At 38.0% G+C, this 66450-nt stretch overlaps 2 protein-coding genes and 1 long non-coding RNA gene across 5 annotated transcripts; 2 read left to right on the top strand and 1 right to left on the bottom strand.

Moving 5' to 3' along the window:
• Positions 1-6902: 6902 nt before the first annotated feature.
• Positions 6903-11703, top strand: tspan3b (tetraspanin 3b). Its single transcript, XM_036587122.1, has 7 exons — positions 6903-7305; positions 8096-8287; positions 8630-8704; positions 8935-9036; positions 9127-9279; positions 9402-9485; positions 9653-11703. The coding sequence occupies exons 1-7, from the start codon at positions 7243-7245 to the stop codon at positions 9743-9745; spliced, it is 762 nt and encodes a 253-aa protein (XP_036443015.1). The 5' UTR covers positions 6903-7242; the 3' UTR covers positions 9746-11703.
• An 8770-nt stretch (positions 11704-20473) lies between these two features.
• On the bottom strand, positions 20474-30413 carry pstpip1b (proline-serine-threonine phosphatase interacting protein 1b). 3 transcript variants are annotated; one of them, XM_036586808.1, is made up of 15 exons: positions 29300-30413; positions 27903-28003; positions 27565-27639; positions 27367-27401; positions 27179-27285; positions 26143-26205; positions 24924-25028; positions 24358-24403; positions 23997-24076; positions 23806-23904; positions 23557-23653; positions 23355-23424; positions 22937-23001; positions 20796-20902; positions 20474-20687 (listed from the first exon to the last, which is right to left on the bottom strand). In XM_036586808.1, the coding sequence occupies exons 1-15, from the start codon at positions 29330-29332 to the stop codon at positions 20556-20558; spliced, it is 1215 nt and encodes a 404-aa protein (XP_036442701.1). In that variant the 5' UTR covers positions 29333-30413; the 3' UTR covers positions 20474-20555. The 3 variants fall into 3 exon arrangements, with proteins under 3 accessions (XP_036442701.1, XP_036442703.1, XP_036442702.1); XM_036586810.1 differs by having other exon boundaries at positions 30130-30413; XM_036586809.1 differs by lacking the exon at positions 26143-26205.
• A 9878-nt stretch (positions 30414-40291) lies between these two features.
• Positions 40292-42258, top strand: LOC118819185. The gene is made up of 3 exons (XR_005008139.1): positions 40292-40370; positions 40653-40817; positions 41529-42258. It is a non-coding gene; the product is annotated as an uncharacterized LOC118819185 (long non-coding RNA).
• The last annotated feature ends 24192 nt before the right edge of the window (positions 42259-66450 follow it).

The following is a 66450-nucleotide window of genomic DNA, read 5'->3' as shown; positions in this document are numbered from 1 at the left end:
AAAACACTCGGTCTGACTGACCTGACGCAACATGGGTGCTCACACTGCACGTGAAACGCAGCCTCTAGAGACAGCTCTGTCTGCAATAATGCTGTTTCATTCAAAACAACACACTGCGCCTACGATGACCTGATCAAGACACTGGCTGAATCTCAAATTGCTCCCTACATAGTGCACCACATATTAAAATAGTGGCTCCTGCACCCATAAAGTGCATCACATGTCTAATAAATAGCCTTCTGGGATTCAGCCATGTGTGCACAGTTCCATACTGGACAAACAGTGCACTATTTTGGTGTCAGAACTTACGAAGTAGTGGGCCGTTTGAGATTCAGCCATTGACAAACTGCTACAGCAGCTTTGCTAACTTATGCCACACTGTGCGCTGGAGCTGAAGAACAGGCGGTCTATAGACAGCTCAGTGAAACGGAGCAAAGTCGTCACATATGGACGCTTGTGCCGCAAATGTGGACATTTTTTTGCCTCCGTGTAGGAGCGGTAGCTGTGATTGTCTATGGTTTTGGGTGCGACTTTGAGAAATCGGTTCGCGAGGCTGCTCACACTGTGAGACAAGCGACCAAAATTTCTGACATGTCAAAAATCCATCCGATCATCCGACTGCTCAGTCGGAGCTCGTTTAGGCAGTTAATCGGGCATCGTTTCCCCGACGGCCGATGAAGCTGAAATTCGGCCCGATCATGAAATTCAGTCGGCTCCGACCAAATTGGGCTTAAAATCGGGCTAAAATCGCAGTGTACAGTGCCTGGCTTAAGGCAGAGGGGATTGTTGGCTATTGTGGTAGGGCTGCACCAGTTCCGGCCCTACCTGTACAGTGTTCCCTGCATGCTGCACACTGATCATGCCTTGTTGACCTGGCTAATGCAGTTAAAAGAGTCCGAGGGCCAGGCAGTGTGGTACAACTTCTCTATTCAGCACTGTGCCGGGCACCTTTATAGTAATAGTGATGCCCCATCCCACTGCCCATACACTGCTGAGAAATGCTAGTACTCTGTGTGTCTTCACTGTACATTAAATAAGTGAACTAAATTTAAGCAAAAAAATTAAGCAAATGTTAATAAAAGCAAAAGTCAAAATGTGTTGTATTTAGTAATAGTATGCCACATTATGAGTTAATGTAGCCCACAAATATTTAGTAAATACAAATTAATTTAACAAGGAAAATTTAGTAATATCTACCAAGCATCTGAGCAAAATTACTTTATATTTACTCAATATCTGGGGAAACTTTATTTACATTTACTAAATATCTAGGGAAAACTGGTTTATATTTACTACACTTTACTACAGCTGTGGTTGCCAGAACTTCACTGTAAAAATATACTGGCAAAGTATGAGACATTACAGTATGCTTTTTTGGCAACAGTAAATTTCACTGTTGAGAACTGTTGTTTGTTTACGGTTAGTTACTGTGAAAAAAAGCATATATTGTAAGTCTGTATACAGTACATTATTTTAAAAACAACAGATATACAACATAACATAACATATATAACATAATTACAGTCTATCAGTGATAAACACAGTACAACCGTATGACACATTACAGTATTTTATTGCAAAGTTCAACTTTACAGTAAATTATACTGCAATTTCACTGCAAAAATTACAGTACAGCACATAAGGAATTACAATTAGTTGGCATATATTTAACAGTCATCAATTGCTTATGATAAATTGCAAAGGGAATAACAAATAACACTCATTACAATCCAAGGTACAGACTATTTTGATGAACTTCGAGAAACTTTTCTTGCATGATTCAATAAAACGTCCAGGATACTCACAAAGCAGTGCTGAGATGCTGAAAGAAAAAACAGCATGTGTCCATATATATACAAAGGATAATCCATGGTGGAATGAATAAAGATCATGAAAAGAATTAGCCACTTGCCCTGGTTGATCAAGAATAATGAGTCCAGACTTGACCGAAGAGGACGCACATCATGGAATACAGTCTCGCACAGACATGATGTTAGATGATTACTGGAACTTAAAGTGTGCACTGTCACCAGTTCTGCATAAGGACTCACATGTTGACCATCAGGTGTTCACTAGGGACTGGCACAACCCTCTCAGTAGCCAGAAAACAGAAACAAAGCAAAAGTTAGATTGATGCAGTGCTTGAGCATGGAGGCCTTCTGTTGCTCAACTGATCTCCAATGAAGTATACATGGAGGAAACCAGAATTCTGGAATACAGTGTTGCCGGTCACTTTTATAATTGATAGAGTTTGGGAGTGAAAGGTTAAAAAAGGTCACATTTCAATGCTAAGACATCATCAGCATTTGTTTCACCTCCGTTGATTAGCAGCCTAAATACTACACCCTAACAACCACCTGTCACTATCTGGCAACCAACTAGTTTGTCTCAGCAACAACCTAGAAACACCCTAGCAACTACCAACAAACACCTTAGAAACCACCTAATACATCTTAGCAACCATGTACTTCACCTTAGCAAGCATAACAACCCAGCAGCCACCTTATGCACCTACACTGTAAAAAAAATTCGTTTGTACAAGAAAAAAATCTAATACCAGTTTCCCTGGCTTTATCTTGTTCGGTCAACTTCTGTAAATTACTAGTTTTACTGACTGATATCTGTCAACACTAAAATATTTAGTTGAGCTAACATAAGAATATTTGTTGTACTAAGTACAACTAGTCTCAAGCAAAGAGGAGAAGTACAACACAGGTGAACACAGCTGATCAATCAATAATCTGCCACTGTTCTAAGAACGTAATATATACATTATTATATATTAAGCCACTACATACTGTATCATGTGTTGAAAATTGTGTTCACAGGTAAGCATACATGAATTGATGACACCAGAAATCCTTTAGAAACAATTACGATGTATTAACTGCCTAAGCAAAACATATACAGAATTCAGACATATTGAGTGGAATAGCAGGTAACATCTACAACGGTGTTAACAAAAAATACAAATTAAATTACATCACTGTGCTTGATTTTATGTATACACTTACTGGCCACTTTGTTAGGTAATGGTGCCTTGTATTTATTTACTTTTCTATTTAATCAGGTCCATTAAATATATATGTGCACTTTGTAATTCTGCAATTGCAAATGGTAGCTGATCTTTTTCTCTGCATACTTTGTTAGCCCCCTTTCACATCATTTATCAATGATCAGGACCTGCCAAGACCACCACAAAGCAGGTATTATTGGTTAATTCTCAGCACTGCAGTGACACTGACATAGTAAGTGTGGTACTAGTGTATCAGGTACAGCAATGTTTTTTTAATCACCTCAGTGTCACTGCTGGACTGAGAATAGTCCACTGATGAAGGACTAGAGGATGACCAACACAAACTGTGCAGCAGCAGACGAGCTGTCGTCTCTGACTTTACATCTACAAGGTGGACTGACAAGGTAGGAGTGTCTAATAGAGTGGACAGTGAGTGGACACAGTGTTTAAAAACTCCAGCAGCACTGCTGTGTCTGATCCACTCAGACCAGAACAACACACACTAACACACCACCACCACCACGTCAGTGTTACTGCAGTGCTGGGACTGCGTCATGAATAATACCTGCTCTGTGGTGGCCCTGTGGTAAAAAGGGAAAGGGGGAGGGCACTGTATACAAAGAAACAGATGGGCTCCAGTCTGTAAGTCAGGAGTACTGTAAAAATAGCCAGTGAGCATATATGTAGAGTATGTTTGGGAGAGAGAATGAACATCGGAATCCTACCTGTTAAATATACTCAGCTCTTAACAGATGTGAAGGTCTCTGGTCAATTTCTTTGTCTCTTGCAGTTTGTGAAGATGGATTCCTCATGACTGCATCTAAAATGAAGAAATAAGTGTTGGCTAGAAGAAAAAATATAACATAAGGAGAAGAAAGAACAGATTTCACAAACTTGAGCGTAATATAGGATTGTTAGCATGTAAAATCGCTTGGCAGCTAGTTGCCAAATCGCAGTTCAGTTGACCTTATTAAACTAATGCTTTAACTGTACCAGTCACTCGACTTCTCCCCCTTAGATTTCTGTTTTTATCATCTAAACTCGTGGGAGAAAAGCATCGAACATGCTCTGTGCTGTGTGAGCCCGTTAGCCTGCTTCCCATCAAGCTAACAGCCCCACACATCACAGACCGTAGTTAGTTAGCTAGCTAGCTAGCTAGTTTCTGCGTTTCTCCTCTTCAAACACTAGTCAGTCACTCGACGTCTCCCGTTCAGATTTGCGCCCATCATGGTCAGCACAGGTTAGCCGGAGTGAACCAGTCATCCAGCAGAGCTATTACCTTAGCCTTAGCTCGCGCATACGTAGCTAAGCTAGCTAGGTTATTTAGCTAGCTAGCAACTCTAACAAGTGTACACACTGGTTTATTATACCATAAATTCGACACCGTCTCACTTTAAAATTGTAACTTAGCTAAAAAGTTGCCTTTCTCATATTTTGTGAGAGCAGTCATCTAAAAGAGGTGACTCGCTAGCGAGCGAGCTAGCTAGGTTATCTAACTTAAATGTTAGCAAGTGATGCTTATTTTCGTTTTGACATATTAAGAGTTCAACATTCACAAATTACAGAATTAGGTTTTAATAAATATCCGATTGAAAAACTGCTGCTACGTCAAGTTTCCAGAAGCGGCTGTAGGCGCGCAGATATCGTCTCCGCGGTGAAGCGTTGGTGGCGGCTCGAAGATCCGTCATTACGGGTGTAATCTGCTCTCCTCAATATGGGAGGAATCTTCCTGTATGTTTTTTTCCTACACATTAGAGAGCCTCACCTCTGCCCGTACCTCAACAGCAAAATCTGTAATTTAAGTCCATGCCATGCTAATCAAAACTAATGCATTCGCTAGCTGCTAGCTTAAATTTGACCTACAGCACAGGAAATTTGACATGTTTGGTAAGCTGCAGTAACTTAAAAGTACGCAGTTGGCTCCGCGTGGGGTGGACACCAGAATGGACAGAGATACCCACCGCCAAAGAACTCCAAGCAGGTTGGCACAGCCTCCAGTTATCTGAGGGACTGTTTTACCTTTTGTGGGAGGAGCCGGTGCGAGGTGAGCGTATCTGGCAGTTGCTGGTGTTGTGTGCCTGTATAAAACAGTGCTGGATGCGGTGCACAGGGCAGCTGCTTGAGGCACTTTGAGGTGAGCAAGACCCTCAAGCGGCTGCAGCAGAAATTCTACTGGCTGGGCTGCTGGCTATACCTGGAGCTCTACGTGCACTGCTGTGACCTGGGTACAGCCAAGAAAGGGCCGCTGCATCCGTTGCACGCTCCACTGCAGTGACTCCACTCCTGTGCCCCAAAGGAACGTGTACCTCTGGACATACTGGGCCCATTACTCACCTGGCTTGTGGCCATAGATTATTTCACTGAATGGCCTGAGGTGTATGCAATCCCAGGTCAGAGTGTGGCCACGAGCATTTTAAGCCAGTGCTCACTACTCAGCTGCCCATTGTTACTGACCTTCAACAGTCTTGCTGGCCTGATGTTTCACTGTGCAGGAGATGACTGGGTTCACTCTGGCTCTCTTCTTCCAACCCCATTAGGGCTCCTGAAGAGCTGTTCTAGTACCAGGTCAGGGTGGGGTGGCGGACTGTTGTGTTTCATAGAGACAGACTTATCCCATACCAGCCCCCATGAACAGAATAACACACAGGGGCCTCGCCTTGAGGAGTAGTTGAAAGCACTGAGGGCAGAGGGATGCACCCCTCGGAACCTGTGCTGACCGGGACAGTGGACATTCTGAGACCCCTGCTAGAGGTAGACACCTCAGTGCACACTTGAAGGACTCTGTGGGCTTTGTGGCAGCTACCACGAGGCGTGCAGCCTCTCGGGTGTAGAAGCTTGTCTAAGCAGATGGCTATTAGAGTAGGATCATGGAAGGCATGCGCTCCCAGTAAAAAGAGTTTGCGTTGTTTTTAATGTTGTTTGTTGTTGTTCATCTTTTAAAGCGTGTGAATGTTTTAATTTATTATTTTGTGCCGGGTTTATTGGTTAATTAGAATGGGTTTTTGTTGGTAACCGTGAAGAGAAAGAGCAGCTGTAGGAGCCTGTCTTTTTTTAGTTGCTTTTCGAGTGGCTTTTCTGCCTTGTTCAAAATAAAAGAGCATTTTGAAACGGAAATCATGGCCTCCATCAGAGCCGGTTTATGAGGAGCCTGGCCGCTTCTAATTTCCTCCCGTTATATCAAAAACAGGACTGCTAAACAGCAGAGGGCGCCCGCGAGCGAGTTCTCAATGAATGAGTGTAAATGGAGCTCAACAGCTAAAAACAAAAAGTTAGAATAGTTTCTAATCACTTGCCCAGAATGTTTCTTTAATTTTAGAAAGTAGAAGGATGTATTTCACTAAAAAAACAAAGAAACCCTATCTATATGTTTCCTTTTTTCTACAGCAAACGGGTTTTGGGCAACAGAAGGCGGGCATTACTGCTAGAGAGTGATGATTGATTGGCGAGCGGAGCAGCTCATTGGCTGTTCGCGCTCACAAACGTCATGGACGTACATAAGATGCCGTTTTAAACTCATATAGCTCGAGTTTCAAAGCTCTTAAAATATAACAGCAGTGTTAAAATGTTTTATGCTATTCAGTGTTCATGAAGTGATTATAAAACTATGATTTTGCTCAAATGCTCCATATCAACCCATTCATTTTGGACTCACTCGGGAGCGCCCTCTAGCGTTTGAGAAACCCGGAAGACATTGCAGAGTGGCAACCTAATTCCAGAGAGCTTTGAAACTCGAAATACATCCTTCTACTTTATAAAATTAAAGAAACGCTCTGGGCAAGTGATTAGAAAATATTTTAACTTTTCGTTTTTAGCCGTTCAGCGCCATTTAATCCCGTTCATTGACGACTCCCTCGCGGGCGCCCTCTGCTCTTTAGCAGTCCTGTTTTTGATATAACGGGAGTATAATAGGAAGTGGCCAGGCTCCTCATAAACCGGCTCTGGTAATTCTCCTCTCTACAAGTTCTCTACGCTCCATTCTCAAAACAGCAAAGACTTTCCGAAAATTTGTCTCCATTTGTTGGCTGTAAACAGAGACTGCAGTATATAAAAATTGAGGTCATTGAGGCACGTGACTTGCACTGTCCAATTGGAACCTCTGTTGACGATTTGAGCTTGGCAGCAAGGAACAAGGTTAGGGCAATCGTATATTAGGTATGTCATGATACTAATGCAGTCATTCAATACGAGATTTTATTCCTGAAGTAAAATAATCTTCGGCCTTGACCATGGGCCAGTGTGGAGTGATTTCTTCGAAAACGGTTTTGATCTTTCTCAACCTCATTTTTTGGGTAAGTTAGTATCCTTCAAGAAACGCAGTGGCTAGCGTGCTAGCAAGGATGTTTTGTGAGGTGCTGCTAGCTGTTTACCCACATATCTTCATTTTTGCACTTCAGTCATTGATATACAATAAAATTCACCCTTTGTTCACGTTCTGATGTTCACAGGCTTCTAAAAGTAAAGATTGAAAAATAAGCGATTTACGCTAAAATTCAGCATGCAGTAAGCAGCTAACAGTCTGTCTAGCACATTGTACTGTTAATGCTTAACAAGGCTTACTTAATGTATATGAATTCATAATGTATTTTATCAATATGAAGACAGAGTTCTATGAATGCGTACCGACTGAGTGCATAACGTCGAAGAATACCTGTTCAAACTGAAGCTTGTTTAGCTATGATATAAGCTTTGAGTGCACCGTCACCTGCTGCATAGTTTGTTTATGTTCTTCACGTGTAATTAATTCAGTAATCTATATTGGCATGACAACATTTTCGTTACATTAACTACATATTTACATTAATTAATCACCTAGGTGGTTGGCTCGTATTTGTAGTGTTTATAATCCGGATGAAGCATAGCTTAAAACGGATAAAAATGACAAGAAAAATGTGTACTGTGCTGTTTTTAATCATGGCACATGTATATTTGGTTTGCATTGTAATATGTTACGTTACATTTCTGACCAGCAATAAATGTAACTTTTTTTTAATTTTGTTATATTAGTCTAAATTTACTGGAAGACAGTTTTTTGTACTCTGATAATGCTTCCCCTCTCACACTTTATTTTTCAATTTGAAGGCTACTGCAGGTATATTGTGCTACATTGGTGCGTATGTTTTCATAACATATGATGACTACGATCATTTCTTTGAAGACATCTATACCCTCATTCCTTCGGTGGTGATCATCGCTGTAGGAACACTCCTCTTCATCATTGGTTTCATTGGCTGCTGTGCAACCATAAGAGAGAGCCATTGTGGCCTGGCTGCTGTAAGTTGAAAAAAGTTCCTTCAGTGCCACATCACTGACATTACCCATCAGATTCCTGAACTGCATTCAGGAAATGTTTTTACACATGTTCAAACATATATAAACATTAAATACACAGCTCTGAGGTTTGTAATGGGTTGTGTTGAGACCTCCTAGAGATTATGTGACATGAAATGGTGTAATTCTTTCCATATGCCTTATCAACATTACAAACTATCTGCAAAGACACAGAAGTGGTTGAAAAAAGATTGACTTGTCCTTTATCTCAATATATTTGTGCTAGACAAAAATGGTTTTCAATGAATTGTCACTTGTATGTGTTTTCCTTTTTTTTCCCCGAAGTTCTCAGCAGTGCTCCTGCTGGTTTTTGCTACTGAGGTGGTAGTGGTGGTGCTGGGTTACATCTATAGAGCCAAGGTTAGTCATGACTGTTGATTCATTCTGATGTGAGTGTTTGTTCAAAGTAAGGTGTCACATCTTTTTGGTGTGTCATTTTACATTGGACTGTATTATTAGTAATGTGTAGTCATAGGAAGAACAAATATTGATGCAGATTCAGTTTAGAATTTGGTTGCTTCCTTACTACTAATGTAGCAGACGCAGTATGATGTCACTTTGTTTTTATATGTTGCATTATCTTTAACAAGGTGGAAGCTGAGGTGAACCACTCCATTCAAAAAGTGTATTATGAGTATAACGGAACCAGTTCGGATGCCCCCAGCCGAGCCGTAGACTACGTACAAAGACAGGTAAGAGCCCCCCTGACCCCCCACCCATGTCCGTCTCCCTGTCTCTCTGTCCATCCGCAGGGTCTAACGCTGTTTTCTCAATCTCTCCAGCTGCACTGCTGTGGGATCCATAACTACTCTGACTGGATGAACTCTCCCTGGTTTACAGAGTCCAGAAACCACAGTGTTCCTGTGAGCTGTTGCAAATCCACCATCAGTAACTGCACTGGAACGTTAGCACGACCCGGAGACCTTTACCCAGAGGTAGCCCTTATATAACCAGGCCTGGAGATTTTACCTATTAGCATTCAGCACACAAACTTTGTAGGTTTGCAATTAAAAGTCTCCATATAAGCAATGCTTTTGTATTTTTTTCTTTGTTGCAGGGATGTGAGGCTCTGATGGTGAAAAAATTGAAGGACATAATGCTCTATGTTATTTTGGCTGCTTTGACTTTTGCTGCAATACAGGTGAAGACACTACACATGCTTTTTTTCACATGCATTTTTTATGTATATGTAGTAGAACATATGTTTAAGACTAAGTTTCTGCCCTGAATCTGTATACTGTCTGGGCTGTGGCCTAAAACTAAAGTCAGATGGTATGTATTCTGCTTCCCTACCATCTCTCTGAGCAGATGCTGGGGTTGCTGTGCGCATGTGTGGTCCTGTGCCATAGGGGTCATCACCCTGCCTATGAGCTGCTGGTCAGCACGGGTTTAGACGCCTGAACAGCTCTATGGGAAATAACTTGTAGTTAGGACCATTTTATAGGAACATTCCATAATTTAAAAAAATGCCATTGTGTCCAGCATCAAATGATTGTTGGGATATGTGAAAGGTCAGACTGAGCATAGTTGGCTAAAGCATTACTTAGCACTCAGCTGACAACTGTGGCTTTCTGGTCAGCATTCTTACTATTTATTTAAAAAACACATTTTAATTTATTTTAATGTGATCATTTTACACTTAATGTATATGCCAAAGTTGCATTTGGCATTGTGTTATTCAAGTGTTCTTTAAAGTAAATTTGTTTTATTTTGTAAGTAGTGAGTGAAATAAGTCTAGAGTTTTTCTGCTCTAATTTTTAATGTAGTACCCTCATAGTTATGATAGCATGATCACTTTAATGGAGTTTAACAGGCTGAATTACAGTTATGAGGAATGCTGCACTGTTGTTGTTGTTGTTGTTGTTGTTGTTGTTGTTGTTGTTGTTGGTTTTTTTTTGTGTTAATTTGTTACTAGTACTGTTCTTCCTTATTGGCCAGGTTCTGTTATCATAGGTATCTTTTTGTTTTTGTAATTAACTTACCTCAAACGTGCCAAATTCAGGCTAGATAAGAAAAGAGCAGCTTATTTTGGAGGTGATTTTACTTAATTAATAGATCATTTCTGTATTACACCACTTTATCGTAGCAATATAACAAAAAAGTTGTTTCTTTTTGACAAAGGTATTTGCATCCATACACTTTCTCTTTCGCTTACGTTACTTTCAGGGGAATGTGTATATGTGCAAATAACGTCAGAACGACTTTATTTAGTATTATATTGCAGTACCTTTTTGGAGAACATCTGTTACAGATCATGTTTAAGATTTTATACACTACAAAATGTACAATACTTGCTGACCCTTATTCATCAAATTTGCTTAATGAGCATACACAAATTTTACTGACAGTTTCATTGTTCCTCTTTCTTTATTTCATCTTAGGTGTATCTGTACAATGAAACTCATGTCTAGTGCGTGTAAATTTCAGTGTAATATTTTAACAACCTAAAAAGTGCTTTGTGATTAAATAATCGAAATCAGTACTATCATAGAATTAAAAATAGAGAATATCAAGTATTAAAATAATTGCAGACAGTTGAATCCTTGTTCAAAAAATTCAGAATATTCTCACTATTGTATAACTTGAAAGTATGAATTGCAGATTCATCAGTCCTAGAAGACCACTTGTAGGCTTGCATGTGACAACCAATGGCTCTTAGGTGTACTGAATACTTTCCTGTTATTGTTGCACACCTGCATGAAGGGCTTATTTAATATAAATTATATGTATATGAAGGTAAACTCCATCTTGACTTTGGCAGACATGATTTAAAGTAAATTATAAGCCATTCTCAGTAAATTAAACTCTGATGAATAAGGGCCATGGGTCAGTGTAATTTGAATCATAAGTATTACTGGAGTAGATTTGTACTCTTGAATTGATTTCCAAGGATTTATAATTAAACATGAACAAAAGTTTTTGCTACAACTGTAAATGTTGGAGGGTTATGGTTGATGATTTCAACAGCATCTAGTTACTCTAAATGATTAAAAAAATTGTAAGGTTTTATAATTAGCCATTACATTAAATCTAAATTTGACAAAGTGAGGTAGGGACTGGATACCTTTTTAGAAGACAACTTTTAAATTGTCTTTCTATTGTTAAACTTTCTGACGGTTTTAAACAAGAATTATTATTATTTATTCCTTTTACCTGTGGAAGCACTGTATGTACATGTGAACCCTTACAGAAGTACATAGATAATTTTTAATATAGATTTTTCAGTAACTCACTTTGAATTTAGTTTTCCATTTATCTTTACACGTGTACTGACATACATACAGTGTTTTGAGTTATGGAAGGGTATGTTGCATTTTAATGACATAACTGAGTTATGTTAATAAATTAAACAACCAGTGTGTCTTCTCCTTTGGAATTACTCCAGTATTTCCTTTTAAACTACTATTATACTACTATTGTGGTGTTATTCATGGTGATGATCTGCAGAAGACAAGCATTATATACTTTTTTCCTGTTTTGTTCATAGAATTTTCTTTCTTCGTGGTTGCCTTGTGTAACTGTGTAATGTCCATTTCACTGTTTGCAGGCAAGACTGACTCCTCTTGTTCCACTTGTTCATCCTCACACCTCTCACTTTGCTATTCCTGTTGCATGTCTTTGATGTGCTCTGTTGTCTATAGTGGCTCATGATATTTTCTATATTCTTTCTCTCTGCACTCTGTTCAGCTCTTCTCTTAACTCTTCTTTTATATGTCTTTCTGATCCTGTTGCATATAGCTGTCTGCTCCTGTAATGTTTGGTCTTTTTCCTCTCTCTGTTCTGTTTTCTCTATTGCAAGATCTTTGTATTTATTTCATTCATCATTCTCATTTCATTTTATTTTCTTCCCTCCTTTTTCTATTTTCATCGTTTTTCTTAATAATCACATTTAAATATGTGAGTCTGCTATGGATTATTTCTATCACTGCAGTTGACAAAAGGGTATGAAGTAATAAATACGGCAGAAGGGTTGAATTATTTGAAGGCAATATGATTACATTCTTAAAGGGAATTATTCTATATGGAACCATGAACATTAAAAACCATGAACATTAAAAAAGAACAAAAAAGAACAAAAAAAATCCTTAAAACTTCAAGGGTCAAGATAAAGTCAAAAACTGCCAAGCATTTGAGTGTCCTCCTCCAAGAGATTTTTATGTTATCTGACTAAAAACTATGCATTTTCACATCATTTTAGACCAGTATAATTACAATATTTATAAAATCCTTATCGATTCAGTTTTTTATCAATACTCTTATCATTTTCTTTCTTTAAAGAAAAGCTTACAATTTTTCTTACTACAGAATTGGATTTATTTAAATTAGTATTTTGGCAGCACAGAGAGTAGAGGATGCAGTGTGATCATACATGACACCAAAACTTGGTAGAGAATTCAGATGATAGTTTTCTCTGTTCATTTGGCTTAGGCTCTGTAGAAAAAGGCTTAGGACCTGGTTAATTGTAGGGATTCAAACTTACAGCAATTTTAGAGGCTGTCGTTTGTACTGCTGTTTAATTGTTTTGTGTTATACTTAGAGGTGTTTATATGTACAATAATAAGGTTAGACTAAATATTAGGAAGAAGTCTCTTAAAACATATGCTTTAAAGGGGATCTCCACTGATTTTTGCACGATTTTTGCATTTCTGCATAATTCTGAGATGTAAACAAAGTCATTCAAAGTGGTCTGATGCAAAATGGTTCATTGCTGAGAAAAGTATGGACTCAGATTTCTTTACGGTGGTGGTAATAGGAACCGGGGTCGCCATTACTACAACACACATATAGCCATTTTATTTACTAACAAAAATCACCAGTGAACCTACATGTGTCTTCTGGGTTATTATATGCAAGGCTGATGGTAAATAGTGATCAATCTGAAAAAATTAAAGACTTCTTTGGGGACCGTTTTGCCTTAGAACAAACTTATTCTATCCTTCCACCATGGATAGGTTAAAATGAACCGATTCACATATGTATGTAATAACTTTCTGTGAGGGAGCTTTTAGAGGTAAACATCTGGTTACTATCACCACCACTGTAAACTATTCTGACTTGGTAAGTTTCTCTAACGGAGCATTTTGCACCAAACTACTCTAAATGGTTTTGTTGGCATGCTAACTATTTAATTATGCAGAAAATATTGGGGGAGTTCACCTTTTAAGACAAAAAACTGATATCAGTAGAGGATGCTCCACAATGGTTAAATCAAGAGATATGTTGTGAAAATAGTTCTTACGTACTTCTTACATCACTTGACAGCAAATGTGGCAGTTGTTGTCTTAACATAAGATGTAGTGTTGGACATCCGTTAGTAATAAGTGCCCCATGAATGTGTAAGTATTATAAACTATTATAATGGCTTGCTTTCCATCATTACAGTATTGACAGTAAAGAATGCAGAAACAAAAATCATTGCAAACCCAACGAGGGGGATTTTCACATGCTCACAAAATCAAACATGAATGTCAACAAAAAAAAAAAAGAAAAAAGTACAAAACTGTTGAAGAGATAGAAGGGGCAGTGCTGAGGCCAAGCTACTCTCTATTCAGTGATTTACTTCAAAACACGACAGTTCACTGATAAAGTCTGTTTTTAAGGACCTGGGCTTTCTTGGAGAGTGTGTTGCCTTCTTCCAGCTCCAGGACAACCTTCTGAAGCACTTCGAAGGTTACCTGAGTTCAGGAAGGTAGTTTAGGTTCAGAGCATACATTAGGCCAACACTTTGCAACATCACCTGGCCCTCGAGGACAATCCCAATGTTGTCTGGCATCTCTTTGAAAACATATATTTCCACTCTTGTCTCTTCAATGGATCCCTGGATGAGGGATTCATCTGCTGCCTGCACATTTACAAAATGAAACAACATTAGATTACACAAACACATAACATGTGTACAGGGAATATTATACTGAATATCTGCATTCAGTAATTTCATCAGATAATGGAAAATGTGAAGCTGCAGAATGAAAAGACTGAGGAGAGCAATTCAAAATAAGAGATAATTCAAGGGTCAAGATAAAGTCAAAAACTGCCAAGCATTTGAGTGTCCTCCTCCAAGAGATTTTTATGTTATCTGACTAAAAACTATGCATTTTCACATCATTTTAGACCAGTATAATTACAATATTTATAAAATCCTTATCGATTCAGTTTTTTATCAATACTCTTATCATTTTCTTTCTTTAAAGAAAAGCTTACAATTTTTCTTACTACAGAATTGGATTTATTTAAATTAGTATTTTGGCAGCACAGAGAGTAGAGGATGCAGTGTGATCATACATGACACCAAAACTTGGTAGAGAATTCAGATGATAGTTTTCTCTGTTCATTTGGCTTAGGCTCTGTAGAAAAAGGCTTAGGACCTGGTTAATTGTAGGGATTCAAACTTACAGCAATTTTAGAGGCTGTCGTTTGTACTGCTGTTTAATTGTTTTGTGTTATACTTAGAGGTGTTTATATGTACAATAATAAGGTTAGACTAAATATTAGGAAGAAGTCTCTAAAACAATTCAAGAAAATTTGAAAATTGGAACCTTTCAAAAAGTAGCCGTGCATCAGACGTGCATAAAATATGTACATTCTTGTAATTCCTCTAGCGTACAATATTTTTTAAATGAACAGCATCATCACCATGCTGAGGTACTCGTGAGGTTCTTGTTTAAACACATCCAGTAAACAAAAAATAGCATTTGAATAATAATACTCTCCACTACTACAGAGCCTTTGAAACAGCACCCAGAGTAGAGCAGAGGTCAATCTTTGGCCTAGGCTGGAGGGTATCTATATAGTAAAAATAATTTTAGTTTTCCAATTACTTAGTGAAGCTTTATAGAAATCAAGTATTTCCTGTCTATGTAAATCTAACAGCTCATCCAGATGTCCATTCAACCAGGGGAATTTAGTTAAGAAATAAATAGAATGTTTACTTTTGTAATTCAATTTTAGTACTCTAGTTTTAGAGAAATAAATTTATATTCTGCTCATGTAAATCTCAGACAACACATATACTGTAAGTGTTAATTCAACCACCTAAGATTTTGTTCAAAATGAAAAAAACAATTATACTCACCACAATTGCAGAGCCTTTGGAACAGTAAAGCAAAGCAATGGCCTTGGTTGAAAGAACTTAAAGAACAAAATTAAATGTTATTTTAAAAATAAAATAAAATATAGGAAATAACCGTAGGGGTCATATTTGCTTTTATTATGAGAAACCTGACTAACAGTCAAAACATTTTTCACAATGTATTGAAAATTTGTAAAAATCTAAAATGTATTTTTTTAATTTATATATATTTCAAGTCTGCGTTCAGCTGGGGTGTTCAAATTTACAAAGCCAGCCCCTACATTCTGTCTGTATGATACAGGGAGGTCATCTCTCTGATCTGAGTATATCATCTAGTTGACAAGGACATACTGATAATATTAGGATACCATCAGTCCATTTGAAGAATATCTATCAAAACCACCAGCGCCAGCTCGTTCTCCTCTATAAGAAACACTTATAGACCAATGTTTGTTTACCTACTTCTGTTTTTGTTTTTTTTTCCCCACAGATACACAATAATCCTGACAGATTAAGCAGTCAATCAAACCTCCCCCTTTCTCAAATTTGAGAAACGTATTTTCTTTTCTGATGGTTTGCCCTGCATTGTACATTGCAAACAGTAAAAAAAGGGAGTGTTTACAAACACTACTTGCTGCGCAGTTTCCGTTTTGACAGACTAGGAGAGATTAATAATGGAGACATACTGATGAAAGAATTAAGAATGTGTACTATGTTTAGGAATATAAAGATTTTGACTATAAGGCAATAAAATATTTAATTCAGCAGATATATGAAGTTCTTTCAATTTATTTCCACTGTATAATTTTGGAATTGGAGGCTGCCATTCCATGTGGACGTTGAAGCCATTATTCATGTCGACCCAGAATAATTACATTCACACTGTAAGGAAAAACAGTGTACCATGGTGCCAGTTATTTTTAGTTATGACATCACCTTAGACCAGGCTAAATTTATATTGCCCCAAGAGTCAGATGCATGCACTCTTCAGACGATTTTGCATTTTTCTGAGCCCTATTAAAACTAACAAAGTCTATTTAAAATTTCAGCTCACGATTTTTTTTGCTGTGTGAACCACTGCTCGGGATTACCTGTGTGCATTACTGCTCAATGTGCTATGTTGCTACTTATTTTAATGTATTAAACCAGCTTGGGCCAGGTTAAAACCAGGTTTTCCTTACAGTGGGAGACTGGCTCTCTCTCTAGGATATGTAATTTTTCTGACCTGATGTAAATAAGGCCTTCAGTATCTACCTGGAATTTCAGCTTCCTATTCATTTCACCTGTGAGCATTTTTGTCAACGTGTTAAGTTTCAACAAGTTCCAGTTATTTTAATGTTTTAAATCAGCTTAAGCCAGGCTAAAACTAGGTTTTCTTTACAGTGGGAGACTAGATCTCTGTCTGTGATATGTAATTATTCTGGCCTGTTGTAAATAATGCCTTCAACAACCACATGGAATTTCAGCTTCCTATTGATTTACCTCTGGGTACCACTGCTCTGTGTGCTATGTTGCCAATTATTAGTTTTTTTTTGTATAATGGGAGACTGGATCTCTATCTTTGATGTGTAGTTTCTCTGGCCCAACATGATTAAGGCCTTCAGTATCCACCTGGAATTTCAGCTTCCTATTGATTTTCCTGTGGGCACCACTGCTCTATGTCCCATGTTGTCACTTATTTTTTAGTATTAAATCAGCTTGGACCAGGATAAAAACAGGTTTTTCTTACAATGGGAGACTGGATCTCTATCTGTGATATGTAACTATTCTGGCCTGATGGGAATAAGGTCTTCAGCATTCACCTGGAATTTCAGCTTCCTATTCTTTTTCCTGTGGGCAACACTGAGCCAGGTTGGCACTTATTTTTTTTAGTATTAAATCAGCTTTGGCCGGGCTAAAAGTTTTCCTTACAGTGGGAGACTGAAACTCGTTCTGCGATATATAATATATCTGGTCCGGTGTGAATAATGCCTTCAACGTTCTTAATTAAAACTCAATGTGCTCGGTCTACCAGCCCTCCCCCGGGGTACTGATTGGAAATGGTATGACAGTATGCTAAATTGTCATACTGTCCAACCCTAGCTGCAGACATGTTTCAGCAAAGCCAAAGTCAATGCCAAAGTGAAATCAGTAACGTTATACTTTTAGCTTCTCATCCGACGGTTGTTGGCTTGTTGTAAGCCACTACCTTTTTAATGCAAATTTAAAAAGACGAGTTCTTTATTTTTTGTTAATGAATATTTATTGGTTTTTGATAACATACAGACACACTTAAAATTGAACACTAAAAACACAAACATAATTTTTGGCGGGGGGCGTCGTTGTTATAGTATCCACATCATGCCCATGTTATGTAAATATTAAATTACATTAGAATGCTCAGGTGCTACAATGCCTTGATAAAAGCAATAGCATTCGACCAGTTGTCAATTGTGGCAGCCGTCGCCTTGTGAAATCTAGCTGTAGCCTGTTCCAAAATAAGAATATCCATAAAATAGCAGTGCTAAGATGAACATAACTGAATATCTGGCACAAACCAACCCTTCAAAATAGACTTCTTGAACGCTGTTAAGGCAGCCATTGAAACTGTTTTTTTGCTGTGAATTGAGAGTTATAATACAATCACCATCTAGTAAGGGCAAACCTGGCCAACATTTAAGAGAACAGACAATGTCTGTACCACATAGCTCCAAAAGGATATAATATATGGACACTGCTAGAACATATGAAAATAATCCCCAACAGAAACTGGATTACAACCTCTATTAGAACTTTTTTCACTAGATAGTTTCATCAGAAAGGTGCAGCATGATGTTACATAGATCCTGTGGGCTAACTTGAAATGTATTCATTGATGAGATAAATTTCTGGATGAAGTGAAAATATTATGCCATATCACATCCCAATCTAGAATTACATTGAGAGCATTAAGCTCCCTATTCCAGACAGAAATTGAACCTATAGTGGAGTTTTTAATTTTAATAAGCAAATCATACAAATATGAAACCGATCATCGTGTTGAATTAAAGTTGTTCAGATGCTTAAGTAGCAGGTGATCTACTAACTGGGAGTCCCAGCGTACGCCATAGGCACGGAGAGCTGAATGAAGCATAAGATATAAAAAGTAAGATGTGCCAGGTGTAGAAAAAAAAAATTACAAAAATCCTGAAAGGAACGTAAACCATCTGAGTTAAAGATATTGCCCAATACATAGATATTCTTATTAGACCAAGGAGAGTAAACAAAGGGTCTTGAGCCTGTCAAAAGGAGATTATTAAGCCAAATGGGAGAAGACCAATGAAATTTAGTATCATATCCAGGAAATCTGCAGGATTGTTTCCATACATCAAGAGACCAGATGATGATGGGTCCAAGTCTAAGTGAAGAACTTCGATGTTTAATAGCTGCAAGGGGTAGGTCCTGAAGTCTGATAGGCGAGACTAAGTCTTGTTCTATAATTTGGCAAGATATTTTACAGAGAGGGTCAAACCAAATCTTTACATATCTTAGATAAAAGCCCAAAAATATAACTTAAAGTTAGAAAGAGCAAGGCCCCCAGATGATTTCCTACGCTGTGAAGAGGCTAGGTGATTTTTTTTTTATTCCAAATAAAATTGATACACATCCCATTAATATCCATAAAAGAAATTCAGTGGAGGAGAGAGAGGTAGCACTGAAAATAGAAAATTCACGCAAGGAAGAATGTTCATTTTCAATATTGATATCCTGCCAGCAAGAGAAATCTATAATAAAGACCATCTTTCCAGGTCTTTTGTTAACTTATCTAGCAAATGAGTAAAGTTATGTTTGCGAATGAGGCTGAGAGTAGGGTAAATTTTAACCCCCAAGTAAGTGAAACCAGAAGACTGCACCTGTATTGTTAAAAAGTCCGGAAGGTTGAGCTTTCCAGAGACGGAACCAAGAGGCATTAAGATCGACTTTGCCCAGTTTATTTTGTAGCCCGAAAACACCCCAAATTTATTGAATAAAGAGAGGGCACCTGATACTAAGTTATTGATATCTGAAAAAGTGTAGGCATAATTAGTGAGTTTTGCCTAATTGCCTGGGCTTAAAAGTTCTAATGAAAGTATAAAGAGACTCTGCGAAAGAGGGCACCCTTGCATCGTTCCCCTCTGGAGCGGGAACTGCGGAGAAATAATACATAACCTGTGGAAACACTGTTGGGTTACTATAGAGAATATGAATCATATTAATAAAAGAAGCACCAAATCCAAATATTTTTAGCACAGCCAACAAGTAACACCACTCCAATCTAGCAAAAGCGTTTATAGCATCTAAACTAAACACTGCTTTAAGGCTGCTGGTATCTCTACTACTGGCATCAATTATATGCAATAGGCGTGCAACATTATCTGAGGCTAGCCTGCCTTTCATAAAGCCAGTCTGATCATAATGTACAAGATCTGAAAGACTCCAGACTCTTCAAAAGAACCTTTGCATAAAATGTGAATAAATATTTTGTTAAAATGTGAATTTTGTGAACATCGTTTTGTTGGAATATTTATCATTTGTGGTGTTTTTTCTTCTGAAGGCAGGATAAATACTCAAAAAAAAAAACTGTTTAGTGCTTAATCCTTGCTGAGGAACACTCCCCCTCTGCTGACTATGTACTGAGTTCTAGTCTGCATCTAAATTTGTCTCACCTTCAAGCTTCCTATTTAATATCCTAAATAGTATAAAATTCCACAGTTGTATACAAAAGAAGGCCTTGCAGCTCCAGAGAAAGGAACTGATGTATGAATTTATAAAAAAAATAGTTTAGAAAAACAAATGTACCTTTTTTCCAAAACCATACCCATAAGTTTTTAATCATTTATAACTTCTCCAAATTATTAAAAAAATAAAATAAATAAAACTTTAAATGTACCAATGTTAGAAACAAGGAAGAAAGCATGATGGAATCATAGCGACCTGTTTACGTGGGCTCCACGTAAACAAACACAAAAAATGACTTATAATGGTAGAAGAACAGCATATTGCACAGTAGTACTACCATACAAACTAATGGTCTTTAAGTAGGTTTCAGTCAGTGATATGTGATGGTTAACGTGTGGCAAGGTAAGTTTCACATAGTAAGAATGAGATGAGGAGGCAGACAATGTCATGAATGGTCACTCTGTGTCAGAGTTTGATCAAATATGTTCCAGGTACGAGCCCAACCAAATCACCCCTTCGAGCCATCCACCACCCATCCTCTCCTTGATCAGTTATCAGCAAAACCTCTCCCCGAGTGATAGAAAGCTCATCTGGATCCTTGATACACAAAGACTAGATATTAGCAAATAATGTGTGAGAGCGTGGTTTATACAATATTATTTACATAGGTAAATGCAACTGAGGAGAATTTAACAATGTGTTTACCTGTGCTTTGTAATCATACAAAACTTTGTACTGCTCCTCATCAGCCACTCTGCTCTCCACAGTAGAGACATCCTCTCTGCTTATATGCTCATCAACTCCTGTGAACTCTGAGAGAAAAGATGAAGCTATGTCATCTAAGTTTCTAAGTATTACCTTTGTTCCAATAACAAATGAGCACTGGGCAAGGAGAATAGTACATACACCTCAAGAGAAAAATGCATGTCACATGCTTTGTGGTCAAATGTAGAAATTTGTTGAGTAATCAAGTAAATGACCTAAGTTATCAAGTCAATGACTTATTACAGTTCTTGCACCTTCATCAAAAGCCATAATGTGCTTGCTGATAATTTGCCTGATAACACCTTCTAAATGTGTATCAAGCACTTTACTACTTTCCAAAAAAACTCCTAAAAAAAAACAAAAAAATAAACAAAACAACATCTAAAAACTTTACTTCAGTGGTGTCTTAGGTTGCTAAATGTATTTATAATTACAGAAAATAAGGTTTGTGTACTCAAAGGACAAAATATCATACTGTGCATGCATTGTAGGTATCTGAGAAATGTATATGTAAAAACTAACATTAGCATAAATAAAAACAAATACATTGAGATTTAAAGTGTGTTTTATCTTAACCATTTCCAAAGTTCTTTTTAAAGAAGCCCAGTATTTACAGTTACCATCCAATACCTAGTCTGTCTAATCAATTCTTCAATAATTAGGTGTGTTCCTGGTAGAATTTAACAAATCCATACAGAGGCTAGAATGCATGGAGACATCACTGAGAAGCACACTTACTGCTGAAATAAACAGTTTTAAACAACTTTTACAGCTGCCTAAGACTTTTGCACAGTACCGAATATTTCAATTTACAATAATTTACCAGATACACCCACCTTCACACAAATTGTACATTTCAACAAGTCATATGTCACATGACTGTGGTGTAAGACATAGATCAGGCAGGCCAGTGTTTCTAGCATTGGTCAGTGTTCGGTTCAGGATTTGAATAGGCAGAATGAGTGACCTTAGTGACTTTGAACTTAGCATGACAGTTGGTGCTTGGTGCATCTCCCAAACACCTGTTGTCCTAGGCTTTTTAAAAAAAGATGGCTCTTTAAAGGTTCCTAAAAGATGGTTCTTTTCTTTAGTAAAGAAAATGTTTCTGTATAGAACTATGAACACTCGAAGAACCCTATGCATGATTAAAGGGTTTTTTGCATTGCGCATCTTCAGACTGATGTAGAAGGTGCTGAAGATGGTTCTATATAGAGCTTTTCGAAAAGGGTTCTTCTAGTGTTACGATGTCAAGCTTATAAAAAATAACTTTTCAAAAAAGATCTGTACAGAATCATATACAACACATGCTCCATCAATCTGAAGAACCGTTCATGATGCAAAGAATCCCTTAAAAATCAAAAGCATTCTTTAAGGTTTTTTTTTTACTAAAAGAACCATCCTTTCTGGGTATGTATATCTATGGACATCACACTTCCAAAGAAGGGGAACATGGAGAGGCATTTACGAACTATACACAGAAACTACAACGACGAATTCCCAGCTAAAAGCGAACTCAGGAAGAAAAAAGTGGTCCAGGCTATACAAACCTGGCTGACAACAAGGTTAGTGTGATTTTTCTGTTTCCTGCATTCACACATCTCACTTACAAAAATGATATATATATATATATATAAAAACACAAAGATTCTTTAGGGAACTAAAAATGGTTCTTCTATGGCAGCCCTCCATATAACCCTTTTGGCACCAGGTTTCTTTTGAATCAAGCTGGTGGAAGGATAAGAGCAAACAATACTAGTTCATGGAGCTATCTTGTTTGGTGTCAATAGTGCAGATTAGTAGTGTTAGCATAATGGAGTGGGAATGTTTTCATGGCACACATCAGCGCCCTGATACCTATTTAAGATTCTGTCAACAGCATGTTGACACTTCCAGTATGATAATGCACCGTGCTACAATGTATTAGTAGTCACAATCTAAGTGTATGTTTAAAACAGTAGCTATACCCTTTACACACACAAACTCCTTATGTAAACATCATTACATAAAAATGGATAAAAACTCATCTCAAAATTCACTCAAATTCATCTAGGAATTACGTAGGAATTAAAAATAATACTGACCACAAGATGGAGCCACTGAAAAAGACAAGTTAACAACAGGGGTTTCCTGCTCTATACAAGGCAACCTGCAGAAGAATGACATCACATTAAATTCTCAAGCTTTGTCATCAACTAACCTACTGACCTATTAAAACGTATGCTAATGCTGGAGTTATAGACCACAGAATTGCATAAATTATAACATAATTTTAGGCTATTTCACACTGCCTGTGTGCAGTGATTAGGGAAGCAGTGGAATTACGTTCAGGATAGGTCTTCAGGACACCATTCTCTAAGCTTTGTAAGCTCTAACCATTTTAGAGTATTATAGAGCTCCAACTATTACAGAGTGGTATAATTAAATATTATAACAACAACAACAACAATAATAAATTCATAAGCCAACCTCTGTCTGGTGACCAGTGAGAGTATTACTGACCTGTGTGCAGTAGTGCCACCTGCATCTCCATTGGTGTCTGCGTTATAGTAATTCTGGAACTCTACAGATTCTAAATGAACAAACAGAATTAATAACAATTATGAATCTCATTAGCTAAAGACTTTTATTGTTTCAGTTTAATCCTGCATAAAAATGACAATGGCTCTTATTAATTGTGATGGTGATGATGAGTGTATTTTACTAGGTGGGCTGCAGCCTGTCCTTCTTGTCTGAATGAAACAGTTGTTATCCATGGCGATGTCACACTCTTCCAGAATCTTCCTCACTTCTTCATAGCACTTTGGGGTAAAACCCAGTACCAGTTTTAGGCAATAACTGAAGGTGTTTCAGTACATGTACATGTAGTTGAATCTAGTACATTCAGCTTTATGTTTAGGAATACAAGACCAGAAAGGATGTTATATACATAGACTTCAGAGGATCATCTGACCTCATCATCTCTTACACACTGCATGGACAGCTGATTACAATGATCCCACAACACACAGCGCAAGATACCAATGCGGTCTGACTCCTGCTGCTGAAACACCTAGAACACACAAATGAATTCATACACTGTTACAGTAAGTGCTTAAAAGTGTCACTTCTACAATTATATTGCATTCACTCCCTCTTTTATACCTCACATGTGCTCCTGTATGTGCTTTCCCAGTCCTGACGAATGTTTTCCAGTTTATCAACATGCCACATATACTGCTTTTCTGTGTTACAGAAGAATAAAACATCTTTTGTCCAGCTTTAAATGGCATTCAAGTTGATAATATGAAAAAGTTGGTTATATGAAAACAACTTAATAAGGCAGAAGAGTATGCCTCATGTCTGTCTACTGATTAGGATCCTTCAGAACAATTCTGAAATCTGCTACATGTAGATTACAAGACTCCTAGTGAAAAAAATGTTGTTGGACCCTTTTCCTTGCCTCTAATACTGGTATGACCAGTAAGTGGTGTAACTACATGTAGGTATGTGAGATGGCACATACCTGCTAGTCTGGCTGCTTCTCTGCACAACCGGGCCCTGTTTAGTACCTAAAGATAACAAAAAAAGCATATGAATCACCGAATCACATAGATGATTAGCCATAATTCACGATTAGTCACAAGTGTTCAGTTATGTTTTCTCTTGTGTACATACTGCTGAATTGCTCATGTACTGCTGCACTCAAGTGTATGTTAAGTGCATGTACTACAGTTCCCTATGAAACAAAATAGTTCTCTAGTTCAGCTCAGTTCTTCTTTAAAAATTAGGCCTAGTCAATATGAAACGATTCAATCTTGTTATCGAAGGCTTTCTATTCCTTCTGAAACCAAAACTGTGTCTACTGAAAAACACCAACAAACTAAACTAACAAATTAGTGCACTTAAGAAATGTCAGCTCAGACTGTTTCAAAGCTTGGAACAGACAAAAGTATTGAAAAATGTGCTCATCCTCATTAGTATTATTACAGCTGCAAAGGCTGAAATTTAAGCATGTGAGATTTAACATTGTTATAAAAGGTAAAAAAAAATCACGAATTAATTAATTAACTTGGCAAATAAATCCCCTACCTTTTCTGTCTGCCTCAGAGGGGTAGAGGCAGGGCTGCTTTTTTTCTCCACCGCTTGCTCTGCTTCATCTGCCTCTTTACATCTTTGCTCATAACACCTCTTAGACTGATAACAAGAAAGAAAATAAATTTGTGCGTCTTGAGCAACAAGAGAAGCAGAATAAGAGGCTAATGTATAAACGTAACCGTAAACTAATGGTGTAGGCTGCCTGAGTATTTTTACTATGCCTTTGGTCATGTAAAACAGGAAATCATCTTTCTCGCCTTCTCTCTCTCATTCTCTTTCGCCACAATTGCCCTACCTTCTTGGCCTCAGTTCTTACACCATCTGAGTGGGTAGTCACTCTTAGATGTTTTATGTGTTTCCTCACTGTTTCTCCATTCCTCTTCTTCTTTCATTCCTAACTGCCTCTGACGCGGCCCTATTTATTACACTAAAACAGATATTTCCTACACTGTACAAATTAATTAAATAAATAAATAAATACAAAAATAAATACATAAGTAGCAGTTCTTCAAATATAATGAAAAGACCTAACATTCTGCACTTGGATATCTACATACATTTTTTTTCCTACTTACCTGCAATTTAAAAACAATGTTTTTATGTATTTTCTTACATAAAACAAAAGCTTTCGCAATTAACATATTTCAAAACTGGAGTCAGAACACGTCAGAGATTTGTTTTGCACACTTATTTTTAAGCTGCTGCTGAAGTGTTCCTTAAAATGTACCCAAATAATTCACATATGTTCTCTTCTTCTTACATTATGTGATTTATAGCCCTTACTTGAAAGTCGGCAGCAGGCAGATGGTGAAGTGGCAGAAATCTTGTTGGTGCCCTCCAGACTCCAACCAGCAATGTTTTGTTTGAGTGTATGAGTGCCTTAATTACTGAGCCACCACCATAAATTGCTTAGCAGCATTTCAGTGTTATTTTGCTATTACACTGTAAAGAGTGAAATGTTCAGTTTGATCTGAAAAAATCTTGCAAATGCATTGCATTGTTTTTTTTTTGTTATTATATCTTGCAATATATATATATCATCAAAAACATGGCAATTACTTTTTTGCTTCTTAAATCATTCAAGGCAGCAAGCTTGGTTTATTCTTGTGGCTTATTTTGAACTTCTCCTAGTGTTGCAGTTTGTATTATGGCACAAGTAGACCTTATTGTTCCAGTAAGTGAGTTTGGAGAGTCTGTTTCGTAATGGGCTCACCTCCATGGTCCTCTTGTATAAGGCCTCTATAGGTTTCTGGACCTTCTCAATGATCTCCTCAAACTGGAACCAGTCAGAACATAGAAACTGGCCATTATTCCCACCACCTCATAAATGATCTGATTGTACTTGTCATTAAACAATTTCATTTAAAATAACATGGGGCACAGTTTTTTGGCACCTTTAGACTTGCCAATGAATAAAATCTGATATCTTTCTATTTATATTTAAATTTTATTAATCGTAATTGAGGTTGAACATTTTTTTAAGAAATTATCCAAAGACTGCTATGTCACTGGAGTGCAAATATGAGGTGACACATATTCCATTTCTCTTACTCCTCTTGGCTGCATCATGGGGATGGTCAAAGTACTTATAAATGGATTGAATTGTTGTTTATATTGCTGACACTGAAAAATAAGTAAATTACAAAACATGTGACTACATGCCTTAAAAGTATGATAAGATGCCACCTCTATGCCAATAAATTAATTAAAAAGCTCAGCAAAAAGCCTCTTCTGTCATTGAGCCTAAGGCATAAGTGCCTGGAGTTTGCAAAGCTTTTTTAGAACTTTAGAATAAATGAGGGCCAAAGACACCAAGGGATATGAGGAAAGGGGTCAGATGCTTTGCTACATAATCTTTCATTTCATCAAATATAGGAGAAGACTCTCCAGTGTTTTGGTGCACAAAGTTTTACTTTTAATGGTACCAATAATTGCAACTTAATTAAAAACAATTTGTTTGAACAGACTGTTGTACAGTACAAGATGTTATATGTATGTTAAATCTCCAGATGTGTCATTATAATTTAAGCATACATATTGGTATATGGCAAGTGTTTCTTATTATACTACAGTGTGCAAATACTGTACACTCATGAACTCCTACCCTTTGACAAGTGCTGTAGTGTGATGGTAGTTTCCTTCCTATTGCACCATTAGTAACTATTACAGTTGTAACTCTAGACACCAAGCAAACCTAGTTGCTGTGAAAGTACCATCAGAACGCACTGGGTCTGACTCATATACTGTACCTTCTTTCTTTGTTCTCTCTGATGTTCTCGGAACGCCTCTATTTTCTGAACTTCCTCTTTTATCATTCCAGAAAGCTGGATGTGCAGACTCCCTGTGTGCTCTATTTCTAGAACACAAAGCAAGACAGTTTAAGACCTCTGACTTTCCAAGCGTGAGCGGAAACGTAAACATTTGCCCTTATATGTACCTGCTTTAAGCCGATCAAATGATGCTCTCAAGGTGCTTAAAAAAAAGAAAATGTCACAGAATTATAGCAGTATTATTTATTTACATTCTTTGTTTTTCATAGGCAGTACAGCTGGAGGAACGTTCTGTGTCACAGGAACGCAAATTAACAGTGACGTGGGACTAGCGTCATAACAAAAACCCAAGCCTATTTGCTGACCTGATCTCAGTTTGCCCTCCTGTCCTCCGAGCAATTGCCACTAGTTCTTTTCCAAACTTTTCCTCTGCAACTGCTCTGCATATACAAAAAGACAGACACTGGTGTACACAAACATATACAGGTGAATATGATAGGTAAACCCATTGTGGTTAGCCCACGAATGGCAAAAAAAAAAAAACTTAAAAGTGTTAAAAGCGTCCTTAAAGTGACCCTGGAGACTGATATAACTTCTACAGAGTACAATGAATCAAGTAACTTCTTAGTATAAATGTGAACCAAAAATAGGTAAATGGCTATCTATATTACGTTGTGCTTTCTGTATACGTGTAGTACTGTACCTCATTCTGAGTAGTTCCTCCACATCCTTACACATTCGTCTGCCATCTTGCAGTCTCTGAAGTATAGCCTCATAACCAGACCGGTCAGAAAAATCTGCCCCCTGAATAGACACAACAAATCTCTACCATGTAACATAGTTTGGATAACAAATTATTAGTTTTTGATAATAGAAAATGCACAACAACACCAAGAGATTGACACTGATCTACATTGTCAATGTCCTAACTCTCTCCCAGGACTGACATTTTTACTTTTTACAGGAATGGAAAGATGTAGTTAAACTCGGGTCAGCATGCAGCAAAAAAGGCATAGTAAAGTTTGGAGATGTTCTAATATTCTGTACAGTTTGTTTATCATCCTCTAACTACTTGGTTTCATGATATTTAATCTCAATATTCTCATTAAGAGAATGCAACCACTGTTAGATTGTGCTATATGGGTGCACCCTCACACCTGTAATGTGTTATGATAGTTTCAGAAGATGATGTCCTTTTTGATTACTCGTTTTGCTATGCTCTTCCCTCTTGTCTATTGGTTCTTTCCTTTATGCTAAAAGCTTCTGCCAGCTTGCACTATTGAGGGAAGGTTGAAGGACAACGGAAGAGGTGTTCACTCAGGATGTACTATTTAAATTTTTATGTAAAAAGAAACACAAGTTTCTTTTTACATAAAAATGAAAACACAAGTGATTAGCCTGCTAGAAAAACCAACACAGACCAGCAATGCTAGTAACCAGCAAAAGCATCATATGTTGTGATTGGAATGCGGTAAGCTGGTCAGCAGCAATGGAACTTGTTAGGCTGATCACTAACAAAACCAGTAAATGCTGTGTTTTGAGTGCTGATGTGCTCGTCAACCAGCATAAATCAGCTTAGACCAGCATCGATTGCATGCTTGTCAGTGTTTTTTTAACAGGGTAAGCAGCATTTCAACACCCACTGCTACAGTACTACACTTCAGAGGAAAATAAAGTTCATCCTATGGTGGATCGACGTGCTTTAAGCTAATATAAACTTATTTTAATTTTAATTGTAAGCTACTTGTGATGAGCTGCAAATTTACTTCACGACATTGGCCAATGTCAGTGCCCTAAAATATGATAATTCTGATATAAATATGATATTTCTTTTGCCCACCATGTTAATAGGTGCGGCATTGTACTGATTCATTCATTCAACTTTTATTTAAACTCGAAAATACATTGAGAAAAAACCTTCATTTTGAGTATGTGAAATTGATGTGTCTCTTGCAAGCCTACCTTCCAACTTGTTTTCTAAGCCAGCAGCAGTCCGTTTTGGACAGGTATAATGATGACGAACATGACATTATCATGTTCACTGTTCACTAATAGTTTCTGTTAAAACAGAATTGTTCTCAGAACTCTGAAGCTGCTTACCCAAAAAGCATCACGAAACTGTAGAGCCGTCATTCAGACGAATTTCTGTGTTTGTTCTTCAGAAAAAGAGACAACTGTACTCCAAGACGTTCTTAACGCAGAGCTGCTTGAACGGAAGAAAAAAAAATCGAATGGCGCATACATGTGTGTGGGTCAACCCGAGAGGGAGGAAGAGAGATGAGGAACAGATCCTTTAGCTAGCTCCTTGTGACGAGGAAGAAAATGTTGCTGGTAGGGTGTTTTTAGTTCTGCGTTTTTGGAAGAGGAAGAACTACAGAGTGTCGTCTTCCACGGAAGAAACAACTATGAATAATAGGTGTGAACTTTGACTGTCGAAGTCTGACATCAATTGCCCAAAGATTTTAACTTAAAACGTTGTTTGTGGTGCTAAGGTAACTTGTGTATAGCTTTTCGAACCCTAGTTTTATGGGTGCGAGCAACGTCATGAAAAGTGATTGCTGTGCTGCTCCTTTGCCAACAGAGGGAGTCATTTGTCTTGTCTGCGCAAGATTTGGTTATGCGCATTTTCACTGTTTCCAGATGGGAGATGTCTGGACCTATGCTGCCTGAACAGAGCCCCAACAGAGAGTTCCTTCATCAGCCTCACATGACTAGTCCCATTAGAGAGTATTGATCATCTGAGTGTGATTGAGTGAACAAGCATTTGATTTTATGATCAATAAGAAGTGTGAAAATCCAATCACACCTTTTGAAAGGGGAGAAGCAGGCGATCACATTTCTTTATGCCTATGTGCAAAACCGACAACAAAAGTGCACCTATTCGGACGGGATTAGTTTTACGTGAGGAGGTGGGGTAATGTAATTATTACCAGCGTTTCTCGGTGATTGTAGTCCCTCCCGAACGTTCAGTGTCAGATGTTTTACCAACTGCGCGCTCCCGCGTCAGTAAAACTTGCCTTCAGTAAATAAAAATAACCTCGGTTATTAGTCCAGTGCGAATCGACATGTCGAAAAAACGCTATCATATTCAGTGGAAACGGAGTTTCTTAAATATGGAGACACTCGACGAAGCGTTTACTTGTGTTCTCTGACGAAGCTGAAGTCAGCTTCTTGTTCGAAATTTCCCGTTCCACCTTTAATGTGCGGCAGTCAACGCCCGAGGCGCCAGAATGTAAATGCCGAAACTACGGGTCATAGATATGCTGCGCTGGGTGCAGGCACGTCAACAGCGCCGCCATTTTTGGGCGGTCAATACTGATGGACTGCATTCAGTACCATTATAGAGGGGCAGTTTAAGAAAGATACCGTCCAAAATGATACTATTTCAAGATTATTGCACTCAGAAAGTGTGACAGAATTATATAACGGAGGGAACGCAGCGATCATGTTTGTGTGATGTTTATGTGTAGATATGGCCGTGTGGTTGGTGAGGCACAGAGAACCTGTCGGTGTGATTGTTTTTCCTCTGGTTTTATATTAAGCTTATTTCATTTAATAGTCTATTCAGGGGATCCTAACTTGTAGTTGTTATTTATTTACAATGATGGTTAATACTTTGTAGCTAGGTAAATTATAGCATTCCTTAATTTGTGTATTCATAATAGATTAACTTTAGCACCTTATTAAAAGAAGCTTAAGCCAGCTTCTTATTTGCCAGTTTCTTGTTCGAATTTTCCCGTTACACGTTAAATGGTGCAGCTTCAGGCACCAGAAAGGGACTGCTGCACCGTTTAAGGTGGAACGAGAAAATTAATACAAGAAGCTGGCAAAATGGAAGCTAACTTCAGCTTTGTCCTTCATGTGTTTTGGGGGTGTACTTTATTTTATGTGTATTAAGATTATGATTCACACATTGATGGATTTGCTGATGTGTGTGAGATTGTGTTTCTATCGGAGCCCGCGCTAAACTTTTAACGTTAGGTGCAGACTGAATAATTTCTTGCTGGTCCGATGGCTAATTAGTTTGATCAGTTATTAAAGAAATACAAGGTACAGAGAGCAGTCCATGCAACCTAGATTAGTCTATGTCTGAGGATAATAACAAAACAAATTTGGTGAAAATCGGTTGAGTATTAGATGTGGTCGATTTAATCTTGAGAACTCCTCACCTCTAAATACAAGTGAATTTGTTCACAAGCAGATCTTAACCGCTCCAACATGGTGGACGCGCAGACGTCGCCAGAGAACAGACAACGCAGCATCTAGGTATATGTATCTATGCTCAGGGAAATGTAGCTAATAGCTGTAGCGCCTACAAATTTTTGTGTAGCTACAGTGAAAATTTTCACTACAGGCTTCAGGCAATCCGCGCAAAATCTGAACCATAAAACGCGGTCGTTAACTGGGCTAGCGGCGACTGTGCAATAATGACTGAGCCGCGGACAGTTCGAGCAAACGGGCACGCGCTGGAAATAAATGCAAATAAATCCAAAAAATAAATCCAAATAAATCCATTCCTCTCCAAATTATCGATGTTCGTCTCAAATCTTTCTCTTTGCCATTTTCTTATCTGCGTTGCCGTGTGACCAGCAGTCTGTGCGTCAGTCTTCAGCGTTAAAGGATGGTGAATTAGCAGTTATGCGTTAACTCCAGCGTTTAAAACCATTTATTGTGAAAACTGTGGTAGAACTGTGTGTTATAACGATTTTACAGCAAATGAGGATTATGTTATTTTACCTAAAAATCTAGTTCTGCTGTGGAGCCTCAAAAGCTATGCAGCAGTGGAGACATTATTCAGGCCTGATTCTTACCCCAAACAGAGTCAGGGTCACTGATGAGAATTTTGAGGCTGAAGTGTTGCTGAAGTTTAACAAAGGACTCTGAATATCATGTCTGTCTGTATCTTGCTGAAATGTTTAAATTGGAGCAGTTTTATTTCAACAGTTGACAATGCTTTGCACAAAATTGCTTGGTTTGTATCTGGTTATTTTTGTTGATTTTTTGAAGGAAAAACCTGGACTGATTACTTTGCCTTTAGTCTTTTTTGTTGGATATCACACCTTTGGTTGTGTAAGTTTGATTGTTGGTTACACAAACTTACTTTTTGGTGATCTTTTTGTATATTTGCAGCTTTTCAATTGCATTTTTCTTTCTGGCACATGATTAAATGCAGTGTCTTGTTCACCCTTTCAGTTGGGTTTGTTTGGTGTGTCAGGTGGAAATTCACAAACATTTTGACAATCATGCTTTGAAAGTAGCTAAAAAGTAGTGCACTGCTTTTCAATAAGTAGCTAACTACTAATTTTTCAGTAGCTATCCCCACCCTGTCTATGCTACTGGTCTACATGAGTCAGGCAGTAATCGGATTTCTGCTTTACAACCGGCCAATAAACTCACAGAATTACGTGAACACGTAACGTAAACGTAATGTTTAACTCAAACCAGAGAACTGGTAGAGAGGAGAATTACCACTCTGTAATGAGTCCAGAATGAATGGGTTCAGATGGAGCATTTGAGCAAAATCATAGTTTATAAATGCTTAAACGTTTTTAATGTAAAAGAATTCATTTATTTCCTGAACACTGAATAGCATAAACATTTTAATACTGCTGGTATATATTTTTTAAGAGCTTTAACACTCAAGTTATAGGAGTTTAAACGGCACCTCATGTAGGTCCATGACGTCTGTGAACGCAAACAGCCAATGAGCTGCTCCGCTCACCTATCAATCAGCACTCAGTAGCAGTAATGCCAGCCCTCTGCTGCCCAAAACCCGTTTACTGTAGGAAATATATAGGTAAGTTTTCTTTGCTTTTTTTAGTGAAATACATCTTTCCACTTTCTAAAATGAAAGGAAAGTTCTGGGCGAGTGATTAGAAACTATTTTAACTTTTCGTTTTTAGCTGTTGAGCTCCATTTACTCCCTTTCATTGAGGACTCCCTCGCGGGCGCTCTCTGCTGGATTGCAATCCTGTTTTTGATATAACGGGGAAAAATAGGAAGTGGCCAGGCTCTTCATAAAACGGCTCTGCTCAAACTTCATGCCGCAGCTTTTTTTTTTAAACTCATCTGGATTTGTTTTGGATTTCTTAGTCTGCGCATGTGCAGAACAGACTGCTATACCATAAATAAACAAGCGGCATTGCCGCAAGATGTTAGCAAAACGCCTGGAAGTGACGCTGAAACCAACTACATTCTTGATGAAATGAAGGACTTAAATATTCTTCATCTTCTAGATTGCAGATGTTTGTTCACTGGTGCCGGTGGAGCCGTCAGAATGTAACTGCTGCACCGTTTAAGGTAGAACGGGAAAATTCGAACAAAAATCTGACTTCGGCCTCGCGACTTTTTAATGTTTGACAGTTTCTCGTTGCAGACTAAACATATCAGGAAACCAGCCGAGTGCTTATAAATGCAAACAAGAAAAAGTCCACCGTGGCGCTACGGACCCTGATGAACCGGTGTTGTGCCGAATTCGGCACCCTGCCGCGAGATGCACCCCTCACGGGAGCGCGCGCTCAAAGTCTTTTGCTCGAAAGCGGAGGTCATCCCCTTTTACTTTACATATATCGATTTGAAGAACTTGCAAAACCACCTTCGTTTTGATCAACAACACAATAAATCGCTGTTTGGAAACACCCCAGATGTTCTTCTAAAGTACAGTGACTCGTAAATAGTAATACAAAAGTATAATGTAGCCTACATACACCGCTGCTTACTTATTCTACGACACAGCAGTCTGCATTGACTTTGTATGCAGCAAAACTTGTTGCTTGTTGCTATTTGTCAACAAAATACACATATGAATTTCACCTACTTATCGTGTCATAGCAGAACACTGGCCAGAAAATGCCAGTTTTGCTAAATTGGTGTTGCATCCCTGATAATTTATTGCAGAAAACACATGTTGGCCCTAAGTGTATATTACTAATATATTTCATAGTTCTGTTCATAAAAAACGTTACAAGAGAATGCTTTTCAAGTGAGTCCACCTGTCAGGAAAAGAACCCTCTGTTCGATCTGGCTGGGGGGTTGTTGTATCTATGATACTTGTAATGGTTTCACATGTTGGTCACAATTATGTGTGATTAAAAACATATTATAGTTGTGTCATCAGAAAGAAAGTTATAGGGGGGTGCCTTTTAAGGCAGCCCACATGCCAGGAAATGCACCCCCTCTTAAATCTGGCTACATGGTTATTGCATCCATGAAACTAATAGAGGTGTCACATATTGGTCTAAAATATGTGTGATTAAAAACATATCATAGTTGTGTGAAAAGAAAAAAAGTTAAGTGGGGTGCCTTTTAATCCACCTGCTGGAAAATGCACCCCCTCTTTAATCTCACTAATCTGGCACATGATTAAATGCAGTGTCTTGTTCACCCTTTCAGTTGGGTTTGTTTGGTGTGTCAGGTGGAAATTCACAAACATTTTGACAATCATGCTTTGAAAGTAGCTAAAAAGTAGTGCACTACTTTTCAATAAGTAGCTAACTACTAATTTTTCAGTAGCTATCCCCACCCTGTCTATGCTACTGGTCTACATGAGTCAGGCAGTAATCGGATTTCTGCTTTACAACCGGCCAATAAACTCACAGAGTAGTATCAACAAACCTGCTGGGAAATGCACTGCTTCTCAAATCTGGCTATATTGGGCTCCCGAGTGGTGCAACCGTCTAAGTGTTGGCCCTATCAGCAGGAGATCGCGAGTTCGATCCCTGGTGATGCTACAGCCATCTGTAGCCGGGAGTCCGAGAGAGCACAATTGGCCTCGCTCTCTGGGTGGGTGGGATGGCTGCCCTTCTCCCCCCATCACTCACTCAGCGCGATGCTAGTCAGCGCAGGCGTCTGTTAGCTGACGTAACAGATCTGGCGGTTGGCGCTTTCCACCGAGCGCGTTCAGCTGTCCAGTGACGTTGCGTGAGCGGCAGCTCGAAAAGAAAGCAGTGGCTGGCTTCACAGGTCTCGGAGAAAGCCTGTGTTAGCTTTCACCCTCCTAGCGTTGATAGCATCGTGTGATTGGGGGAGTCCTAACTAGCGGGGTAGAATTGGAGACGACTAAATTGGGGAGAAAATCGGGGTAAAAAAAAATCTGGCTATATTATTATTACATCCAGGATGTTTATACAGGTAATGCTTATTGGTTCCAAATATGTTGAAGGGATGCTTATTGGTTCCAAATATGTTGAAGGGATGCAGATTATCTGCCGTAATCAAATTTGAATATTTTGAATTCTTGCTTAAGAATATTTTTCTCCAATCTATGTCAACAGACATGGCAGTGACCGATGGTAGAGGAGACGGAACTGGGTATTTTAGTCATTGTATATAACTGGGTGAAAGGTGACCTTTTGGGAACCTTCAAGGCCTTGGGCCTGAGACTCTTGCTGATAAGATTACGAGACACCATGTCTTTGTTGACTGAATCTCACCAATGACTCTGTTCAGTTTTGTTCCTAAGCCTATCTAAGTCTACATTATAATAGTTTTGTTTTGTAATAATGGATCAGTAATTATATGTGTAGATTGTCTCATTTACATATAATATGAAAAAGCTCTAACTGTCTCAATGACGTCTGGGTCAGATGGGAAGACACCTGCGAGGGCTCTCACCCGACCACTTTCTGTCTTTCTGTCTCTGTCTATCTGCCTTTCTCTCTCTCTCTCTCTTAAGTCTTTTAGCATGCTGATTTTCTTTAAGCTTTGCCTTAGTTAAGCCTTTGTGCATGTGGTTTAAGTGAACGTAATAATCTGTTGAGATTATTTTTCTCTATTTTTTATATTTTCTTTATTGTATGTTTCCTTGGTATGTTTGTTATCCTGAAAAACATTTTTCTTGTTAAATTTCATAATCTATTCTACTTTTGAAATTCAATATGTGGTTTAGTTTTTGGGGCATATAGCATTACATAAATTATGAATGGGTGTTTTTCATACATTTGCAAAGTTATATCAACTATGCAGTGGTAAATTACAAACAAAGTTAAAGTTACAGGGGGATGCTGTTTGTGGCACACCACCTTTCACAAGATGCACCCTTTCTTATATTTGGCCATTAAATGTACGAATACTTTGTCAAGTGAGTGGTCATTTCCCACAAATATAGATAATTTAATGGCCAAATGAAACAAGAAAAATGTTTTTCAGGATAACAAACATACCAAGGAAACTATATAAGAAAATATAAAAATAGAGAAAAATAATCTCAACAGATTATTATGTTCACTTAAACCACATGCACAAAGGCTTAACTAAGGCAAAGCTTAAAGAAAATCAGCATGCTAAAAGACTTAAGAGAGAGAGAGAGAGAAAGGCAGATAGACAGAGACAGAAAGACAGAAAGTGGTCGGGTGAGAGCCCTCGCAGGTGTCTTCCCATCTAACCCAGACTCTCAATGACAGTTAGAGCTTTTTCATATTATATGTAAATGAGACAATCTACACATATAATTACTGATCCATTATTACAAAACAAAACTATTATAATGTAGACTTAGATAGGCTTAGAAACAAAACTGAACAGAGTCATTGGTGAGATTCAGTCAACAAAAATATGGTGTCTTGTAATCTTATCAGCAAGAGTCTCAGGTCCAAGGCTTTGAAGGTTCCCAAAAGGTCACCTTTCATCCAGTTATATACAATGACTAAAATACCCAGTTCCGTCTCCTCTACCATCGGTCACTGCCATGTCTGTTGACATAGATTGGAGAAAAATATTCTTAAGCAAGAATTCAAAATATTCAAATTTGATTACGGGAGATAATCTGCATCCCTTCAACATATTTGGAACCAATATGCAATACCTGTATAAGCATCCTGGATGTAATAATAATGTAGCCAGATTTGTGAAGCAGTGCATTTCCCAGCAGGTTTGTTGATACTACAATGAAACATTTTTAGTAATGCATATTTGGGACCAATATGTGACACCTGTATAAGTATCATATAGCCAGATTTTAGAGGGGGTGCATTTCCTGGCAGATGGACTGCCTTAAAAGGCACCTGCCTATAGTTTTCTTTCTGTTGACACAACTATAATATGTTTTTAATCACACATATGTTGGACCAATATGTGATACCTGTATAAGTATCATGGATGTAATAATGGTGTAGCTAGATTTTAGAGGGGGTGCATTTCCTGGCAGGTGGACTGCCTTAAAAGGCACCCCTCTATGACTTTCTTTCTGTTGACACAACTATAATATGTTTTTAATCACACATATTTTAGACCAATATGTGTTACCTGTATAAGTATCATGGACGTAATTATAATGTAGCCAGATTTTAGAGGGGGTGCTTTTCCTGGCAGATGGACTGCCTTAAAAGGCACCCCCAACTTTCTTTCTGTTGACACAACTATGATACATTTTTAGTAATACATATTTGTGACAAATATGTGATAACTGTATAAGTTTTGTAGATGTAATTATAATGTAGCGAGATTAAAGAGGGGGTGCATTTTCCAGCAGGTGGATTAAAAGGCACCCCACTTAACTTTTTTTCTTTTCACACAACTATGACATGTTTTTAATCACACATATTTTAGACCAATATGTGACACCTCTGTTAGTTTCATGGATGCAATAACCATGTAGCCAGATTTAAGAGGGGGTGCATTTCCTGGCAGGTGGACTGCCTTAAAAGGCACCCCCCCTATAACTTTCTTTCTGTTGACACAACTATAATATGCTTTTAATCACACATAATTGTGACCAACATGTGAAACCATTACAAGTATCATAGATACAACAAACCCCCAGCCAGATCTAACAGAGGGTTCTTTTCCTGACAGGTGGACTCACTTGAAAAGCATTCTCTTGTAAGGTTTTTTTATGAACAGAACTATGAAATATATTAGTAATATACACTTAGGGCCAACATGTGTTTTCTGCAATAAATTATCAGGGATGCAACACCAATTTAGCAAAAACTGGCATTTTCTGGCCAGTGTTCTGCTATACAAAGCATTTCCCTGTCATTTTCTTTCTTTTGAGTCTACCATGAAATGATTTTAGCAGTATGTATTTGCAAACAGTATGTATCCATGCATGTTACATGGCAGCAATAAGAGTGTATCCCGATTTATAATGGGTTGCATCTCCTGAGATTTTTTTTACAAGTCACTGCCTTTAGAGTGTAAAATCTGAAGAACCTGATCCAGACTGGTGAGAAACATGACACGATAAGTAGGTGAAATTCATACGTGTATTTTGTTGACAAATAGCAACAAGCATATATACATATATATATAGAATATACACTTAGGGCCAACATGTGTTTTCTGCAATAAATTATCAGGGATGCAACACCAATTTAGCAAAACTGGCATTTTCTGGCCAGTGTTCTGCTATGACACGATAAGTAGGTGAAATTCATATGTGTATTTTGTTGACAAATAGCAACAAGCAACAAGTTTTGCTGCATACAAAGTCAATGCAGACTGCTGTGTCGTAGAATAAGTAAGCAGCGGTGTATGTAGGCTACATTATACTTTTGTATTACTATTTACGAGTCAGTATACTTTAGAAGAATATCTGGGGTGTTTCCATTCTGTAAAACAGCGATTTATTGTGTTGTTGATCAAAACGAAGGTGGTTTTGCAAGTTCTTCAAATCGGTATATGTAAAGTAAAAGGGGATGACCTCCGCTTTCGAGCAAAAGACTTTGAGTGTGCGCTCCCGTGAGGGGGTGCATCTCGCGGCAGGGGTGCCGAATTCGGCACAACACCGGCATGCCCCCTGCCGAGATGTGAGTGTTTTGCTTTTTGCCACTTTAGTTTATTGTTAGCCAGCTGTTTCAACATCTCCCGCTAATAGGGCTTATCTAGCGTTTTGGTTATAGTTATTTTCACCTGTTCATCGATTTATTACTCTATAGATGTTAGCTGATGTTATAGTACTCTGATAGCTGTACAGGATTTTTTTTTTTCACAAATGATTTATATCCGTTATTTATAGTTTGGTCTCCCGCATTGTTGTGCGTTTGGTGTTCTCCAACAGTTCTGGACACATCCTCAAAGTTCAATCAATGTATTTTTAAAAGCTGATTTGTTACCTAGTGAAAGCAAGACAAGTGTTCATTCTGCTTGGGTTCTTGCCACATCAATCAGTGTAATCGCAACGGTTAGTAGCTCATGTAGCAGGACAAGGGAAGTCCTTTAGCCATGCTGCTGCCATCCTGTGGAAGGTAAGTTGTGCTAAAGAATGGCTTTGCTTCAGTAGATACAGCTATAATGCAGATTAAATTTAATAGCTATTCTGTAACTGGTAATAATACTTATATAGTTTGTTTACAAACAGTTTAGCCAGCTATGCTATGTTTGTTGATGATCTGACACTTAAATACAGTAGCCCAGCTCAAAGTTATAGCTTGTAGCTTGAAACACATTGTATTACTGTGATATTCATTGATATCTGCATCCCACAGTTTAATTTGAAATTTGCCAAATTCTAAGTGAATATGAACATTTTATCAGCTGCATAAAGTGTTCTTTAACTTCATATGGTTTATATAGGCACTGATATGAATAACTAACTTTTGTGTTTTCTCAGTGACCAGAATGTAAATTTCATCTGCTCCAGGTAATTAAAAGGTTTAATCTCATATTAGAGGCTGCTTGAATGAAAGTAGATAAGGTAATTCCGGCTATGGTAAAGGTAAAATGTTTTTTTTTTTTTTTCTAGACTTTGTTTTCTTAATAGACATCTAATTCCAACTGACATACAGTTACTAAGTGTAACAGTTTTTAAGTGACAGTGTGATTAATTAAGCTTGCAGAAGTAAACAAAACTCATACCACTACAGTGGCTAATAGTTATGGTTCAAAGGGTAGTCTTTTATGTAGAATAGTCTAATTTCTTATGGGATTATTGTTGCAGTATTGAGGGCAAGTACAGCATGAAGGTAAGTACAGGAAAATGAAACCATTTATACCTTGTCTCAGTTTTTTTCCACTAAAGAATTTGTAACCGGATCGGTCATCCTTTTTAGTTGGGTCTTTTCTCAAAGCTGTGTGCTTTAAGGGGTTGTTCCTACTCCTGTCCTCTAGGGAGCTCCAGAGTAGTATTAATAGAGGAAGCCAAACAGGAAGTCTTTAAGAGTTATCTGACCAAGCACATGTACTCTCTGCTTGAAATCTCCTTGCTGGGAAACTCATTGGTTTTATGCCCATTGTAAGTGCCCATTTTCTGTTGTTCATTTGTGTACTGTTCCCCTTTTGAAACAAAATGCAGTTGCAATTGCAATGTGCAGCTTCATTGCAGTTATAGGCCATGCTAATACTAGTTGGTTATGCTAATGTACTGCTAATTATGTTATGCTAATGCTAAGCTTGTGCTAATGTTAATGCTAATAAGCTAAAGCTAAAAATGCTAAGCTAATGTTACAGCTATTTTTGTAACTAAAGTTGGGTTTGGTGTGGGTTTCTCATACGCTGTATTCATCTTCATGTGCAGATGGAGTTTTTTTTGAACTTGTATAATACATGGACTGGTTTATTGCTGGAGGACTGTTAGGAGTTTCAGACTTGGACTTTGGTAAATCTCACTTTCCAGCCCAAGGCCTTCCAGCTCTGTCTACCTGGTTACTAGCTATTCCTGCGACTGACTTCCATTCTGCCGGTGGGACTGAACCTTAACTTTTTTTCTACTTCTTTAGATTAAATGTCATTGCCACATCATAGACTTCTGACTTTAGCAGTCTGTACATATCCTTTGTGTATCTCTCTCTCTGTGTGTGTGTGTGTGTGTGTGTGTGTGTGTGTGTGTGTGTGTGTGTGTTTTCTGGGGTGGAAGTTTGTTTTATTGTTTGTGGGGTTGGTTGGTTGGCAGGGTGGGTGAACATTGGCATTGGGGGTAAAAGCTCTGAATTACGTATATTGTAAAAGTGTTTTTTTACATGTTTTTTATTAATACATCATAATTTGGTAAAGATTATTGACTAGACCTGTTTGTTGTACTGGGTCTTCCTTTGAACTCCTCTTTGGCTGCCTCTATACATCTACACACATCACAGATTGTTTTTCTAGAGTGTTCTTTAGTGAGTAAGTTACAAATTTATGTCCTAAACTAGTGTTTCTTAATGTTGCTCCTGTGCACCCACAGCACTTCACAACTTCACACATCCATTTTTTGCCTTAGCACACTTGACCCAGCTCATCAGCTAATTTTTAAGCCACTCATAAGCTCGATCAGGTGTGGTGAAGCAGGCAATAGTTATAACTGTGCAGTGCAGTGGGTCCCTAGGACCAGCATTAAGAAACACTGTGCTAAACAGTATATTAAAATTGTGTTACATGTATGCATAATTGTTTAACATACACTTTGTTACAGATGCAGAATGCTGTGTTAAAAGGATTGACTGGGATGTCCTGCACAGATAAACAGCACCAGTGAAACTCAGGGACACAACGAAATTTAGCCCCAAAAAGGCTGAGTGACATGTTTCAAGCACCACAAAATAAGTGATGTGCCTGAGAAAATGCCTGCTGTTTCTTCACTGTTACTGTGAACTCCTGTATTCAGCTCCCACAGTGCACGAAAAGAAGAGCTTAGAAGGGGCTCATGTAGCAATAGTCAGCCTCCTGCACAAATGTATCTCAGCTGAACAAGAACAAGTACCAGCAGCCACCACACAGCTTCAGTAACCACATGGTGAACACAAGCCTTATATACAATGCCAGAAATGCATGTCATTTTACACTGCATATGTCAAACTAGATGAGCTTAAATGCACCAGTTTAGAAGAAGTCACTAAAACACAGAGTGCCTCTCATATCTGGTATGATGCATGGAAAATGAGTATAAGTGCTAGCTTGGCAAAAAAGGTTACTGTGCGTGCATCCACAAGGCCAGACCATTTAGTTTTTTTTTTATTGTGCACAAAATATTACTCATTTTAATGGTGATTAATGCTTCCATTGTTTATAATTTGTAATTAAATAGCTTAGCAGTTTATATAAAGCAGTTTACTACTGTTCACACATCCATGTGGAAGAAAAAAATATTACCCCATTACCACTTGCAAGAAAAACAGACTGAATATGCTGAACAACAGGCATACTGCACATTGTAATCAGAATTTAATTGAATCAGATTTTCAATTGAAATGTTTGTGCAATAGAATTTTTGATTAAATGACTTTAAATGATTGGAAGTATGTCTTAAATTTACTAGACATTTGAACATTTGATTTGGGATAAAGCTAAACAATTTTGTATATATAAATAAATATCTCATTTAAAAACCCTCCACCCCCTTCAAAACATGGTTGGTTCCAAAACCAATCAATTTAAAACAATTTTTACATAAATAATTACAGAGCTTCACGTTAAATGAAAAACATTATGCTGCAGAATGCCACCTTCAGAATTCTCACTGCATTCTCATGGACGATGTCACCTTGCATATTCTTAAGTGCTGCACAGATTCTGAGAATTTTGTCCATTTTATGTGCCACGCTGATGGGAACAGTCTGAGAGATGATTTTGAACACCTTGAGCCACCTGATGGTCTCAGTGCACTCGATGATGCAGGTGGTGAGGTTTTAGGCATTCCTCTATTGTGTCAATCTAGAAGGACAGGATTCGGCTGACTACTCCCTGGGATACAGCCGAGCGTTCGGCAAGATCACCTTGCAGTAAATTCAGCTTTAGCTTCATAATGGTCATTAATGTTTGATCTACTGTGTGCAGTGACTAACTAGAAGCGTTGCACAAAAATCCAACAGACAGACTCCATTGTAACACCAAAAATAAGGTGGATACATGCACTCAGAAATCTGATTACTGAGCTAAAATCCTGCTCTCTTTGTCGGATTTCTTAATCGGATTTCTAGACCTTACTCTGATCCAAGAAATCAAGAGTATGCTGTTTATATGACCATTTTAATAATCTGATAAGAAATTCGATTATGATCAGATTATGTAAACGCTCTCAATGATGTTGCGTGAGCGTCAGTTTGAAAAGATGTGGTGGCGGGCTTCACTGGTCTCGAAGGAAGCCTGTGCTAGCCTTCGCCCTCCTAGCGCTGGTGGTATAGTGTGATTGGGGTCTTAACTAGTGGGTGGAACTGGATATGACTAAATTGGGGAGAAAATTGACAAATGCAGTCTTTTTCTACAGTTATCGAATTATTGCATGTAAACACACTCAGTGAGGTAAATTGTTAGGGTAAACCAAATAGTGGCTAAACTAAATGTTTTAACATCTTTCCTACTCTTTTCTGGAGTAAAGTCAGCATAAATCAAGTAGCCACACCCATCTCTGTCATTTATATGAGATTTCTTATCCCATGCGAATCATTCATAAATATTACAGTCCTGCACTGTAAAAAAAAAAAAAATCATAAAAAAAAAACAGTCAAATGACTAGCAGCAGCGGCTGCCAAACAAAAACCGTAAAATTAAAGTAAAATATCCTAATTCAAAAAAAGACCAAAAACAATAATTTTATGGAAATTTTCAATAAAGGTTTTGCAGGAAAAAACTGTTATTTTACAGATTTTTACTAAAGTATCATGATCAAAAACCTTCAATAAAATGATAGCACAAAACATTATGCAGATCAAACCGTTATTTTACAAATTTTTACCAAATTATTATGATCAAACACCTTCAATAAATAGCTAGCACAAAATGTACTGCAGATAAAAACTGTTATTTTACAGATTGTTCCTAAATTATTGTAATCAAAAACCTTCATTAAAGTGATAGCACAAACATTAATGCAGATAAAAACTGTTACTTTACAGATTTTTCATAAATTATTGTGATCAAAAACCTTCAGTAAAGTGATAGAACAAAAAGTTCTTTAACAGATGTAATTACTGCAATCAAACACCTTCAACAAAGTAAAGGCACAAACAATGTTCTGCAGGGAAACACTTATTTCACAGACTTTTTCTAAATTATTACAAACACCTTAAAAAAAACAATAGTATTTTACAACACAAACACAAAGTTTCACATCTATTTTACCCACTTAGAAAATGGGCCAAATTTGTGCCCCCACTAAATAAAGCACTTTAGAAGTAGTTCAGACATAATGGACCAGAAGTCACAACTTGAACAACTTGTCAGTTATTCAAATTAAGCAGACAGAACATTAAATTATGTATTCTAATGATGTAAGACAAGAAATGCAAATTTTACCAAATATCAACTGATTCAACAGATTCAGTTTTATATAAAAAATAGTGTCAAGAAAAGTTTGGGCTTTACTGAAAAACACAACTGTAGCTTAGTTATTTACCACTATTAGCTCAGATCCAAAACAAAGTGCTTTCAACCCTACATGACACAGGAAAATTAGGCAATATAAACATGGTGGTGCTTTCCTACCTCAGTCATGTTGAGGGGTTTAATATCTTAACACTAACATTGCACCCTACGTGTAGTAAAGAATTTACAGTTCAAAACCAACTCCTTTAAAATGACATTTCAAATGTCAGCATGAAGACAACTACAGTTTCAAAAACCAACATGAGCATAAAGACTCAATGCAGTTTATATGGTAAACATTTAACCTCAGCTGTAACGCTGGACCATCCAAAGAAACTTACTTTTCACCACATAAGAACATCTTAATCTTGAACATTTCTGTTCAGCTTATGTCCATCCAAATTCATCAAGATCTTTTGGACAAACTTAAATGTGTATTTTAAGTTGTCAGAAAGCTGAAAACAAGGGCATAAAGGAGCCCAAATACCATGATTAATGCATTTTCAAGATTGTTAACCTCTATCACAATGGCAGTGTCCCAAAGCTCAGCATCGTCCTCATCGTCTCCAAATTGTGTAAATCCCCATTGTTCACTCACATGCCCTTCTCCGCATCACCAATGACAGACCTGAACATAAATACAAACACATAATCACTGACAGGTCAGAGAAGTGGACAAGCAGAAGTCTGCATTTTCAAGGCTTGTGAAAAACATAACTGTAGCTTAGCTATTCACCATCATTAGCTCAAATTCAATCAAAATCGAATGTTAGCTGCTGTTGATTTTGTACCAATAATATTAGGAATATTAAAATGCTAATTTACTGATGTAATTGCCAAAAATGATCCTAAAGTGATCCATCTTTAGATAAATTTAGGTTCTGAATCAACTGCAGGTAGAATGCATACTGCTGATGCTGAAGTAGCATCTCAAATTTCAATGGAACCTAGATAAGGTGAACATGCAGCCACCCAATCAAATGATCATTTTTAAAGCACACATTCATCAAGTCCTGGCATGTTAACTTTGTCTGAGTCCCTCATTAAGCTATATATGTATGGCTCTAGACATCAGTTTTCTTCCAAGGATGAACTTTGAGATGTTATTTCAGCATCAGCACTATGTATTCTACCTGCAGTGATCAGAGTCTAATCAAATCAATAAATCAAAGACTCATCTTGGTTATATCTAATCATGGCAGTTACATCTGTGAATTAGTTCTGAATCATTAGATTGGAATCACAACATTATTTTGTCAGTTCTAAAGTTTGTACAGCACCACCTTCATAAAACTACTGCTTTCAGTGTTATTGCACGGATTTAGTGAAAGTGCAGATTTTGGTAAATGATTATTCTTTCCAATTACATGACATGCAGCAATCACAAATTATCACTAATTTGTAAAAAAAACACATGGTCTAATTTTCATGGTGTAATCACTGGTATCTTGAGACATCCTGAATATCTACTTATGCCTAATATCTTGACACATATTGTACATGTAAATTGTATTATAATAAACGTACCAAATATTGCTTTAACGAAGACTCTGGTCTTTGTTCAAATACATGACCAGGCTTTTAGGATGCAGTCCCTCCTGATGTTAATCCTTTTGCAGACTAAATATTTAAATTTATTGAAATTAAACGGATGTAAACCAATCTCAATGCTGTGGCCTAGAGTGGCATGTGTTTTAGTCAATTTTACTTTTTATTGGTTTCATAAAAGCTTAGAATCATTCCTGATTCAGTAAGTTACACTTCATCTGCAGAAGTTACTTTACTGTTCATCTGCATTTTATGGGTTTATTCACCTTAAATTACATTAAAGAAAGCAGTAAAACCGCTGTGGTTCAAACGAGTAACGTTAGCGTGTTTCAGACTGCTGTGCTCCGACCGAGCTGCGGTGGTTTTGGGATGGATGTTCGTTAGTTTAACGATCCGCTGTACTGTGCTGGTTCGGCGTGTTGAGAGTCTGTTTCTGAGGAATTCAGCACTAAGACTAGACACCTAACCCTAGCTACTTCAATTAGCTGCGAGCTAAGTGACCTGGCGCCTTTCGGTTCAGGACACATTAACAGTATATCGCTTTCACACTGCGCTCAACAAAAACTGACTGAACAGACGAGAACTAAACAAAGAACACTGTTTATATCAGAAAATGCGAACAGACCACAAGTTAAGCTCCCTGAGGGCAAATAACATCACTTGTTCGTGATTCACGCAGCGGTTCATTTCACTTTTTGACTTGGCTGCATAAATGACGGACATGAACACACAAGACAACTAACGCTACGTTCGACTGTTACGGAGAATAACAGGGAGAATGTTTTCTTACCTGATACTGCCACAGATCCCGTCTGACCTTCTTCTCTGTCCATATTCCAGTTTCGGTTCTCTGTTGACATCCCACAACTCAAATTCGCCCAAAATAAACTGACAGGCAGATGTAAAATAATCCAGGTAATAACCACTGCTATTTAACTGACCGAGTGGCGAAAGCAGTAGCAGCTCATCTCCTCTAACGGATTTTCAATTTTGATCGGATGAAGGGCGCGCTCAGCTGTGATTGGCCAGTTTCCTGGATGACAGTCAGATTAGCCAATCATGCTCAAAGAAACGTGGTAGGACAGCCAATGGCCATTGTTACAGCATGGTAGCATAGCAACTGTAGGAAAAAATGCTTTGGAAAAGTAAGAAAAATGAAAAATAAATGTGTATTTAGTTTAGATTTAACTAAACTAAACTAACTGTTGTGTTTAAAGTGCTATATAAATAACGTTGACAACTTCACTAAGGCAAAATAACGGCAAAGTATTAATAATATTTTTTTACTCACAATTTCTGGAATGTGGAAATCATAGCATTGTCATTTTTAATTTTTTTGAACAGCAGAAAAAGGCCTATTCCAGTTTAATGTAACACAATGAATAGAAATTATTTTTAAGATACATTAGAATTTATGAATATTAACCCACCCTTTTGTTGTGCAGTGATCAGTGTTTTTTTCAGCAATGTGCTCACTGGTAATCAAGTTTTACCATCAACAAGCAGGAACTGATAAGTTCACACTAAATCACATATGGCAAAAAGTTCACTGCTGTCTCGAGGTTGAAACTTTCTAGCATGTTGCTGCTCTAAAGGATTTAGAGCTTATAATTTCTGCTTCTACTACTTCCTGCCTGGACTATTGCAGTGCCTTGTTTTTCTGACCTTGGCTTTACTCTTCGTACTTTTGTCAGATTAATTGGCAAAAAAATGTAAAATTATACAAAAATTTAAAACTAATAAGATATACCTTAAATGTACTAAGAAAAAACTTTAAATTGCTAGTATGGACCTAAACTTTTATATATTGTGTTACTTATTTAATTACACATAATTATTGTCTTTTTTCCAGAAATTTGCACATAACTTAAAAAAACAGAAAAATACTGTATAAATAATACAGTAAGTAAGAGATAAATGTAATTTGTCATTATTGGCAGAATCCTTAAAATAACAGTTGGGCTGTTAATTTACAGATGATGTCTGTAATTTTACAGAGTTTTATATACAATTTTAAGAAAACAGAAAATTACCGTAAAAATTTAGGGGTTATTTCCTGTAAAATCAGGACCTACAGTGTGTGGTAATCTGGCATACTTCCTTATGGAAAACTCATCCGTCCAAATAGGGCTTTAGTGGGGTGCTTGCATGGCCAAAAACTAAAAACATTAATATTTTATCTGCACAATCAGATTTTTTTTATTATTAACCAATTAAACAGCGTTTTTTTTTTTTTAACCATGCAGCAGATAAGATTAACAGCAAACACTGCCAAAACGTTGTAACACAGCGTAGGTCATCAACAGCCAAGCACTTTACCCTGATGGAAGGAATCATCACTGCCCAAACTACACCACAGCCCACCCCAGTAGCACACATGTAACACACATGTACATCTTTTAACTGCATAGTAACAACTATTTATGAAGTCTCTCTCACTGCTGCACAGCGGTATACCCGTGGTGCTCGCGCTCGCCGCTCCGCATGGCCACGTCTCCCACGCGTCCACGTCAGTGTGACGCTACATTGCTCCCCCCTGCGGAGGAGCCGTCACCGGTCTTCCAGCGCTGGCTCCAGTCTCCAGCCTTGCCTGCCAGGTGTCCTCGCCAGCAAGCTCTCACGTAAGGTCACGTATGGAGTGAAATTACTGTCTTTAATGTGAGAGCAAAGACCAGGTCAAATCAAAGAAGTCAGAAAAACGGGCGAAAAGAGCGACACCGATAGCAGAGAAACAAGAACTGCGCGCTTCATACACAGCACACAGGAGGTTTAGTGCGCTTATCGCAGCCCCGCACTCGCGTCACTCTTTGTGTCCTTGACATTCTGAATTTGTTGCCAGTGGTTTTTCTTTTTTTTTTTTCATTTTAAACCTTGAATTATACACACATTTAGCAACTGTTTTTCAGTCTTGCCTTAGGTTTTTTGAAGAAATAATTTCTTAAAAGTATGGACTAATTTATTTATTATAGCATTAAGCAGGCCGACAGCAAAAGCAGACTGCTCAGATGTGGGACAAGAAGCGGAAAAAATCTGCATCACAAGAGCTAACTTTCTCCAGCGCGGTCTTCAACAATGGCAGCGACAAAAGACGAAATAAAAGCAACCCACAATACTCCATGCATGTGTGTTATATGTGGGTAAAGCCAGTGTAGATACAGGAGCATTGAAAGAATTTTTTAATTATTCATTATTGTTTATTTGAATATTAATTATTTTACATACTTTTTATATCATCAGTAATCAGTTTCAAGTACTTTCACTAGGTTGAGAGAATTTTATTCAGTCACGTGATGATGTGCTTTCCATATTTTGAGGGGAGTTGCATTAGTAGTGCCGTTCAAATGTAATACACTTAATTTCTTGGCAGACATGATGTCTAGAATTGAAACACGTTCCTTTGATCCAAGCACTGACCAAAAAGGGAAGAATCCCATTTACTCAGTAACTGCCCTTACTTCAGGTATTGATTGATAATTATTACTAGTAAATATATTGTTATAAATTATTTGGTCAACTTAATTGTTGTGTGCACACACTTTTATTGTAGTCCAAACTGTATTAAACAGTATTTGCTGAGTCACATTACAAGACACATGTAAACTTAAGTCTAATGTGAAAGAAATAAACATAACTTTTATATATTTCAGCTGTGATCAAATTACCTGGTTAGAATTTCTATTCACTCACAACTGAACTACTACTTAAAGCAAATGTTTATGTGCACAACATTCCTATTTAGGTGCAACTCGCATTCTAACCATCATGCAAGTTAGCTAGCAAATGCTTCATGACATGCTAATGTCGAGATCACCTACATTTACAAAAACCATGAACTGTTGATTTGAATATTAATGGAATACATCTTTATATACTACGCTTCACAATAAATCACTCCCATTGTTTATTTAATCTACGTTTTGTACCTGTTAACATGACAGCAGACCTAGCAAGGATGCTAGCTAGCTAGTTCCCTGGTGTTGTCTAGAGTATCTCAAAATAAGCAAAATGAAACATAAATATATGGTCAAAAACATTAAAAACACAAATTAAGTTAATGCGCATCACTATTTCTTTGTAGTTGCACTGAATAACAAAGGAGAGCAGGAGATAAAAAAAATAAAAAGAGCCATTTCATGTCCACCCTGCCAGCTGAAGCAATTTCCTGGTTGATGATGCATTTCCTGTTACTATTGCACATGCGCACTGCATGCTTCCTAGTAAGATATAGTGGAAAATCTAATAGGTCTTATACAATTCAATTAAATCAGTTTTGGATTTATCCAAAATGGGTTGCTTCTAATGACTATAAATAAGTAAAGTATATTTTTGTTTTTTAAATACATTTTATGTAAAATATTTGCTTAATGTTTATGCTGGCTATAAATCATTTTTTTTAGTGTATTCATAGGACATGCTGCAACCACCACCAAATTTTATGCATAAATGGTGCTACACCTTGCCACAGGAGATTTTGACAAATTGATCCTTACCTCAGATGATGTCACAGATCAAGAAATCAGAGAGCTGATCAGTAAATTTTATGTGGTATTAGAGTCTATATGTCACATTTTATTTGCTTTGGCTTTTAATTGCAAAAAGTGATGGTTCAGGTGACAAGTGCCACAGCTAAAGACCTGTCTAACATTACCAATGACATATTACCGATCAGACATAACATTATGACCACCTCCTTGTTTCTGTGCTCATTGTCCATTTTATCAGCTCCACTAAATATATAGGTGCACTTTGTAGTTCTACAATTAGACTGTAGACCATCTGTTTCTCTGCATACTTTGTTAGCCCCCTTTTACCCTGTTCTTCTGTGGTTAGGACCCCCATGGACCCTCACAGAGCAGGTACTATTTGGGTGGTGGATCATTCTCAGCACTGCAGTAACACTGATGTGGTGGTGGTGTGTTAGTGTGTGTTGTGCTGATCTTAGTGGATCAGACACAGCAGTGCTGCTGGAGTTTCTAAACTCCTCACACTGTAAACCCGGATAAGTTGAATTTACTTAAAAAAATTTGAGGAAACCGGTTGCCTTAAAAAAGTTAAGTAATGTCTCACGAAAACTTGAGTTAATTCAACTTAAAACTTCAAGCTGTAATGCCTAAATGGCAAGTTGATTTAGTAATTTTCTTTCTGTTAAACCAATTACACTGCCCAATAATTCCACTTAATATCTTAAGTCCAAGGTAATACCATTTCGATTTATCATGATTTCTTTAAGTTCATTTAACTAAAATATCAAATTAGACATATTAATGGAAAAACAAGAATAAAATTAGTTTTGTAATTTATTGCAGTTCAGATGTATTAACATGAAAGTACAACATAGAATAATGGTCAAGGGAACATCATTGTCCTGATTTAAAAAAAAAAAACTCAAACACTACGTTCCAAAAATAAATAAAAAAATAAACCTCACATATCAGAGGTATGACCAATCACAAAGCCTGAATAAATCAAACTACATTCCAAAAAATGAATAAATAAACAAAAACAAATAAAAACACCCTCATAAGTCAGAGGTATGACCAATCACAAAGCTCAACAGTGTATTATATTAAACACAAACAGGCATTAGTAACAAAATGTTAACAAATAAAAGCCACATTTCTCTACTCCCCCATCTCAAAGACTGAAGCGAATTCAGCATTTTTTCTAATGTTAATTTGAACAGTGTAACAGTAAAAAGCTTTTACACTTTTAAATTTAAGGCATACATTGCCAAACAGTGCAACAGAGCAACAGCATAAACAAAGCACTCGGTCCGTGGTACAGTAAATGTCCTGAACCCAGTTTCACACAGCAAGCTGATTTTTTAAGGTTCGAATTTTGGGTGCCAGCTCACAGCTACCCAGTTGAGCACTACCTGCTGGATAAAGTAAAATGTGTTTTTCATGCCCTTGGGGTAGTCTAGGTGGAGGGCATAGATCAGGCTGAAAAGCAGGCAGAAGGCCTGAGGCAGGCTGGTTAGGTCATCCATCACCACACTCCCTTCGAAAATGATCCCCACTTTGGATGTGTTGTGCTGAGGATGCTCCTGATCAACACAGAGGAGTCCCACAGGAATCTGACTGTCGGAGTCCTCGTCAGTTACATCCTAACAAAGAAAGAAAGAAACTTACTTTACTTATGGACAAACCTGCCTCAAATCACCCCCAATCTCAGAATTGCTTTGTACCATCTGAAAACTATGTAACTGTGTTATATAATAGTGTACAAAAGGAAGTGGAAAAACCATGTAAATTTGATTTTTAAGTGAACTATTCCTTTAAAGTCAGTAATTCTGTTTCTTTTCATTTGAACTGCCACAGCAAAAAGCCACACTTTTTACCCCCTCATCTCACACAGAGATAAAGTGAGAATACAATATTATTACTATTTTGTTAATTTGAGGTTTTTTGCTCATTTAAAAATGTAATAGAACTTCCGTTTATAATCTGTTCATGAACAAATGACAGATCAATAAGAAGATTTAGTATGTAAAAATGTTAAAAATCTTTGGCCATAAAACAAACTATACTAATACTAAAGCAGATACTGTTTAAGTAATAAGTTATGGTGTGCTAACACTAGGTGATCCGTACCATGCCCCATCAAGACCCAGCCCCCCACCCCCCCAAAAGCATGGTTCGTTTGACTAGTGCAATCGCTCCAAACTGTGCACTGATCCGCTTGAAGAGGTGGGCTCAGGTACGGTTCAGTCAGTGATGCACGGTGGGCAGGTCAGTGATGCTGCTCTGTAAAAATGTTCTTATACATGCGATTTCTTATACATGCGATTAACAGAAAATAAATCTACAAAGCATGTGAGAGAGCTGTGTATCAACGTGACCAAAACAACTCCGAATAAGCAGTCCAAATCATGGGCCCAGAATGCTAAACACAGTGTGAGTGCAGACCAGTGGGCGAGTGGGGAGTGCTCGGGCACAGTACAAGTCAACCCGAGAGAACACCCTAAAACTGGGAAAGAAAAAAATTACAACAAATTCAGTTACTTACGGAGCATATCTTGAAGAAGTTAGAAGGGTTATCCCCCAAGATGATTGGCAGCCCCCGAAGACAAAGGCACCTGATGTCTGTTGGCTCAGTGGTCTGCAAAGTAGTGGATATAGTGGAGAACACAGCAAAAAGTTGTTAAGGATACTTATGTGTAGTCATCAAAGAAATAACAAGAAGAGATGAAAGCAGAAGATGTGATGAAAGGACAGAAGAAGAGGGATAAAACAGTGTACAGGAAAATGAGACAAGATATGAAATACAAAAAGCATTATACAGAACGAAGAAAATTAGACAAAAGGAAACAGGAAAAAGAAAGAGAGAAGAGGAAGTGAGACCAATGGAATAGAAGGATAAATAAGAAAAAATACCTTTGTCTGTCGTAAAAGCTCAGCCAAAAGCTGGCTGGTAAGTCCTTTCTTCTTTCTAAAGAGGTCAATCAGTTTTAAAGCAATATCAAGTGTACCAAAGAAGCTGTCTCTGAGATTTTTCCCCACCACTCTGGTGAACTCACAGTACAGCTGAAACATAACACAAAGCAAACTATGTACATGCCTGTGGTTAAATGGTCCTTATCTGTAACTCTCTACATTAAATGTTGTGTCACAAAGCAGTAACAAATGCAAAAACTAGTGCAAGCAGAATTAAACATTCGCTACAGAAAAAATAACATACTGAACATTCAGAATAAAAAAACACCATAATCCCTTCTTGGGCGGCACGGTGGCGCAGTGGGTAGCGCTGTCGCCTCACAGCAAAAATGGCCTGGGTTTGATTCCCGGCCGGGCGACCAGGGTCATTTCTGTGTGGAGTTTGCATGTTCTCCCCGTGTCCCCTCCGGGTACTCCGGTTTCCTCCCACAGTCCAAATACATGAAGTCAGGCTGATTGGACATGCTAAATTGCCCCTAGGTGTGAGTGAGTGTGTGAATGTGTATGTCTGTCTGTCTGCCCTGCTATGGACTGGCGACCTGTCCAGGGTGTATCCTGCCTTCCGCCCAATGACAGCTGGGATAGGCTCCAGCACCCCACCGCAACCCAGAAGGATAAGTGGTTTAGAAGATGTATGTATGTATAATCCCTTCTTGCAAATACTTAAAACAAACCAACCTGATTTTCTGTGAAAAGTGCTGGCCAACGATATACCATCTGGCTGATGGCAGGCTTGTCCTGGACCACTTCTTTTCTCCGAAGAGCAAATGTCACATCCATTTGTTTCTTAACAAGAGATCCATTTGGCTTTGTCTTCATCATTTCATTGACAGAATCTGATGAGCTGCTTCAAGGATGTGGTTATCCATCCCTTCTGGATATTCAGGTAGATAATTTATTTCCCCCTTCCTTGGCTTCTTGATGTCCTTGTTGGGAGGGTCTCCATTTGTAGTGTGCTTTCCACGCTTACCAGCATTGATGGAGACATCAGGTCGACCCAGCTGGCGCATTTTGGTTCTGTAATTACCCATTTTAAACTTGAGGCTGTTCTTCCATCCATCCCAGCCAGAAGGTGATCCTGATTCTGTAAGACACGGGTGTGCTTGTACTAAAGCTTTTGCAACAGTCTCAAAATCTTGTTTTGTTGGGTACGCTTTAAACGCATACATCGTCTCAGCTAGTTTTTCCAGGATATCATGCTTCAGTTCTTTTGTCACTTTCAGGCAGGCTACCCTGACAAAGTCTGTACTCCACATCTACAGAAAATCTTGGAATGTCAAAGACCTCTGGCCAATGATGACTTCTATCCAGAGGGGACACAGACAGGATATCAGTGTCTGCATGACTGCTTGTGTCACTAATTGATTCAGCTGTTGCAGTCATTGACACAAGCTCAATCATATGGATGATTTTGATGGTTGGCTTTTTTGGGAGTTCAGAAAGATCTGTAAGGTTACAGAGTTTGTTGTTAAAGTCAGGATCTTGGTATTGTACGAAGCTGTAGTTTGTTTGTAGAGTGCGTTTGAGCCAACCAATCAAATCTTCCAATGTGTCAGGTCGTGTTGGCATTGTCAGCTTTCTTATATCTCCCTCAGAGACAATAACCCTCATGGTTAATGTCTGTTGCATAGCCATCTGGGAAAAATATAAGAAGGTATTTAGCAAATATATCTGTTTTAGCAAACATATCTTTTCAATGTAACCATAAGTTCTTGCACCCTGTATGCTGATAATGGAAAGACATCATTCAACTCTGACAGTCTGACCACATACATAGAGGGGGTGTCACTATAGAGAAGTTGGTAAGATCTCAAGTGCTCACAGTACCATGTTGTCATTCTGTGGCAGAAAAACTGAATTTCTGAGTTTGCTGCAAGAATCTTTTCAATCTGGGCAAATCCTGTGAGACCTGAGGATGAGCCAGTAGAAAGTATCATGCCTGGATGATACTTGATTCCATCTACACAGACAGAAGATGCAACAAGAACTGACCCTTGCTTTGGAAAGTTTTGAGTGATTACCTGCTGAACATTCAAAGGGAAAGAAGTGAGCAAAGCCAGGGTAGCCTTTGTAATCTCAACTGATGGCCTAAAAAATGAGCTACAGTCAAGATAGTAACTGAGTGCTTTCTGGTGTTTGGTAGCAAGTGTTATGGCAACATTTTTGAAATTTTGAGCATCACGAATTGCCTTCTTAAAAAACTTATGCTTTCCTTCAAAGCGCATTGTCCATACCTCAGACAGGGGACCAAACCTCCTTACAAGCTGAGGGTAATGTTCTAAATAGTGATGCTTTGGCTTCAAATTAAAATCTCGAAATGTTGACTGCAGCAGCTCTCTGTGTTCTGCTATCTTTACAGTCCAGGAAACGCTGTGTCTCTTCAGTATGCCTTGGTGCCACAGCCAGTTCAATAACGTCTTTAAGAAGCATTAGAATTTCCCATGTGTTGTCACCTTCGGGGACACAGTGGCCAATAAGAAATAGAAGGAGCCTTATGAGGCACCAATTCTCATGAGCGTTTCCTCCAATTGTCCTTTTATTGGAAAATCTTTTTCCAATAATCTGAGGTTGGTCTGTTTTGTCAGTAAATGTGTAACTGAAGTATTTGATGGCCTGATTTAGAATATTTAGAGTGAAATACCTCTTCACTATCAGGTCTGTAAGACACAAGGATAACTCACTTGGAATAATGCCTTCCAAGATATCGTGTAAAATATCAGGTGGGTAACCAGTACTAACATGGAAGTGTTCAAGATTTTCAGTTAAAGTGCATGCTCTTTTCACACCATAAGTCTGACTCAGTTCTGGGTCCTTTCTCACCGCCTGCACTTGCTGCTCATGAGAGTCTCTGTCTCGGAGTTTAAAGAAACCAGAACGTACCTCATGCTGTTGAATGTCACTCTTGCTTGCCAAGCAGAATCTGCAGAATTTGTCAACTGTGAAACTCTCCAAGAATGCTGCAAGAGAGTGGGCACCAAGATTATTAGCAGTAACATACAGGACTGTGCCTTTTACACATGCACCTAGTTGCTCCAGATAAACACCATTTTGTTCCAGCAACCACACTCTTTGACAGTGGAGGTATTACAGAGCAGAGCAAGCTGGATTGAGTTGAGGGTTGACCTGTATTTTGCAGGTATGTTGGGAATGACCCAATATACTACACACATTTTATGTTTCAGCTTTGACGTTCCGAGAGGATTAGCAACTTCAAAGTCGTCTATGTAGAGGCCAAGGGCAATTGAGAACTCATCCTTAGCAAAAAAAAGTGTTTTCATTAAAGTGCAGTCCATCTACATACGATCTGTATTCCTGTGGGAAATGATTTTTTTCTGACATGGCTTTGTCCGGTATATCAGTTTTGTTAAGCAACTTCCGGAGCATGTGAAGAATGGGGACATATGCAAGTGGTTTCTGACCCTTTTCCACAGTACATTCTACGGAGCTAACCAGAGGAAACTCTCTCTGTACATAGGCTGCTCTCCTTTTAGAAGTTCCTAAGGGTCCATGTTTGTCACAAAATGTCATCAGGTTAGTTTCTGACACAGCGCTGGTAACGTCTTTCACTACTGTTTCATTCACATCAGTATAATATTTCTGCAATACTTCTCTCACTCTGTTATGCAGAAGTGGCTGTGACAGTGTATGTATTTGATAAAGCTGTTGTACTACTTCCTGCACAGAACTCTCTGGTATGTGCAAAACTGCTTGCATCTTTAACAGAAGAGATGCTATGTTGTGCTCAAGCTGTCTTCCTAAGTCACAAAGATCACGCTCACTGGCTTCTTCGCTCACCTCTTCTAAATTCTCTGTATCTTCAAGAGGTGACATTTCCTCCTGAACCGCAACACTGTCATGGCTTACACAGCCAATAATTTCTGACTTAAACTTCTTCCAGCTATGCCCTTTGTGTACTTTACTTTTGTGCGTTTTAAAAGTAGAGTACACACTGGTCTCAAAGTTACAGTCTTTAAAAGGGCACCTGACTTTATGGTTTACTTTAAAATGTACAGTATGCAGGTAAGTAAAGTAATCAGTTTCAGAACAAGACTCAGTGAACCCACATGACAGACAGCAAAACGTGACTGATTCATCTACACGTGGCTGGTTATCCAAAGGTTTGGAGTGAAGGCGGGATAGGTGTACTTTTAGCGCATTAATTGATTTAAAAGTACAAACACGGTCCTCATATAAACAAGGAAATGGTTCCGTTCATAACTTCCATGTTTTAATCTATAATGCTTAAATAGTTGTGCTCTCTTTTCACAGTTAACAGGACAATACTTCCAGGGCATCTCTCCCTTTGACTGGTAACACACTGAAATAAAAAAAAATGAAATGTTTAACAACACTATATCTGTATTTTAATCAATGTTCTGAGAACATAATATTAACTACATTTTGATAATTGTCCCCTCTTGATCAGCTAGGTGTGTATGACATAACCAATAACATCAACATAACATTTGAATATTCAAGCTGGGAGAAGAACTCTCGAAAAAGCTCGAACCACACAATTTATATTCCTGATGAGAAAGTGACAGACCACGCATTTAAGCAAAACATGATCGGACACCATGCATATCTGAATCTGGTAGCTATGATTCTTTGATATAAATACACTGCCAACATTTCGCTTGAAATGGCAATACAATTACCAACATAAATAGCACTAATGCATGGATAAACATAAGCCAAGCCTACATGTGTGCCACCACAAGAAATCCTACTCCTTTTTTTGTACTTTTTGACAAGTATATGTATCTGCAGCTCGGAGAACCAGTGAGCGTCACGAATGGGCGGAGACAATCATTGTCAATCATTTCTTGCATCGGCCAATCGTATAACAGAGATGAACTGTCAATCAAAACTTGCACTGGCCCATCACAAGTGTGAATTACCCGTCTCTCATTTTATGCATCAGCCAATGGTTTGAAGGAAAGTGCAAAAAGGCGTTACATACTGTTCAGGCACGCGGAAGGGGGAAGATAAACCGACACTTTGCTTGTTCACAAAAAGTTATTTAATAGCCACTTGGTTTCTCATGAAAACTGTTCCTTCAGTGTTTTGTGCTTATGATAACTGTAGGTCTCCGGTCTGCAGAATTTCCCCTTCTCACAAAGTGTCAAACTAACCCAACAACGTCTCACACGTTAACGTTTGGATGCTTCTACTTAGCGATGTCAACACTAAATCCATTTTTCATCCATAACACAGCCAGAGAATTCCATTTACTGTATCTCACTGCTGAAAACAGTCATAGAACCCATTAAAAGTGTCTGTCGGTTCCTGGTGGTTTTCAGCAGTCGCTAATGGTGTTTTGGGATTCAAATCATTTAATTGATTCTATATACAGTTGTTCGTTTCCTAATGGTCTCTAACGGCTACCATCAAGCCAATTCCCGTTAGGAAGCAAAACCCTCAGGTTTTATTCCTAACGGTTCTGATCATGTTCAGCACGGCTTTCATGGGTTTCAGCAGTTGTGTGTTTGTTTTTCTGCGAATGAACCCAACATTGTTTTGTCGTCGTGGTTTTCTTTTGAAAATTTCCGTATTTAATTGCCTTATATTAACGTTCTCATACTAATTATATGTTCAGTGTAGCTCTTGTTGTCCAGCAGTTCGTGGTTCGCTGTTTTTCCCTCATAAAACCAACAAAAGCCCTGTGGTGTCAGGGCAGCGCTGATGCCGTTAACAGGCTGGAGGTGCAGGTCAGGCTGAGAGTACAGGTCTGCAGACAGACCCTTAGATTGGCTAATGCAAAAACTGACGGACAGCTCGTTCTAATCTGCGGTTGACCAATGCAAAATGTGATTGACGGCAAAGAGTAGTTATTTAATTGGTTGATGCAAAAATGATTGACAGACTCCCGTCCCCAGTTCCCTCCCCTTTAGTGCTCCGGTCTGCAGCATTCCCCTTCTCCTTTTTGACTCATGTGAAAGCACGTAGGGTGCACGTTTCGAGCGCAAAAGTTCTGCTCGAGATGTTTTTATACAGATATACAGTATGCACCTTGCTAGCAAATGAAGCAATGCCAATGGATCATTATTATACCTCCTCTTTTTCTGAAAAAACAAGACACCTTAACAAGACCTTTTCAAATAAATTCTTAATTTTCGTAAATTCGTCACTTACCTAAATCACTTGGCCGTGGTAAAGTTGAAAAACGGTAGTTAGCAGATGAAAGCGTCCGGCTGGTATTAACAGTATAGACTGGTACAAACAAAAAAAAAAAACTGTTCAACAACAGAACAATGAGGTGGAACCTGTTAGCGTTAGGTAGCTAACTAAAAGTCTTCTGACAGTCTGTTATTACCGTTAGTAACTGGTGAAAATGTCTGTCGAACCTGTTAGCTTAATGTTAGCGCTAGCTAAAAGTCTTCTGACAGTCTGTTAGTACCGTTGGTACGGGTGAAAATATCTGTCGAACCTGTTAGCTTTACGCTAGCGCTAGCTAAAAGCCTTCAGTCTGTTAGATCCGCTGGTACGGGTGAAAATGTCTGAAATGTCCGTCGAACTTGTTAGATTTAGTTAGCGCTAGCAAAAAGTCTTCAGACAGTCAACGAGGGGAAAATGTATGTCGAATCTGTTAGCGTTAGCTAGCTAGCAGCTAAAAGTCTTCAGTCAGTCTGTTGGCTAGCTAACATTACTTGGTGAAAACAAAGGTTCCAAGAGATGCAGACCCTTCTCAAGAGATGGCGGGCTTTCACATAAAAAAAGAAAAAAAGTTTTCGCTTTTTCCCCCCATCCTCTGTTCAGTTATCTTAACTTAACATTTTACGTTAATATATTACAACGTAAGGATTTTAGTTTATTCAGTTTAAAAATATTCACACATTTAAATATGTGATCGAATTAGTACAATATACTAAAATTTTATAGTAACGCAATAAAACTTAAATAATTTACGTACATTGTAATTAAACTGTTAAATTAGATATAAAATCTGGGTTAACAGTGCAGTGTAACTGCTGGACTGAGAATAGTCCACCAACCAAAAATATCTAGCCAACAGCGTCCTCTGTGGGCAGCGTCCTGTGACCACTGATGAAGGACTAGAGGATGACCAACACAAACCGTGCAGCAGCAGATGAGCTATCGTCTCTGACTTTACATCTACAGGGTAGGAGTGTCTAATACACTCAAAAAAAAGGCTTTTGAGTAGTTCTTGGTTTTACATAAAGAAAACATGTTTGTATGACATATCAATTACATTTTCCATCTAAAAACAACTGCATAGTGTTTCTTTAAGTGAAACCAATGAGCCATTCACTGTATTTATTTTTTTCTTGTAGACCTAACTTAGCTCACTTGCTTTCCCTGTTGAAACTACTCAATGCAATTAGTTTGTCAGGTGAAGTCAGCTGAATATGGCGCACCGGAACTTGCGCAACACTCCAACGCGACGACAGCTTCTCCATGGATGCAGTTTCAGGTAATGTGATGTTTTACAAAATCCACTTTCATCTGTGTAAAATTACACGCTACTCAAGATGTTTAACTTATTGTATTGTGATGATTAATATTAACGTTTTATTCTTGTGCACAATTGTTTGTTTAATAAATATATCGTGCTAATGCTAACGACAGGTCTGCTCGCAGTTAGATATATTTATTGACGTTTTCCAGGGTTTCTGTGCTTTTTTAAAAAGTCATAAATAGACTAGGAATTTCATTTAAGGGTGTCCGAGGCATATTTTAACGGATTGCCGTCGGCTGACGTCTGGATGCGTTGTATGTGGTAATGTTGTACTGCCCTGGTGCTGCTAGCTAGTGCTACGCTAGCTAAATTAAGCAGCCAGTTTTCTTAACCTGTAGCAGTAGTAAGAGTCTTTCTCGAAAGTTAGGGAAAAAATGTCGCCAGTGCTAAAACGTTTACGAAGAAGTTAGAAAATGAAAACGTGCTATATATGCAGTGCCAGTGCGTTCTATCAAGCATGGTCAGGTAATGTAGCTAGCTGGCTAAGATGTGAGCATGCAGCTAGCATAGACAAACAGTGCAGTGGATGGCACCAGCTTTACACATCCTATAAGGACAGTGGTCACCATAAAGAAAACAGCTTCTTTTCAGGTGAAGACATTAAAATTTCATTAACTTTATATGTAGACGACTTTGAAGTATGTAACCCTCTAGGTGCTTCACGCAGGAAACATAAGCTTTGCGCTGTGTACTGGATTTTGAGCAGCTTACTCCCAGGGTCTCATTCAACATTGTCCTCAATCTACTTGGCTGTGTTGTGCAAAAGTGATGATGTTAAGTGTTATGGATATGATAAAGTGTTGGACCCTCTTTTGCGCGACCTTTCAACTCTAGAACAAAATGGCATGTTTGTTCCTGTGCTTGGACAGTCTGTGAAGGGTACAGTTCAAGCTGTGGTGGCAGACAACTTGGGTGCTCATGGTATCGGTGGTTTTGTCGAGAGTTTCTCTGGGGAATATTTTTGCAGATTTTGTTTGGGGAAAAAGTTTGGACATACAGTCGAACGAGGTTAGATCAGGTGCATTCATACATAGAAGTAAAGACGTTCATGAACCCCATCTTAAATTTGCTGAGGAAAATGGTACCAGCTGTTATGGTGTGAGAAAACCATGTGCTTTTACTAAGAGACTTGAACATTTTCATGTTCTCTCTGGTTATCCCCCAGACGTTATGCATGACCTGTTTGAAGGTATCGTGCCAGTAGAACTTGCCCAGTGCTTAGCTTTACTCAAAGATAAGAAGTATCTCACACTTCAGAGTCTTAATGAGTCTATACAGCATTTCCCTTACAAGGGGGCAGATAAGACCAATAAGCCTCATGTACTCCCCTGTTCATTTGCAAGCCGGAAAACAGTTGGCGGTAATGCACATGAAAACTGGAGTTTGTTAAGGTTGCTTCCATTTTTAATAGGACACACAGTACCAGAAGATGAGCCAGCATGGCAGGTGCTCATGGACCTGAAGGATATTGTTGAACTTGTGGTTGCTCAAGTACACACTGAGGAATCTGTAGCTTACCTAGAAAGCAAGATTTCTGAACATAGGCAGAAGTACCAACACCTTTTTCCAGGTGTCAGACTACTTCCAAAACACCATCATTTGGAGCATTACCCTGAGATGATTAAATTATTTGGTCCTCTTGTATTGTTTTGGACTATGCGCTTTGAAACAAAGCACAGCTTCTTTAAGAAGGTTGTACGCCACACAAATTGCTTCAGAAATATTCCCCTTTCACTTGCAGGGAAACACCAGCTTATGATATCTTTTCATTTGAAAAAAAGCCTTTAGTCTGGAGAAATCGGCACTAGATGTGTCCAGTGTCTCAACGGTCCCACTAGATGTTTTAAGAACAGAAATAGCCCAGGCTATTAGAGAAACATATCCAGACACAGTTGAAGTTCATGTTGCTAAGAGTGTTCTTAGCAAGGGTTTGTCCTTCAGAAAAGGTATGATCCTTGTGCATGGATCTACAGGTGGCTTACCTGACTTTGGTGAAATAGTCCAGATTTGTTTTGTTCAGAAAAGCTTGTGTTTCATAGCAAAAAGGCTAAGCGGATGGTACAGAGAACACTTCAGGGCTTTTGAGTTAAGTGCATCACCAACAATGGATGTTTTCTTTGTTGAGTTAGGTGATTTAGTTGATGAGTATCCATTGGAAGAGTACATGGTTGGTCCCCTCCATATGGTGACTTTGAAAAGATACATTGATGCATAGATGGTAAAGATTTATATTCTGGCATAAATTCAAAAAAAATCAGATGATGTTTTGTGTGTGTAGCATTTACTGTGTATTATATTATGTAAGTTTGGAAAAAATAATGAGAAATTATATTTTGCAGTTTCTTTCCTATTTTCACAGGTTTATCGAAATAGCAAAGGCTTCTTTAATCAGACTAAGAGTTATCCTTGGAAAGAACAGTTGCCAGTGGGTAATTCTTCAGGATGGTATGCCTAGTTCCATCATGGACCTTTTAGGTGAAGTTCAGAGGCAGTGTGATTTGTCTGGAAATTTTAGGCTGCAATTCATGGATCCTGACTTTGACAATGAGTTCATGAACCTTACATCCACGTCAGAAATTCAGGACAAAGCTACTCTTAAGGTTATTTTTTGCCAGAGTCTTCCCAATCTACTCATATGGTTGCATTGTGCTAAGATGCTCCCCCATATTTGGATGCTTCCTACGGCAGAAACATATCGCCAGGTCTCTCTCCCTCACTGTCTTCTAGTGAAACAGTCATATTGTCATCTCCTGCATCTACATCAGGGTCAGCTTCTGAGTTGTCAGTTGGGTCTTCCCCAGACACACCCATCAGCTTGAAGTCGTCACCATGGCCTTCTGTCTTCTTTGTGCCCAGGTTCTCCTATGATGCAGAACTCAAGTTGCAACAAGCAAATACAGCCTTCAAAGAAAATGGCACATTACTTAGCCCTGACCCAAAACTGAAATCTTCCATTTTAGATGGACTTGCAGAACAAACTGTGAAGTACAAAGTTTATCCAACAGATTCAGACTTTGATGAAGTGGCTAAGGCACTTATTAAGAAGCATCCTTGCTTGAAAGAGCAAGGTTCAGTTAGTGGTTGCAGTGGATGGAAGGTGAACTTGGAAGGTGAACTTGAAATATAAACTTGGCAACCACAGAACAAAGCTGAGGAATGCTGGCTGTATGGAGGTCACAGTGAATATCAGACAGAAGCCAAAAGGTAAATCTAGCCCAGCATATGATATCAGGAAACCCTGCAAAGCAGAAGTGAACTACTGTCCCTCTTACCCAAGTGGTGAAACCCCTGAGAGTCTTGAGAGAGTGAGAGTGGCCCTTCTTTCAGAGGTTAAAAAGAAGGACAATGACCAGACCTTGAAAGTGCTAATGGACAAGACCTTTGCTTTGAGAAGACAAGAGGTTGTCCGGGAATCACCCCTTATTGCTGACTTCAAAACAAGATGGCCCGCTCTTTTCAGGACAAAAGAGGTAAGTGAATCCAGTTGTCAGGAAATGTTTGTTTGTTTGTTTGTTTGTTTGTTTGTTTATTCACCACATTCCAAACTATATTTTTTAACTTCTTTGCTTTTAAATGTTTGAAGGTGAGTGCAGAGTTTGAACGGATTACAACGGTCTCTCTGCTGTCATGGTTCTTTTCCAAGATGGATCTACACTCTGCAAAACTTCTAAAAGTGTTTGCCAGAAAAGGAGGTGTCCAAGGCAGAAGGATTAAGAACCTTTTGGTGGCCATGACACAGGTATGCACAGTTGTACACAATTAATAAGAAATTGTACATGAAAAAAGGAGTCGTGTTGAAGTTATTAAAGAAGATGAAGAAATTTGTTCTGAGGTCGGAGGACGGTGTAGGTAAGAGAACTCAAGCTGCAACAAATAGAGAAAAGAATGTGTGGAGAGTAGAGGTGTAATGGTTCTCCAAATCTGTGATTTTTGGGTTTCACTAAAATACTAACAATTTTGAACACTAAAGAGAAGAGCACTAAAGAACATCATAGATCAGTGGTTTCCAACCTTTTGGAACTTGTGGCCCTCTTAACCCACCACAAATTGTTCCGCTGCCCACACCAAAATTGTGAGATGTGCACCACGATAAACACTGACAATAACAGACCTCGACAAGCCCTACACTGTAAGCTGTAATTTAATACATTTTGAGTGTTTTTATTCATTGCAAAATATAAACCAACTTGTGGATTTTTTTTATAATTCTGTCAACGTTGGATGCATGGCTAACTATGTACAGTAGTTAAAGTTAAGCCCACTACTCAAAGTACTTACTGCTTTTGGTTAATTAAGTTAGCTTATTATTTACCTTATTCGTATTTGATGCACTAATTTAACACCTTAAACATATGTATGTGTGTGTGTGTGTGTTTTTTTTATATATATATATATTATATATATATATATATATATATATATATATATATATATATATATATATATATATTGCAGAAGTAAAAAACAACCCTTAAAGTGAAATGATGGATGCTTATGGTTTGACAAAAGTGCATTTTTTTTGTTTTTTGTGATACCAGAAAACTAATTATATTCAGGTGAAAATCCGGTCCCATACTTATCAAACTTAAGACAAGAAGTGCTGATCTGGTACTTCTCTCATTTTTTGTCACTGTAGTGACAGGAACAGATTGTAGATCAGCCCTTCGACTCAGAAGTTTGATAAGTACAAGCCTAGACTTTTTTTCCTCGTCTTTTTGTGTAAAAATGATCAGCATATCCAGTTTTCTGATTTGTGGCTTGAACACTGCGAGCTAGATAGCCAATTAATTGTGCTTGTACTGTCTCACACAGCACATGTATATTTGGTTGTTTTTGACTGGTCAGATTCCTCTACAAGTAGTTAACAAGTTTTGTGTTAAGTTAAATTGGTCCATTAAAATCTTAATTGTTTCAGTTAATGGAGGTGATGTTAAAAATTGCCATTCTTGTGTTTTGGATGTTGTGACCTTGATATACAGTTTGACTCTTTCAGCTGTATATTCAAATTTAGCAGGTATTTTGGAAATATAGGACTTGCTGTAGGGAAAATTTAAGATTTAAAAGAGATGTTAAGTATTGAGCAAAAAGACTTTTGTTTTGATGGTACTGCACATACTGAATGGTAAAACATTGTTTTGAAAAGTGTTGCATTTACAGTATTGATTATTGAAGTCAACTTAAGGGGACATGTTCACTTTTACCAGCAGGTCTTTTGAAAATGTCAGTCACTGTGTTGGCATATTTTCCAAGTTTAAAGTATTGCACTTACTGTATATGTATGTTCTGTATGTGTTCTACAAATACAGCTTTTGTGCATTTGTTACACGCAAGCTCCATTTATTTCTCAGCACCATCACACTACTGAGGCTTAACAGGGGCTTTGTTAATGTGTATTTATCGTTTAGTATTTCATGGTGTAGTAACATAATCAAATTGGATGGAACCACTGTCCACAATCTCATTTTGTAGCTCCAACAAAAACATATTAAGTTGTATAAACACAAGTAAAACACATTCAGCATCGGCTATATATATATATATATATATATATATATATATATATATGTTCA

Source organism: Colossoma macropomum, unplaced genomic scaffold (genome assembly GCF_904425465.1).
Source record: "Colossoma macropomum unplaced genomic scaffold, Colossoma_macropomum, whole genome shotgun sequence".
NCBI classification, from domain to species: domain Eukaryota; kingdom Metazoa; phylum Chordata; class Actinopteri; order Characiformes; family Serrasalmidae; genus Colossoma; species Colossoma macropomum.
The sequence above is the reverse complement of the archived record's forward strand: the minus strand, read 5'-3'. Positions and strand labels throughout refer to the sequence as shown.

Bases quoted from the DNA above. Each gene is read 5' to 3' on its own strand.
- tspan3b (XM_036587122.1), top strand. From the start codon at position 7,243: ATGGGCCAGTGTGGAGTGATTTCTTCGAAAACGGTTTTGATCTTTCTC. The intron at 7,306-8,095 runs GTAAGTTAGTAT...TTCAATTTGAAG, and splicing joins TTCTCAACCTCATTTTTTGG to GCTACTGCAGGTATATTGTG. The intron at 8,288-8,629 runs GTAAGTTGAAAA...TTTTCCCCGAAG, and splicing joins GCCATTGTGGCCTGGCTGCT to TTCTCAGCAGTGCTCCTGCT.
- pstpip1b (XM_036586808.1), bottom strand. From the start codon at position 29,332: ATGACGGCTCTACAGTTTCGTGATGCTTTTTGG. The intron at 26,206-27,178 runs GTACAGTATATG...GACTGGTTCCAG, and splicing joins AGAGAGAACAAAGAAAGAAG to TTTGAGGAGATCATTGAGAA. The intron at 23,654-23,805 runs GTCAGATGATCC...TTTACCCCAAAG, and splicing joins AGTGTGTAAGAGATGATGAG to TGCTATGAAGAAGTGAGGAA.